This window comes from Condylura cristata, unplaced genomic scaffold, assembly GCF_000260355.1.
Source record: "Condylura cristata isolate star-nosed mole 26May11 unplaced genomic scaffold, ConCri1.0 scaffold00001, whole genome shotgun sequence".
Classification (NCBI taxonomy): domain Eukaryota; kingdom Metazoa; phylum Chordata; class Mammalia; order Eulipotyphla; family Talpidae; genus Condylura; species Condylura cristata.
In genome coordinates this window covers 6,399,739-6,462,121 of record NW_004567102.1, presented here as the reverse complement: position 1 = coordinate 6,462,121, position 62,383 = coordinate 6,399,739, and the positions used below count along the sequence as shown (strand labels likewise).

The following is a 62,383-nucleotide window of genomic DNA, read 5'->3' as shown; positions in this document are numbered from 1 at the left end:
GGGTGGAGTGCTGGAGGAGTACAGCTTACTCAGGCCCAGCCCTGTCTTAAGTGCTGGGAGGCTTCTGCCATCAGACTAGCTGGGGCTCCCATCCCAGCTTCCCCACTCTCCAAACTGGGCAAGTTACTTCCTCTCCCTGAGTGTCAGTTTCCTGACAAGTAAAATGGGAATAATTACAAGGTTTAACCTTCGATGGTCATGTTGTTAAATGCAGCAATGTTGAAAAGTGCTGAGTGCGGTGCCTGGCACGTGAGGAGTACACAGTAGTGATGATTCATCATGACACCACTCTGAGCAGTCACTTCCCTGCTGGACATTAAGGCAGTAAAAGGGAAGGGGCTTGGCCATGTACTGTGTTAATTAAAAATAAGGCCTCAATAATCATTAGACAAAGAGTTTATCAGATAGCCAAAGTGAGGATTTGAACCCAGGAAGCAGTTTGATCGATTTACTCTGTGAGAGCTGTTCCGGTAACAGTAACTACAGGTTTGCATTTAGTTTATATAGGTAAGAAGAGTGAGTCATCGACATGAAGAATGTAATTATTCTTGATAGGAGGGGCTTCTCTTCCAAGTTGTCCTGACTTAAAGATATGCTGACATGGAGGAAGGCTAGCAGGATTAATCTCTTCCTTTCTAAGGAATGTTCTGCAGAGATCCAAAGGTTGGGCACTACAGTTTAATCTTCTTAATCCTTGGTCACCAGATAGTGTGAAATGGCCAGCTCTACCTTCAGGCAGCAGATTCCTGCTCACAAGACAGGATGAAGCCTGTTGACATTTTAAATCTCTGAAGATGGCTTTGCTCTCTTGCCTGCTAGATGAGGGCCAGGGTTCCCAGGAATTTTACAGTATGTTGATGACCTGAATATGCTAACCTTCAGTTCTTGAAGGTTAACAGCAGCTCAAGGACCTTTGAGCTTCAAGGCTACCCCAGACCCAGCCAGCCTTGGGTCCCTGCTATAAAGAATCTAGAGGTTGGTTTGAGAAGGGAGGCGCTTTGGACCTGGGACAGAGATTCTAATCTTTTACGATATTAAACAAATAGCATCTGACGTCTTAGGAGCCACATCATAAGATATGAGATGCCCGGATGCCTGTGAACTCTCACCCAGACACACAGGTTACAGCAGCTGAAGACTAAAGTCCTGTATGTGCTCAACTTCTGTTTACTGCTCAGCTTCTGGCTTTGGACATCTGCTCTGGAGGCAGAAATTCCTGGAATCTCATTTCCCCCTTTCCCTTGGCATCTTCCTCGTCTTCCACCCCATCTCCTCCAATCTTCAGGCCCCACTTCCAAGTGGGGGACAAGTGGCCAATTGTGTCTGGGATCTTTATGTCCTTTGGCAGTAGCCACGTTGGGCCAGATGGAGTTGTTGTGAGCACTATGCTGTGGGTCTGGATAAGGCCAGAGGGTGAAGGAGGTTAGGGTCTGCGCCTGGAAGAGGGTTCATGTGTGGGTGAAGTGTTAAGGCAAGGGGCACCAGTGCAGATTCTCGTGAGTGCCAACCTCCAGAAAGCAACAGGCCCCGCTGGCAAACAACAGCGTAAAGTGGCCAAGCTCCTTAGAGATGGCAGAGAGATGCTAAGAGTCCCGTCTGCCCATCTCTGCCAACTCTCCTACTTTCCTCCTCATCTTCAGTGTCCCACCCCTGGACTGTTGCACCACCTCCAAAAGCACACAGCTATTGGGGTGAACTGCTGAAAATGCACAGAGATCGGGATGCTTGCTGCCTCAGCACATCCAGAGTACTTACACTAACTTTTGTTTCGCCCATCTGGAAGCCTGCTAAAGCCTGTGGACTGTAAAAATGTTTTTAAATGCATTAAATAAAGGTCTTGATACCGGGGCAACAGCCTTGGTGACATCAAAACACAATTATCAAAAATATTTTTTTTTAATGAAACTTGTATATAGTCATATATGTACTTTCTTTTCTTTTTTTTTTTTAAAGATTTATTTATTTGTGCATACAGAACTGGGGTACAGGCCATAGGTTCAGGGGCGGTGAGAGGCCTCACCAGAGACAGAGTGGGGAGCAGAACGGGCAGATCGATGAAGTACACTGCTGAGGGGAGCAGCGGGCGGGTCAGGAGAGGTCTGCCGTGTCATGTGTCACCTCCGGGGCGGGGATTTGAACTCATGCTGAAGTGGCTTTAGCTTCTTAGTGCTGTGCTTTAACCCACTGCACCACCAAGGAGGGCCATAAATAAATATTTAAAAAAAAAAAAAGTTGAATTGTGTCCTCCGTGTAGGTGCAAAGGTAGCGGCACCCACTTCAGCTCCACTTGGTTCCCCTTCAGGAGCTGACACACATGGCCCAGCAGACCTCTCACCAGTTGCTCCCTTCAGCAGTGTATTTCAATAGATCTACCTGTCTACCTCCCTACTGTCTCTGGTGAGTCCTCTTACCGCCCTCATAACCTCTGGCCTGTACCCCAGTTCTGTATGCATAAATAAATAAATCTTTAAAAAAATTGTATTCCAATTGGAGAAACATGGAAACAGCCCAAATGCCCAAAAGTAGATGACCGGATTAAAAAGATGCGGTACATATACACAATGGAATATTACTCAGCAACCAAAGAAAAGAAACACACGTCTTTTGCAGCAACTTGGATGGAGCTGGAAAAGATCATGCTTAGTGAGATAAGCCAGAAAGAGAAAGAAAAATACCGGATGGTTTCACTCATAGCAGGAGCATAATGGGCCAGGTGAGAAAATAAAGAGAATAATGGAACAGCCATATACCAGAGACATTTTGTGGGGGTAGAGTGGGGAATGGGATCAAAAACGGGGTGGGGGAAAGGAAGTGCACGGGACTGTGGTGATGGCACACAGGTGATTTGCTGATGGGAAACCCGTGGGGATTACAACTGAGATGAAAAAAAAATGTACAAAATGATGTAAAAATAAACTATTATATTATTAAAAAAATTTTATTGTCTGGTAACATGATTATTTAGTGTGCAAATACTATAAGATAGTAAAATTCTCACAAAATTGTCAAATGATCACCACAATAAGACTAGGTAACACCCATCACCAAACACAGTCACAATTTTTTTCTTTTGGTGGGAAGTTTTAAGATGTACTCACAGTAATTTTCAAACCTGCAATACGATAATATTATTAACCCCCGTCACCAGGCTGTAGTTATTCCCATGACTTTTCAGGTGTTTTAATTAACAAGTTATATCACAAATTATAGCAGTAGGTCTAACAACTGACATAATCTGGAAACAATACATTGAGACATCTGACGCCATTCCTCTTGTGTTGTCAAGAGCACCATGTCTATTGGTGACGGAGTCTGTTGCTACTGTGGATGGAAGCCTTCAACAACACATGAAGGTGATGCTAAATTTAGAATGCAGTTTAGTGTAAATAAAGAGGGAAAGTACTTTTGCATCTAAGTGGATGGAGCCCCTGAATTCTATCCATGGATCTCTTGGCAACTGCAACCTAAAACCCCTAATCATGGCACCCAAGGCCTTTTCTGCATGAGCACACACCACACACACACACATTTGCACACCCCTTCTTTGTGGCTCTTGGCCTTATTCTCTGGCCGCTACGCCTCCTAACACTGGTTTGGATGCATCTCTTGCAGCTGCCCAACTCACCTCACTTTCTGCCATCATGATTTATTCCACTCTGCTAGGCCCACCCACTTCACCTGGTGAACTCTTACCTGCCTTCCAAAATGACTATCCAGGTCAGCCCCTCTTTGAAGTTCCTCTTGATTCTCCCCAGATACAACTGACTTTCCCCCTCAATTTAAGCTTCCTAGCCCCAAATCCTGAGTAGGTTTTACTGATTCTGTTTTCTGGGAAATCAAAGGCCCTCTGGGACAAGACTGAACCCTACTGTGGTGCATCTCCAATGCTTGGCACAGAGCCTGGCATATAGTAGCTGCTCAAAAAAAAGCAAAGTAATGAATGAATAAATAAGTGTGTGAGTGGAAAATATTGAAAACAGTCACCAAAGATACTAGGAAGGGTTGGAATGATATTGTCACCTCTACCTGCAAATAGTTACTGTCACCAGTGACCACTAATTCATTCTTCTTATCTCCAAAGCCTGTAGCTTCAAAAAGAGTGACCAGCATATATTACTGGCTGAAAGGGACAAGTGAGAACAGGTCATCATCTCCAAAAGAGATAACCCTGGCTACAAAGCAAGCCCCTCAGGACAGGACAGGAAGACAAGAAAATGGGCCCAAGAGACTGCCAGGTGCAGCCAGTCACCCAAAACAGGCTCAGCTGTGTCACTCTAAAAATGACCTAGTCTAAGCAATGCCTCAGGGGACCACTGAACTGTTCAGAGTGGGGAACTTTCTTGTAACTCAGTTGTTTTTCCTAGTTGTAGAAATTTTAGGTGCTGGCACACAGAGTCAAAATTCTATAATTCTTTTTTTTTTTAAGACAGACTTGGGCCCTCCCTGGTGGTGCAGCGGGTTAAAGCACAGCACTAAAAAGCCCACCACTTCAGCATGAGTTTGATCCCCACCTGCCCAGAGGTGACCCACATGGCATCACAGACCTCTCCTGACCCACCCGCTGCTCCCCTCAGCAGTGTACTTCATAGATCTGCCAGTTCTGCTCCCCACTCTGTGTGTGGTGAATCCTCTCACTGTCCTTGCACTTCTGGCCTGTACCCCAGTTCTGTATACATAAATAAATAAATAAATAAATAAATAAATCTTTAAAAAAAAAAAAAGAAAGAAAAGAGACCTATATGAAATCTTCAAATACAAATAATTTAGAATCAGTGCTTGAGGTCTGCTGTTAACCTATAAGGACAGGTTTCTCCATCACTTACCTGAATCTCAGAGAGAAGGAAATGCACCTTTGGTGTTGAAAATAACCAAAACCTGTCCAAGAAAATGATCTGACTTCATGTCACTTAGCCAACTTACTCTCATTCTCGAATTCCAAATATTTTATTTATTTATACATGCAAGAACTGGGGTGCAGGCCAGAAGTGCAGGGGGTGAGAGGATACACCAGAGACAGTGGGGAGCAGAACAGGCAGATTGAGGAAGTACACTGCTGAGGGGAGCAGTGGGCATATCAGAGAGGTCTGCCAGGCCATGTGGGTCAGCTGGCTGGCAGGGATTGAAGTCATGTGGAAGGGCTGCAAATAGCTTCAGAGTGCTGTGCTTAAACCAATTGGGCCACAAGGGAGGGCCCCATGTTTCAAATATCTTACATTGAATTTACAAGTTCTATTTTCAACACGTTTTAAAAATTGTGACAAAAAACATGCAACATAGCCTTTTTCTACCTAGCATTATGCCATAACTCATCCAAGTTGTAGCATGAGACAGAATTTCCTTTTTAAAAAACACTGAATAATATCCCCTTGTCTGTATAGACTACTTTTATTTCTTTTCTATTTTAGTCTCATTGCTTTGTGATTTTGTTTTTCCTGGCATAAATCATGAAGGTTGCCTTATCATGTGCGTTGAATTTACCACTCAGAAACCTTCAAATTGAATAAGTAGAGGATTCATAGACATAAAAATTCACTAGCTCTTTCCCCTAGTTCTCAAATGATTAGAAAGAGAGTCAGTTTATGCAGTAACTGATATGCTTTCCTAACACAAGTTCCTTTATAAAGCATTTAATACCGTCTGTCAAGCAATCTGAGGAGAACAAAAAAGAAAATAAAAACTTTCGACTTTGTGCGTTGAGAGCTATTAAAACTTTTTTTTTTAAGGAAACAAGGTTTTCAAATGATTGAGGTATTGAACCACTTTCTGTGATTAATGGCTTTTCATAGGATTTCTTAGAGAACATGGAAATGTCACGGGGGGAGGGGGGGCTGTTTATTCCTCCTTGAAATTCTGAAACAGAACAAAAAGAAATGTTCCCAAACAAATAAAAGGATGTGTCATAGCGTTCTGAAAGGATTATCAGAAGTTCATCCACTAGAGGTATACCCTTCAACTTAAGAAAGCTGAGTTAGAAACAAAGGTGGGTGTGGCTTGTGTGTGTGAGTGTGACCTGAGTTTATAAGCTTGACCTTGGGGAAAAGAACCTGATTGGCTCTGCTGATTACCCAGATAAGGCTGCAAAAAGGTTGTTGGCTTCGAGGTGAAACTCCTCAAAGCTCAGCATTTTTCAAAAGGTAGCACTCTGAAAAGATTTTCGGTCACTAGTGGATAAATAAACATAATAATAAATCCATTGGAATGGTTTTATTTATGCGCAGCTAACAATACACACTCCACCCCCACTGCCGGTTAGCTTTCTTTTTCATCATTCCCACTCAAGTTGTCTAGACGTTCACTGGCTTCAATAGTTTATATTTCTCAAAGGTCCCCCATTGGGCATAGCTCATGATCTCCAAGGAAACTGTTCATCTCAATGTGTGGATGGGGTTAGGGAGGGTGGGGAAGGGCTGAGAAGGGGAAGAGAAGCAGGTTGTATATGAAAGGAGACAGGAAAGGGAGGAGCTGGAGCAGCGAGAATGGAGAGTTTAATAAAGGGGTTTGGAAAGTATGGAAAGGTAATGAGTGGGAAACAGTAGAGGATGAGAGGCAAGAAAGAAAGGGATCAGAAATGGGGAGGTGGGCACAGCAGAAAAAGAGAAAGTAAAAATTATAAAAACTTCGAATGAAAACCAATTCATTGCAAAAAATTCTACAGTGTTTTTGTGAAACAGTGAGACTGAAATGGCAAGAGGCTCTTTATTTTCTTAGGAAGCGAATTCAGACCGGAGGTGGGAGAGGAATGGTAGAGAATTTTCCAAACAAAGAGAGACTGTGGCCTCCCAAACGGCCCCCACCCTGCTCTGGGTGAACTGTTCCTACCGGACTTTCTCCTTGGGGGGGAAAGGGGCCTCTGCACAGGCTGTGGTCTGGAGGGTAGGACTGCAGAGTTTTGGGCGCAGGTCGCACCCAGGTAGGCATTAGGTGGCTGGGAGTAGGTGGGACGTGGTCAGGGGCTAGAGAAAAGGGGTCTGCTTGGGGTGTGTGAGGGGACCAAGCTGCAGAAAGAGTGGTCTCCACAGAAAGCCTACCCAAGACCTTGTCCAAGATAAGCCTGGACCCAAGAGGGTCCTGAGGAGACTTCAGGGGCGCAGAGTCAGGAAACGTGCAGCCTCAAAACTTCCTGTTCTGCTTCCTGGGGACAAAACCAGGCGGCACCGAGTGACCCATCCACAAGCCCACAACCTTCCCATCCTGCATGCCTCTCCCGTCTGCCCCAGCCTAATTTGGAGATACCATAGATAGCACACCCCCACCCTCCCAAGTAAAAACTGCTCAGGCTCTCCGCACCTGAGCGACCCCACCCGCCACACCCTTTCGCCCTTAAGGAGAAAAGAAAGGTGGTCTGCCTCGCCTGCAGCCAGCGACCTGAGAGGGTCTGGAGCATCCCGCGGCGCCGAGCACTACAGACAGTGCTCCTTTCAATTTCTGACTCTCGCTGGTTGATTACAACTTAGCAAACCCACTCAAGTTATTAGAATGCAAGGAAAGGATGGAGGGCACCTGGGATTCTGTCACTAGACCGGTAGCAAGGTGAGGAAAAAGATCCCGGGCGTGTTTTTGACAAATCTATTCACTTTTTTTAAAATTGCACAATCCTCACTGAACGTTTACTGTATAGCCATCCAGATTCCCCCCGTCGGCCCCAGTGTACGTTTGACCGTTTTGGAAAGCGCCAGAGGAAACAGAAGAAGTGAAGGAATTAGTGCCCAAGAAAAGAAGGGCAAAGGGGATACGGAGTGTGTGGGGGTGGGGTGAAGTTTGCAGAGCTTAAGTAGGTTGGGGATATGCAAGACGTAAAGTATTTCCACTAGGGTTGCAGTAACGGAAGGAGGGAAGAGAGGAGTCGCGAACACAGCAGATCTCCACCTTTCCCGGATGCGAGAGTCTGGTGACAGGTGAGAATCGATTGAAAAGGTGTGAAGCCTTAGTGGCCGCTTTGAGCCTCTTTCTAGGACCCTTTTCCCAGGCTTTTGGGAAGGTGCGTGGACTGAAGACTATCAAGCGTCCTTCACAGAAACATCAGTACGTGAAAACTGTATTAGAACAAAAATAACAACAGGAACATCTTCCTGAGCCCAGCCACTAGGTGCACACTCTTTAGTTAGGATACCAGTACTAAGCATAGCTCCATCCAAAACGCAGCTCCTCGGGCAATGCGGCGGGTGCAGCCTCCCCTGGCGGCGGCCCCCGGGATTTACTGAGCGCAGGGCTGGTTTCCCCGCGCACCTCGCGCACCGACTCCCAGGCCCGCGAGGGGCGGGGCCGCAGGGGGCGGTGCTGGAGACGCCCCGCCCCCGAGGGGTCTGGCTCGGGCGGGCAAAGCTGGCCCCGCGCTGATTAAAGAGGCGCGCCGGGGCGGGCGCGGCGCACACTGCTAGTGGAGTGCGGGCGGCCGGCGCACGTGTCTTCCCAGAGTCTGGCCCAGAGTCCCCCTACGTCTTCGCCCCCGCGATCCAGGGCAGCCCTTTAGCCGTGCGGGTGACCGCCCACCCCCGGCCGCGTGAGCTAGTCCCCGCACAGTTCCCCGCGCTCAGTGGGCCAACTTGGAGTAGCAAGTTTGTCGGGGGATCGGCGCCGGGGGGGACGAGGTACTGCGCATGCGGAGCTCCAAATTCAAACAGCTGTTTCCAGAGGCTGGAGGGCGGGTGGACTGGGAGCCTCTGAGGCTAGGGGAGGCTTTCTCCAGGAGGCGGCCGCTCGGGAGCCATGGTGGACCGGGGCCCTCTGCTCACCTCGGCCATAATCTTCTACCTGGCCATCGGGGCGGCGATCTTCGAGGTGCTCGAAGAGCCGCACTGGAAGGAAGCAAAAAATAACTACTATACGCAGAGGACGCATCTGCTCAAAGAGTTCCCGTGCCTGGGCCAGGAGGGCCTGGACAAGATCCTGGAGGTGAGCCGCCGCCGGTACCCCTATAAACACATCCAAACCTAACAGGAGCATTAGGGGTGCTAAAGGGAAGCCCCTTGCAGCTCTCGATGCCCCTTAGGCTCTAAGTGGGGGGGAAGGGGTGTGACAGGATGTCTCACCATGTGTCGGGCTACTGGTATCTGTCGCTCACCCGGGACACAGGAGTCGCCCACGCGCCGATACTTCGGATGCGGGTTTGTTCAGAGAACTCACGTCTTGACCCTCGGATGAACCAGATCCCTCGGTTGGCTCAGTGTGGGTGTGCGGGTACCTCCCTCCTTGGAGGAGGCTGTGGGGTGGATAAAGGCGTTTATCTTTCCTTGGAGACGCTCCCGGAGTTCGGGAGCCAAGCCGGGTGCCACCCCCTCGCGTCTCCACCTCCCAGCTCGCGGGCGGGTGCAGCGCCCTTACAGGCTATTTGGGAATGAGAGCGGCTGAAGCTGCAGGAGCGTCCCCTATTCCTCGTGAGACTTTGCGGAAGGTTAGGGGCTCTTTCGAGACCCAGCGGAACGGGGAGTGGTGGCTGGAATGATGGGGAAGCCCTCAGGCCTTTGAGGAGGCTTACACATTTTGGTGACATCCCCCGAGGGCTTAGAGTTAAACTTTTTGAAAGTAGTTGGTTAGTAAAAGAACAGAACCCAAGGAGGTCCTTTTGGTGGCGAAGGAGCATTTTGCCAGCATCACTTTTGGATCTGCAGAAATCTGCCTTGCCCTGCTTTCAGATATGTGACTTGGGGCATGGTCTTAAGTCTCAGGAAACTGGTTTAAAGCAAATTGAAATGGAGATGATGGGAGTTTGTGTTGGCAGGGAAAGCCTTTTATCGCGTGGTGCAGATTACCCGTTGGATGGCATTGACCTCCCTGGGTGTAACGCCAGGCTAGCCTTCCTGGCTGGAACAGTTTTGGGAGGAGGACTTCTATCTTAGTTTGAGACATCAGCTCTGAGTCTCCATCACCCATGGTGGAAGAAAAAAATAGAAATCCACCCTTCTCCCTCTGCACTAATGCCCTCCCATCAGTGGAACAACCAGGACCAGGGTAGGAGTCAATGACTTGAAGATTAGCATGGATTGTAAAGTAGGGAAGATTGTCTGAGGTATTATAATCTCTGGCGGTGAAAGATGCCAGGAAAGAGCTTCATTGGGGAATTGCTTTTAATCAACAGCAGCCTCCCGGTGCTTTATGGCTGCCTTTCTCTCTTTGTTCCGCCTTGGTTTTCCCATATGTGAAATGGAACAGCCAGCCTTCATCCATCCTTCCTGGCCTGGACAGTTTTTGAAAGCACTGGAGAACAAGAAGGTGGCCTTGCTATAGATAGTCTTCAAATCCATGGCCCTTATAGGTGCCTCTGGCAGCTGGGCAGTTAAAGACATGCAGGCTCAGGGGCCTTGGGAAGGGGGAAATGTAGGTCACAGGTTGGGTGTTGGGCTTAAGAGGGGAAAGTTTGTAGCACTGTAGCTGTTTCCGGATGGGGCTGATGGGATGTGCCCTTGATGGGGAGGATGAATTTTGGAAAGTAGTTGATGGATATAGTTCTTAGTAGCAGACATTCTGGGATGGGTGTGTGTGTGTATGTTGGGGAGGGGGTTCCTTTATAATTTCCCTTGAGGAAACAATTCCTCTGGAGAAAGAGTTGTTTAGTTTGCTCTAGGGCTTTGTTTGGAGGGGGCCAGGGCCAGCAGGGATGCAAAGGAATAGTGCTAGTCTTAAGTGTTTCCCTCTTTGCTGCTCTTTGGGCTGCTGCAGGGGAAGGAAGGAAAGAATTCAAGGCTGAATGTGGGAAAATAAACTTCAAAACATGAGGAGAAGGGAAGGGGGGGTTGGGGTGAGGCTGTGGGTCTATCTGGTTGGTGGTAGCTTTGGAGGCTAACAGCTTTCTGTAGGTGTTTGAGCAAACAAAATGTCAATTTGAAATTCTGATTCCCTTTCCCCCTCTTCCCCCCCCCCAAAAAAAAAGTTTGGGCAGGTATGTCTTAGACAAAGGTTTTGGACATTGGGCCAGTCTGATTAGGAAAGTATTATGGATGGCCCTATACCCATCCTGGCCAAAAACTGAAACTGTCTCCAGTTGGGCAAGTCCCCTCCCTTTGTAGGAAAAACCCAAGAAAATGGACTAGTGGGAGCATTTTGCCAGCATCACTTTTGGATCTGCAGAAATCTGCCTTGCCCTGCTTTCAGATATATGACTTGGGGCATGGTCTTAAGTCTCAGGAAATTGGTTTAAAGTAAATTGAAAACTCAGAAGTCCTCTTTCCCATCTGGCAGCTTGGGCATTCATTTTTGACCTGAGGTGTTCTGTGTTTTATCAGATTTTGAATCACCTTTGTAACCCTAAAGGGGTCCCTCACTAGGGATTCCTGAGGTGGGGGCTAGGACTGGGAAAGGGTTGTTGGGGAGTGGGGGTGCAGCCTGTGAGGAATTTAAAAAAAAAAAACAAAACAGTGGAATTTGACTAGGCTCAAATGCATGAGAAAGGGAGGAGGTGCACCTTTCTTCTGCTTTTTGGAAATAGGCCCTGGATTGTCAGGTGCTTCCTCCCTGTTCCTGCTGTGGTTAAACTGAAGCGGAGGCTGACTTTGAAAGGTCCAGCGTGGTTGCCCTCCTTCCTGAAGAACCCTCTTGAGCCCTTGCTTTCGAGCCTGCTCTTTCAGGTATTGGGTGAATTAAAGGAGAAGCATTCAGGGCCTCCTTGGTGGTGTGGTGGGTTAAGGCCCAGCACTATAAAGCTATTCACAGCCACTGTAGCCATGAGTTCTATCCCTGGCCAGGGAGGTGACCCGCATGGCGCACCAGACCTCTCCTGTCATCCGCTGCTCCTCTCAGCTGTGCATTTGAGTCAACCTGCCTCTTCTGCTCCCCACTCTGTTCTGGTGAATCCTCTCACACACACACCCCTACCTCTGGCCTGTACCCCAGCTCTTGTTTGCATAACTAAGTAAATCTAAAAAAGAGAAGAAAGCAGGACTACATAAAATAAAGTAGAAGCATCAGCATGATAGGTTTGAGGAGTAAAGCCAACATGCCTGCCTCCCTCTCTCTATAGCATTATTATTCCTTAAGGTATTCCTTACAGCTACCTTCAGTATTCAGATAAGGAAATTGGGAGCCCAAGGACCAGACCTCAATAGGACGGGCACAGTTTAGCACAGGAGCCAGGCAAGGCAGCAGTGCCTGCATCCAGAGCCAGGGCCTCATAACACTACACGCCTGCCCCTTGGGCTTGTGAAGCTGCTAAGTGTTGGTATGTTGTGAGCTTAGTGAATTCCCTAGTACTCAGGTCAGCTGGAGAGTTCTATTTTCTGTTTCCCCTAGAACAGACTCTCTCCTATGTTGTGCCTGGGTGACCTGGCACCTCCTATGACTGAAGTAAGCAACAGACCACCCCGCCCCACTTCTTGGAAGCACAACAAAAGCAAAGGTGGAGGGATGGGAGGGATGGGATGAAGAGGACAGACACACACCCCTGCTGGCAGCGAGCATAAACAGGATGGATTTGAGGGTTCACCATGTGCCAACGCTTTGAATCTGTGCCTTCTATCCATTCATAATTTAGTCTCGATGACCACCCCCCTTTATAGAAGCTCCTCAAAGAGACGCTATAACTTGCCTGGGGTCATATAGTGCAGGGTCAGGTTTCACATGAGAGCCTGCTGTCTTCCAAAGCGGTTGGGTCTTAGCAGGCTCGCATTAAACCCCCACTGTGCCAGACACAGGGCTGAGGCCTGGGAGCACAAGATGAATTTGATATGCAGCACTCAGATTGGCTGCTGGAGAGAAAGATGAATTAGGAGGGTTTAGCAAGGGACAGGAAGGGGAAGAGGGAGCTAGCCCGGGGAAGGAGGCTGAAGGCTTTAGGCTGTAGGTCTTGCTGGGGTGCACGAGGGGCCACCTCAGGTCTCCACTGAGGCACCCTATTCCTAACTCTGGGTGTTCCTAGACAGCTCTCATAGCTCTCCAGTTCCCTGAAGCCTTTTGGATTCCCCTCTGGCCTCCTTCCCTCCTAAGCCCCAAACTGGACTGTCCTGCCCCAAGGCTTTCTGGGTGTGTCAGATGCTCCTCTTTTATTTTCTGGACCCTTCTTACTAGACTGCGTATTCCACTCCACCGTAGTGGTAAGGCTAATTCCTGATACTCTTGTTATTAACACCACTCCTCCCAAGATCTGAAAAAACAAAACAAACCATAGATTCAGTGGTAACATTACATCTGACCAAAATGCTTCAAATGGGGTTCACTACTTTAATTTTGGAGAATGGAGGGTTAACACGACAACCTCTTGTTTCAAGCCTTGTTGGAAATTGTGAAGTGCAATGGTCCACTTAACTGCCTTTGTAAGTGAAGGGAGCACAATGGATCTTTTATCCCAGGCGGTGGAGGCCTCTGCTTCATTACTTTAGGCTTGAACTCTCACCACAGCACTGCAGATGTGGAAAGGGGAGAAGTTGAGTTTTGAGAGGAAATGGAAGAGCGATCCCTTCTGAACTGGCTGGTTATTTTTATTTTTATTTTTTTCACTTTTTTTTTCTTATTTTCTGCTTGAAGTTGAAGACAGCCAAAAAAAAAAAAAAGTTCTCAAAATGATAAGTCTTAGTTATCTGCCCTGGTTAGAGTTAACAGTTAAAAGTGGATTTTTTATTGACTCATTTGGAGAGTTTTACTGGAGCCCTTAAGGTCACCGATGGTACCGCGATTCGGAACTGAGGGCAGAAATGAGCAAGTGCTGAAAGGTTCTCGTGGGGGTGGAGGACGCTCTGTAAAGGGGGCAAAGGAGGTGATGATGCTTGCTTGAAGTGTTTTCTTGGGGTCTTGCCCTATTTATAGCTTGGCGTTTAAAAGAAACACAATCCTCTGGTTTTGGATGCCGTGCTTGGCTGACTCTGACCTCAGGCCAAGAGCTTTCATCTTGAACTTGGCTGTTTGCTGTCAGATCGGGCTGAGCCTCTGAACTCTTCTATGTAGTGTGTGTGGGGGGGGAGGGAGGGTGGCAGGGAAGTATAAGGGCAGAAGAGCCCCGCTCCTGAGAAAGAGCCCTGAGACAGTCTCTGGATGAGTTGAGATGTTCAGTCTGAGGGGTGCTACGGGGTTGAGTTGAGATGTTCAGTCTGAGGGGTGATTGGCTAGAACTGGGGGGTGACAGGCCAGGGAGAGGTCGGTGTAGGAAAATGGATGATGTCTATTTACTTTTCCCGTGTTCCTTTTGGAGTATAAAGAAGGTGTTAACGGTGAGTCTTATTGAGAGTCCCCCCTGGAACCCTGGAATAAGAGGGACCCAGATCTGTCCGTCCCCACTAAGGATGGGCTAATGTGCTCACAACTGGGCTCTTTCTCCAGGAGCCACTTCTCTGAGCGGTACTTCTGGGACGAGGGCACCTCTGAAGGCCAGCCATCCTGTTAACCTCACAGGTCCTGAGCAGAGCTTGGCATATAGTGAGTGCCAAGAAGTGTCAGCCACCCTCACCACCCCTTCTAGACACACAGAGCCACGCTGCTCTGAGGTGTCTATGCCAAAGAGCGGTGGACATAGCATCAAGGACAGATTTTTGTTTTTTTATCCTAGTAAACAGTGTACCATGTTAACCGTCTTGAAGTATACAGCTCAGTATTGTTAAATATATCGTCACCTGGTTGTGAAACATCTCGGGGACTTTTTCATCTTGCAAAACTGAAACTAGACCCATAACACAACTGTTCCCTGGCCCCCCTCCCCCCCGCCCCTTTCTATTCTCTATTTCTGTGACTTTGACTACTTCAGATGTGTGATGAGTGAGTGGAATCATAGTCTTTGTCATGTGTAAAAATGGCGCATGGAAAATTAGGTAGCGGTTCCTCAAAAAAAGAAAAAAAAATAGACTATCTCAGGATCCAGCAATCCCTGTACAGCAACCAGGTTTTTGGAGTTAGACAAAGAAGTGGAGACAGAGGCTCTTTCTGGCCCCCCAGTCCCCAGGGAGGTGCAGAGTGCATCACGGTCCTCGGCAGCAGCTACAGGCCGAGGTGAGGGTCAGATGACTAAGCCTTTCTGGGTTTAGCCAAGGAATTTGAACTCACCAAGTTTTTGCAATGTTCAAGTAGAGGAGTAACAGCATTTCACTCCTTCACAGCCGTTTGCAACTTAAGGGAAGTGGAATATTCTACTCTGAAGTAACGGCCTTTCTGTAGGCTGGTCCCTTCACCCCATGGGTGTTCTGATAAGAATGCCTCCTCCCTTTCCTTCTACTGTGATGAAGTATGGGTTTTTCCACCAAGTCCACACTGTCACCATCTCCCCAAAGCCTCCATCCACCCTCCTTGCTCCTTTCTGTAAAAGTGAGGGCGATGTGCTCACGTTCTGAACGGCTGCCTGAGGCCTCTGGATTTCTTTGTGGGGAGATAATCTGCTCCCCAAGTCAGGCAACTGTGCAAAGTGAAGGTAGGAGCAGTGAGGAGGGCCTCCCTGCTGGCTGTCGTTTCTAGAAAGCAGGAGGGGCTGTAGCCCTGGCAGCTCAGGCCAGCTGGGGAGAGAAACAGGGCCGCAGTGGCGAAATGAGGGGAAATGGGTCCTATGTGCTGAGTGACGGGTTGCAGATGGGAGAGCCAGAGAGGTGGATGAGGATCAGGAGGCCTGGAGGACACAGCTCCTGTTTCCTGAGGACTGGACAACCCTTTCTGTTGCTAACCCACCGAGGGGCGCACTATGTTTGCCCGAACGTAGGAGACTCGGATACGCGAGAGAATGAAGCAGGAGCCCGGGGTCTGGAGTCCAGAGTCTGTTTTAACAATTAGACAGCCCATGGGTATATATTGGGTCTGTAGGTGCAGGGAAAAACAGGAAATGCGTCCCATGTAGGGAGTGGGATGCATGTTTGTACCGGGCCTGGGGCTTCTTGTAGCTTCTACTTGAAGCAAAGTAGTGGGCTGCAGCTATTTGCAGGACAGAGTGCACTGAGCTCTGCTGGCTTGTTTGTTGGCCTTGCTGGGGAGTGTGCGCACCCATGCACAACATCAGCCAGGGTGGACATGTGCACCTGAGGTCCTGTCACGTTAGCCACACCTTTCGCCTTTGTGGTTCTGGCTCTGAACAAAACTCAGACCCTGCCTTCAGGAAGCCCCTAATCTAGATAAAGGCAAGCAGTTGTTACCTGCCAGACATTGGTAAGCATTCCAAGTCTGTGCCTTGAGATGAGAAAAGGAAGGGACCGGCCTTGAAAAGGCCCACGTTAAGCGCAAGAGCCCCTGTGGGCGCTCATTCTGAGAAAACCTACTGTGTTGCAGATATTGGGGTGTTTCTTATGTCTCATTGAACCAGTCCTGTGGGTTCAGTGTTTCTGCCAGTTCCCACAATAGAAAAGTAGAGGAGGGGGATTACCCGGGTCTACATGACCTAGCAAGGGGCTCAGAGACTCTCTTCCTTGCTGACTTCAGAGCCTTAGGGCCTGTCCCGAGCGGAGGAGGTAGATCCAGGCAGTGTCAACTGTTTTCACGCATCATCTCCTCCAAGGTACTTTTACCAGCACAACCTTGTAGTAGAAGCATCCGAATGCACTAGAGAGGGTAAATAATTTACTTGAGGCCAGTTAGCTAGGAAGGGAAGAACAGGCACCTGAGCCCACAACCCACACTATGAACAGTTCTCTAGGTGGAGCTACAGCACAGGTGGGGAAAAATGAAGGAGAAAGGCTGATGGTGGGAAAGAGCAGGGCGTGCATGTTTTCAGACACACTTAGGGTACGTGGGACAGGGTGCTTACTCAGCTGTGACCTTGAGCAAATTGGTTATTAGTGTAGTATCTCCCACCTGCCCAGAGGATTCATGTCAACACAGCAGACAGTGCCTGGCACGAGCAGCAGGTGACTCACTGTGTCCTACTGCTATTCCTGTTCTCTTTTTCCTGTGAGAGCCCTGGTGGGGGTGCCCGCTTCAGGCCCCACCATGGATGGAGCTCAGCTGGAGATGGAGGGTGATAAAACCCACCACTGTTCTCCTAGGGGGTTCACCCACTGTTTTCCATTTCTTGCAAAGTAACCACATCCCTCCCCTTGGAAGAGTTAACATGAACACCTGAAAATATGGAAGGATTCCTTCTTCCTTTCTCTAGGGCCTGGCTCCCTGCTCTGGGTGCCTCTCTGCCCAGTCCTGGCTTGTCGCTGCCCTTGGGTAAGCCTTTTCCTTTCTGGAGAATTCCTGGGTCCAGAAGGACTCCCTAGAGAGTGATCAGGAAGGATTTGGGGTCAGAGTTGTGCCCTGCTTGGGGCAGATTCTACCCACCTCCCCTCTCAGAAGGCTCTTGCTGGCCAGGTCTCTTTGATTGTCTTTGAAATGTAGTTCAAAGCCAGCCATTCTAGTTTTCCTCTTTTCCATCTAAATATTTGGCTTTCCTGCTGAAACATTTAGGCAGGATTGTATACTTCTGGCTGTTGTCACCTCCCACGGTCCACTATAATCTGGCAACAGCTGCATAGCCAGCCCTCCCATGAGGGAAAGTCCTGAAGCCAGGAGAGAAGCCAGAGGCCTGGTGCTCGGGCAGGGCTGGGTGCTCCTGGACCACTTGGGCCACCAGGGTCCTTTGTCAATCAAGCCCTTCCCTTTGTGAGGACCAGTGAGTGCATGGAGCTGAAGCCCAGGGACCCTCATTGGAACCACTTTGTAGAGATTCTAACCTATGTCCAAATTCTCCCTGGAGTACTAGTTTGTACTGTGTGACCCTGCCCGGAATCCACATCTCCATTTATTCAAGAAGGCTTGGAAGACCTGTTAAAATAGCAAGGGCAAATCTAGACTGAGCCGCATGTGGGCAGGGCCTTGACTTCCCACTTGTGGCCCTGTGGTCCCATGCCTGGCCCACTAGACCTGCTCAGTGTGTGGGTTTTTGTGGGCCCTTGACATGCTCAGACATGTCTGTTGGGTGCCGGGCTCTGAGGGAGGTTGCCCGTCACCATGTGGACCTTCAGGTTGCAAGTCCAGTTAGTTAGGAAGGTCCAGCCTCTTGCAAGGTCAAGGCATTTACCTAAGTGAATTCAGCCAGACTTAGCCTTCTGGCTCCTCGTCACAGAAGCTTCCAATCATGGAGGTGTTTTGGGCAGGGCTGAGGAGTGTAAGGAGAAGAGAACGGAACATGGTCATCAAAATTTTCTCTCTTCTCTCTACACCCCACACGAGGTGGGGCTATTTGCCTCGTGGTTAAGGACAGACTTTCAAGTCGCATGGCCTTTGAAAGCCCTGGGACCCCAGCACAGAGTCTAGGAGAGTGATGACTGACATCCCCCCTCCCTAGGGTACTGGAGCTAACGAGAAAATGCAGGTTTCCAGTCAGCCTTTGTGAGGTCAGCTTATTGTCATCTTCTCACCTTGAGGGGCTTAGAAAACAAATGGGCCTACAAATAGTGTGTATTTCCAGGAACCCCTTTCTCTGCTCCCCTTCGTCTCAACCCTTGTGTCATAATTTCTCTTAAACTCCTTTTCATTGAGATTAACAGGGCCAGTTCAGCGTGTTTAGCCTGTCTGTGCTGGAGGGGAGCTGCAGATTTGCTTTCAAGGAATTTAAGACAGAGTAAATACCCTGTCCTTCATCCAGCAGACATTTACTAAGCATATACTATGTGCCCAGGCCTGTCTGAGGCCTGCAGCAGGGAGAATGCTCCCCGTCTCTGCCTTTTGGGGGAATGTCATCAGGCCACGTACGGCGGAAACCAAGAGGGCAAGTGGACGTGCTGGGGGAGGGAAGCAACACCCCCCTGCCCCTTCCTTGTGGAAACTGTTGTTTGATCTTCAGAGCCTTCTGAGGAGGAGCAAGAGGAAGGCCGAGCTGTTTGCAGGAAGGCCAGGCTGTTTACAGGGGAGAAAGTATACCGAGCTGATACCCCCTTGGCATGACTGGGTTTTTCCCACCCCTCAGAGTCTCCCCCCTATGCTGACCAGGGATGCGGCCCCAGGGCAGGGGCAGGAGTGTTGCCTGCACCTAGGTGACCTCTAAGAAGCCTGGGAACACAGGCTTTTCACCCTTCCCACACTCCACCCTTGGCAGAGACCCGAGCCTGACTGTGAGGTCCAGCAGCCAAAAGATGTCCCTTTGCCAGATGGGAAAACTGAGCTCAGTGGAGCACTAGTCAACTCTGCCTACCCAGAACCTTATTCCTTGTTAGTCACCTTCAAATAAAAACCTGGATGGTGTTTTGGGGGTGCAGAATACTTACTCCTCTTGCACTGAACTGCTTGGCTGATTTCCTACCCTGCCTAGCACACTCTTACTATGACCTTGAATGCTGGCTTCCATACCACTGAATTTTTGGGGGGGAAACAGTGTGAAGGTTGAAACTGAGACTTTTGGGGGCCATCTAGAGCCTGGGGTAGTAAAGACCTGCTCCCTCCCCAGACGGTTTCCCCCATCACAGCCAGCATCCTTTTCTCCCCAAATCTCCTTCCCAAGGAGCTTGGAGCCTGGTGGTGGGGTTGGTGGCTGATGGAAGGGGGGGGGTAGGGCTCTGGGCACCTCTCCTAGTGGTGGATCATAAAGCTTTGAGGCTGGAAGGTGCTTCGTGGTTATCTAACTGACCTTCCTTTATGGCCCTGGAGCCAAAGCCCAGACCTTGGGAGATTATGTAACTTTTCCAAGGTCAACTGTGTTCACCAGGTTGGGCAGGCCAAGGAGGGAAGTACAATAAAGGAACAATTAAAAGGCTAAGTGGGGGTAATTAGGGAAGGCTTCTTGGAGCTGAGGCCACAGGAGGTAGGATGAAAGGTGATTGCCACCCATCTAGCAGGGCTTCTGGTTCCTTCCATAGCACTCTGCCAGGGATCCTGCTGGGGTCTGATGGGACCCCAACTCTGAAAACTCTCTGTGACTTCTCTCTCAGATTCCCAGCCAACATCCTTGTGGAAGCTGAAGTCATTTAGACTTGGCTGCACACGTAGACTCTTCCCTTTCTGCACCCCTGCTCTTGATCCCAGCCAGCCTCCCTGCAGGCAGACGCCCATCTTTGAGGGTGGAAGGGGCCTAAAAGGCCTGCACATTCCCAGCGAGTTTCAGCTTTTACAAGAACTCTAGAACTCGTGGAAGGCACAGCAGGAACTGTATCCGGCAGTTAGTAGGGGAAGGGCAGATAAGTTCTGTTGGGAGCCTCCTTCTCAGATAAGACAAGCGAGGCAGGGAAATTTTATCACCCAGTGAAGATCACGAAGCCAGTGTAGTGGCCGGAGCCTGAGCATTCCGAGTCAGAGCCAGGCCTGAACGAGCAGAGTAGCCTCATTGAGATGCTCAGTGTCCAGGTTAGCGCCAGCCCTGCCCATCTCGCTAGGCCGCAGGCCACCCTCTGGACTGGGTACCCTGCTCCTGTCCTGTCAGGTTCCGACACCAGTTTCCTTTCCACATTGACCATAAATAGGTTTGTTTGCCATTTTTTGAATGAGAAGTTTTATTAAAGCAGGAAAACCTGGCTTGTGTAAATGCACACCACAGCTCAGAGTTGACTCAGCGGTCTCATGCCTCCCCCCAGCCTCTCTGCACTGGTCCTCATCCTTACAGTCGAAACAGACTCCTGACCCTTCACTGCAGGATTTGTATGTCAGGTGGCGCAGAGACTGATCCTTGAAGCCTTCAAAGAACCCAGGAGCTAGAGGGAGGGTGCAGGTGCTGTGGCCTCATGTCACTTTCCACCTCCAGTTGGCCTGCCCCTCAGCTGTGACACATTTTCCACATCCCAGGTGACTTCCCAGGGCTGAGCTCAAGCAGGAGTCTGGCTGTCCTCTGGGAGTGGATAGTTTTAGTCTTGTCTCTCTCCTGGGGTATCAGTGCCGCCTGGTACTCCCTGGTACTGCTCCAGCCGTCAGGTTTTGACACCATTTTCCTGTCCACATTGACCATATATGGATTTGGCCTGGCTGGGCACAGAAACAGGCTATCTGGCAGTATCCTGAGGACCCCAGGACGGGCCCTGAGTGGACCTGTTTGGTTTGGCTGGGGCGTCCCTTGTGCGTCCCATGCCCCAGGGGCATGGTGACACCTGTTCCCAGATCCTCCAGAGGAGAAAGAATGGTAGCCCCTGTCTCCCCAGCCACTCCTGTTCAAATAAAGCCCTCACCTCCCGGGCTGAGGAATGCATCCTGGCAGTGTTAGCTTTGGAAAGGTGCCCTTCCGTGCTCAGCATCCCAGCTCCCGTTGGAGCAGCGGGTGGACGGGCTGCCTGTCCAGGGAGAAGTGCTGAGTGGGCTGAGTGTGGCAGCCGCTGCAGGAGTGTCTTGTCAGCATCCCCAGGGAGCAGGAAGAGGGAGGGTGTCCTCATTATCAGCTTTTCAACACCACCCCCTTCTTTAACACCTCCCCCCCCCCCCCAAGAATCCAGCCTTAGCTGGGCAAGAGCAACCTACTGAGGAATAAGTAGACCTTTGAGCTGGGGCTGGAAGGCAGAGCTGCTTCTGACCTGGGTCTCTGGCCTGGTGATTGGCTGTGTGGCTCTGACAGGTCACTGCCCTTCTCTGAGCCAAGCACTTGCTCACTAAAGCTAATGAGTAATTACTAAGGCTAATGAGCACCAGCTGTGTGCCCAGGAGTGGCTTAAGGATGGTGGGAATTATGAGAAATATTAGACATTATCCCTGCCTTTGAGGTTGGGGTGTGTGGCCTCGTTGTGTAGACTAAGCTAAGTGGGGTGTGGCATATTGTGAGTCCTCAGGTGTTTGTTCTGAGGTAAGAAAAGCTGCTGTAGGCTGGGGCCGTTGGGAAGGTCTCCTCTGAGCCTGGGCCTGGGGGTTCCCTTATTTGAGTCCTGTCATTCTCCATACTGCCTCCTTCACCCCCCGAATTTTAAGCTCAAGGCACTGAGGGGTGACTTGTTCCCTCCCGTCCCACCTGTTTCCTCAAGGCCCTTGACTTGTACTGCATTGGATTTCAAATTTTGCTCTTCATAAGAGGGTAATGACTCACAAACATGCTGTGCCATGAAGCTGTCTCCTTTGTCCTCTCCCACCAGTCCCCAAAGCCAGAGTTGGAACCATCCAGAGGTCCTTTAGCTTTCACGTGGGAAGTTTGTTGGGTAGCGGAGGTGGGGAGTCCTGCCACATTCTGTCACCATCCCTCTGCCCTCCTTGCCAGGGGCACCAGCCTTGGTTAGGGTGGATCTGAGCCTCTTTCTGGGTGTGCATCTGTCTAGACTTCGGTGGGGTTGGGGGTCACGGGGCTCCCCTGGGTCCAGGGCAGGCAACTTTATACCATGGACTAGGGGGAGATGCATGTTGGATATTTAGCTCTGAAAGTTTCCAGGAGGCATGCTAGGAGTTTACCAGGTCACAGATCTTGGTTTTGACACTGCTTTTTGGAATGCCCTAGGGGGTGGGAAGTGCTCAAAACCCCTGTCTCCTCCATCTGCTCTGTCATTGGGTCTATCATGTTATCATGGTCATTTTTTTTTTTAATTTTTAAAATATTTATTTATTTATGCATACAGAACTGGGGTACAGACCAGAGGTGCAGGGCTGGTGAAAGGATTCACCAGAGAAAGAGTGGGGAGCAGGACAGGCTGACTGACGAAGTACACTGCTGAGGGGAGCTGCGGGAGAGACAGGAGAGGTCTGCCGTACCTTGTGGGTCATCTATGGGGCGGGGATCGAACTCATACTGAAGTGGCTTTTAGCTTCATAGTGCTGTGCTTTAACCCACCGCGCCACCACGGAGGGCCCCTATCATGATCATTTTTAAAAGTTCTTCCTCCTAAAGCCACTCTTGCTCTTCCAGACCTGCACTCTGCATACACTTCAGTCTCTGCTTAGGGAGCGACTTGGTGGGCTCTCTGGCCTATGGAGCGGGAGATGCCCTCAACAGAGACCCTGTGTGCGAGGATGCTTTTCCGGTGCTTCAAGCTGGTATTACTCAAAGTGGGTCTGAACTCAGAGCCAGACTTCAAGTTACACAAAAACAAGATGGGGGGGTGAGGTGTGGGCAGCTTGCGTGTGTGGTAGAAACTCGATTTACACATGGAAGTCAGGCAGTGCTGAGTCTGGGAAGCGGGATTATTGGTGCCTTTTCCTCTCTCTTCCAGTTTTTTGTAAGCCTGTGTGTCCCTTATAAAACAAAGGAATCCTTTTTTAAGGTAAGATAAACACATAAGCCATCAGCCTCTCCTGCACCAGCGTAGAGTGTACAGAGTACAAGACAACGTAGTTTTGACAACAAACTCTGAAAACTGCTGTCCCTCTGTACTCTGAGCAGCGTTAGCTTTGACTTTGGCTGCCAGAGCATGGCAACTCCCTGGGCGGCAGAGCTGGTGATCATTTTTGAAGGGAGGGGCCTGCAAGTCTGAAGAAACCAGGTGGCTTTCAGTCTCCAGACCGAGAAGTTTGAGATCAGACACCCCAGCTGAGACTCACCCAGGAGATTGGTTCCCCAGCAGGCCTGAACAGAATCAGGGATGCCCAGCAACTGTCCAGTGTCTTGGCACCAGCCTCCCCTGCTGGGAGGCCCAATGACAAGTATGGTCTTGGCTTCTTTGTGTACCTGGCTGTGCCGAGTCCCACGGGGGCCAAGATTTTTGATTAAGCAAAACACGAAAGTCTAGGTGAGATTCAGGAACGCGAGCGACCGTGTATATAGCCCTGAGCAGGAGTGTGCTGGGACCCCAAACCAGGCTCCCTGGAGGCAGACCCTGCCTGGGAAGGATCTGGCCAGGAGATGTTGTGTTTGATTCTATTGTTGTAGTATTTACCACTCACTTGTCTCTAATTCATGTGAGCATATTACTTGTCATGGTGGCAGCTTCATTTTAAATGAACAAAATTAAAATGTAGAGCCTCGGTCTCACTGGCCGCATTTCAAGAGCCTGGTAGCCACATGAGCCTACTTGCCCCAGAACATTCTGTACGCAAAGACGGTTCTCTGGGGCAGAGCTGGAGCATGTTAGCAGGCAGCTGAGGTTCCCTCTTTTCTCTCAGCGTGCAGAACAATGCCAGCTACTGCTCTTGGGGGGAGCGGCCGGGCTGGCCCAGTAGCCTTGGAGTGTCAGATGGCGTGGGCTACCCCTGCCTTTATGTGCAGAGGTGAGCGCAGTTACCCGCCCGGATCACACAGTGTGCAGGCACTTTGCCCTCTCAGAGTACTTGGTGAGGGTGACCCCTGGCACCCCAGACCATCTTTGCCAAGTCATTTTTGATGGCTCTCCAGCTTGAGCTCAGGGTCTCCAAATTCCTTCTAACCACCCAATTCTTGTGGTTTGGGGTCATGGGCGGAGTGAGTCACCCTTTTCTGATGAGGACTATGAGTGTCTTCCCACCACAAATATAGGAAGAATGGAAAATGGGTGTGGCTGGTGCAGTTGGAGGGTTTCTTCCAAGGTACCTTTACACCGCAGGAGTGAGGGTGCTTGGGGTTAGGGAAGATGGAAAAGAAGGAAAGAAGGGGGGTAGAGATCACCCTGGGCTAGGTCTTGCAGCCTCAGTTTCCCACTTATGTTTATTTTTTCAAAGATTTATTTGCTTATGCATACAAGAGCTAGGATGTAGTCCAGAAGTGTGGGAGGAGAGAGGATTCACTGGAGACAGAGCAGTGAACAGAACAGGCAGACTGACTGAAACACACTGCTGAGAGGAGCAGGGGGTGGATCAGGAGAGGTCTGCCGCGCCATGTGGGTCAACTCCCTGGCGGGGGATCGAACTCGTGGTGCTGTGGTGGCTGTGGACAGCTTCATGGCGCTGTGCTTTAACCCGTGTGCCATCAAGGAGGACCCCTTACTTATGTCTAGGCTGCTCGTCCTGCTTTAGGCTGCTCTTGTTTGAACTTGAGGGGTCTGGCTCCAGTCTCAGGATGATCCTGATCTTGCCACTGGTTTCTCTTGCTGTTACCACTGCCTGTAACGTAGCGCCTGTCTGCCTGCTTGTCAGGATCCCGATGTCCGTCTGGGCAGGTCCTGTGCTTTGTACTCCCCGTGTTTTGCCCACAGCACCAGGGCACGTAGACTGTGCTCAGCAAATACTTAGTCAATCAATCACCCCTTTAGACTTGGCTGTGACTCTGGTCTACCTTTTGGGTTACATTATATCAGGCGGGTTGTTCTGTGCAGGGTTGGGGCTGAGGCCTGGGCCCCTGAGGCATTTGTGGTAGGCAGGCCCAGACACTCTGTCCCTGGTGGGAGTGATCATCTTGTTCTCTTGTCCCTCCACTCTTGCTTGAGAAGGGACCCCAGGGGAGACACCTGGAAGCCCTCTGCTAGGTCACTGTTTAGCCCTCTGTGTGGCCAGGACACACAGCCCTGCTTCAGGAGCATAACAGGTAAATGGACCCCCCCCTCTGAGAAGTGGCCACCCTTCCTGCTGCTCTGTGTCCTGAGAAGCTGATTTCTGTATGGAGCAGGATGTCTCTCCCGCTTGGCTGCCCAGGAAAGTCCATGGAAGGTGGAGGTGAATGTGTCGGGGGGAGCCTATCCCCCAAAACACCAGGCGTATAGAAACTAGAAGTTCCTAAGTCAGGAGCACCTGCTTCTCATGGTCAAGTCCATTGAGCCTTTGTGCCCATAACCCTACCCTGAGAACTGCTGGGAAGACAGCATTGTTCCTTTGCGCAGTGAGGAAACTGAGGTGCTGGTGGGCAGGGATAGCCGTTGCTGTGGAGGCCAGGGTGCAGGCGGTCCGACTCTCTAGGGGGTTTGAGAGGCACCTGATGGTTGTCTGGGGTTAAGGGCTTCCAAGCCTTGCTTAGAAAATGTCGGGCTTCAATCCCAGCCCTGAGGAAGGAGCGGGGATGGTGGGTGTGTAGGCTGGCCCTGTCCTTCCTGCCTGCTGCGCCCTGCCCTCCTGCATTTGGTAATGGGGCTGTCTCAGTCAGGTTCAACCCTCCACTAGGAGAGTTTCCATTTCCGGTCCCTGGTCGTGGGGCCCAGTTGGGGCATAGGAGGTGTATTCCATCCCCATGCCACCCCTCACCTCAGCCCAGCCTCTGTGCTGGGAGGGCCTGGCAGTACTTTTCCACACCTGTGGCACAAACCTGCTCTGCTACCTCACCCTGGTCACATCCACGCTTCAGTTGGCTGGGCATGGGGGTGGGTGCGGGAAAAGCCTGCAGAGTGGAAAAGGCCAGGGCTGCTGGGCCTTGTTGCTGCTCTGCCCATACACCCTTCTCCTTGATGACGTACCCAGGTAGCCAAGGCAGGGGTGGCAAGTGGCGGGGCGGGGGGCCCTGGTTGCATAGCTCATGCCCCCTCTCTGTTGCTGCACTCTTTGGGGATCCCCCACTGTGGTGTGAGCTCTGTCTGGCAGACTAGGGGGTCGTGTCTGTGTGCACAGCTCCCCTACCATCTGGCCCAGTTGGGGGCCTCCTGCTCTTGACTCTTGCTCATCGTGACTATAGTCTTCTGGTGGGATTTGAAGCTTGGATTTTGGGGGCTGTTGAGAAGACTCCCCTGCCCTACAAAGAGTACCAGCATCCCCAAATGCCTGTGCTGCTTGGTTAGTAGTTTTTATAGAATTTATTCTAACGAGCGCGCAGGCCAGCTGCTGTCTGTGTCCAGCTGGAGTCTGAACCATAGGAAATGGACTTCAGCCACAGGGATTTAGGTTCAAGTCGGACCAGAGGGACAGATTTTGTGGCAGGTGGGTGGGCTTCGGGGGGCTGGCACAGCGGGTGTGTGGGGGTAGAAGCATCCTCAGAGGCAACAGCGTCAGGTCTGAGTGGGAAGGGCTAGTTTGTAGTGAGCAAGCAGGGAGGTTAGTTCCCAGAAGTGGAAGAACTCTGCTCCTGCCCCTAGTCCAAGGTGAATACCACCACCTGGCACCCTTCTGGGGTTTTTTCCTTTTTAATTAATATATCGGTTTACAGTTTAACCCTCTGGTCACCTGAAACTAATTAATAATAGAGTTAATAGCCCCTTATCGACAGAACAGCAAGGATGCGCTGTTACTTATTACCCTGAGCCAAGCCCAGCCCAGCACCACCACAGGCCTGGGTGAGGGAAGAGGAGGGAGGGGCAGCTGGAGAGGCTGCTTTCTTCTGGACTCAGGCGAGGGTGTATTTGCCTGTGGTCTGGGGAACTTTGAGGGACAAGCGGTGGGTCGGTCGCCACAACCTTCGCAAGGATATGGGGGTCACCTGGAGGGGTGAATGTGGCGGGTGACAGGGCAGCTTCCATCTCGCTGAGAAGGGGGTCCGGGCCGAGAAAGAGGAGTCTTGTCCTCAGGGCTGGCAGCCTCCAGAGCTCAGGAGAGCCTTGTGGGGAGCAGAGGGTGCTTCCTTGCCATTGCTGGGGGAGAAGGGAAACGGCGCATTCCTGGGAAAATCAACCAAGACATCCCCCTGGGCCCCACCTCTCCCCACCTGTCTGCCTCCTCCTTCCTTTGGACTCCCGATGGTTCCAAAGTCTGCATTGCTGCTGACTCACCAGGGCTAGGACCTCTGGAAGCTTTGTCCTTTCAGTGAGGTGGGGTGAGGTAGAGAGATGGCACTGAGGCATGGAAGCAGCCATCCAGCCCTACTGATGGGCTTCCCATCAGAGCCCTGGAAGCCAAACCTGAGTTAAATAGAGCCCCAGATCCCACCTTGCTGCTCTGGAAGCAGTCACTTTGGCATGGGTCTGGGGGTCCCACCCATTCATCTGGTAATAGTGCCGTTCTGGTCCAGGGTTGAGAGAGAGTGAAATCTCAGCTTATTTAGGAGAGTAGAGAATAGGCTACGGGCACCTAATAGGATGTCGCGTGACACTCTGTGCTGCTCCAAGCCCTGATTTGGTGGTGGTAGTGGGAAGGACAGCAGCGTGGTCACTACCAGCTCTGCTCCCTTCCCCACAGCTCCCTCGGATGGCAACAGCCTCCCCTTCACACTAATAATGCCCAGTGCCAGTCTTTAGGAGCACACTCTTCGTGCCCCGCACTGTTGCCCTATTATACGGCTTCATGTAAACTGCACCCCAAACTGATGAAGTCTTGGTACCCCCACTTTTCAGATATGGGGATGTGGAACTCAGACTGGTTGAGAGGACAGGCCCAGGTGCCCCTCTAGGTAGAGGGTGGGGTCAGGACTTGAACCCAGCTGTGTGTGCCCCAGGCCCTGGGCCTTTCTTCTGCCTCAGTGCTGCTGCTGGAGGGTCCCCAAGTGGACACTGGTGATTTTGAATTGTGTGGGTCATCCAGAACCACATGTAGACCTGGCTCAGGGGGGTGGGGAGCGAGCTGGCGCGGGGTGGCTGGGCTGGTGGTAAACCAGATCTCCTTAGGTCACAGCCTAAGGGGAGATGGCAAGTCAGCATTTCCTATGACCTCCTTTGTGGCCTGCTTGAGGGCTGTTTTTAGAAACTGCAAGTGGCTGGTGACTTCCATGTTGCTTCCGCAATACTGCAAGGTCTGGGTAAATCTGGGGCGTCTCCAGGAATGGTGGCTGGGGAGATTAGACATAGCGTTCATCCCCAATCACAGCAACTGGATGTGAACACACCCCTTTTATAGATCATCACCAGCCCCCGACCCCCCCCACCCCCGCTGACCTGCCCTGCCGTCACCTTCCTGGTTCCACTGGTGCTTCTCAGTTCAGTCCCAGGATGGAGGATGGGTGGTCTGGTTGCTTAGAACAAGCCTCCCTGAGGGCCCTCCCTGATGCAAGGAACGGGTTAGGACGCAGCAGTGCAAGCCACTTCAGTGTGAGTCTGATCCCCAGCCCCGGGGGTGATTCAAATGGCACAACAGACCTCTCCTGACCCACCCCGCTGCTCCCCTCAGCAGTGTACTTCCATTACCTGCCTGTTCTGCTCCCCACTATCTCTGGTAAATCCTTGCACCACCCCTGCACCACTGGCCTGTACCCAATTTTGAGTGTACAGATGGATGAAACTTAAAAAACAAGCCTCCCTTAGTATCACGAGGTTCTGACCAGTGCTTAGCCCTCGCTTGCTGTGATGGCCACCACATCTAGCTCTCTCTGGTTCCCCTGGCTGCAAAAAACGGGAATTATTCATTCTGACCCTTCCCTAAGCATCTGAATTGGTGAGATTTGGGGGCAGGGATTCTAGGTCTGAGGGCCACCCAGTGGTGGTGGTGTTTTGGAGGCGCTAGGGAGAGGCTAACTCAAGGATTTCCTTAGAGGAGTTGATTGAGGCCCTCAGGTTTCCCAGCAAGCCTGTGTCCTTGCCTGGAAGGGATAAGCCAGAAGCTGATGCTAATAGGAGCCTCTCACTAGAGCCCTGCACCCTGCTGGGGGTGTGTAGGGGGCAGGGTGGGGGGGTCAGGCTGAGAGGTTTGCTGTTTTCCCTCCTGGCTGAAAAGTTTCCTGCTCTCAAGTTATTGACCATGAGTTGGATATGACGTTCAGCCTCAGTCAGAGCAGAGAAATGTCAGACACTCCCTGGACTGGCTCTTAGATCAGGCTGTGAATCCAGGCCTCAGGCACCAGCATCCCAGAGAGGGGAAAGTTAACCTGCCCAGCCACCAGGGGCAGGGCAATGGGTGTGATTGGTGTCTCTGGTCATTCATGCCTCACCGGACAGTCCACCTGCCCTGAGACCTGCAGGTGCCGAGGCAGGGGCTGGACTTTGGGAACACTGCCCTGAAGGCCCTTCAGGCCATGTGGGCAATGGGGGACTCTTTCCTTGTCCCTGGGGCCAAATGTCCCGCCAGTGGTGCTTTGGGACCGGACCCTTGAGGCCCCTATAGCACACGCATGGGGATTTCCAGTCTAACCTGTCTGCTCAGCCCTCCCAATGCCTGAGAATGCTTGCTGACATCCCATCCTGAGCTCAGACCCCACCAGCCCTTCCCTGTTTGCTTTAGCCAAACCTGCAGCTCCTGGGGGTCAGCCAGTCCCTGCAAAGTTCTGCTCTGGGCTTGGCTCTCACGGGAGAGGAGCCCAGCTGCTAGGGGTTACCGACCCAGCCTGAGAACAATGGAGGCAGGGTCACCTGCCTTGTTTTCATTATCCCTCCTGAGTGTGGACTGGGCTCCCAGGCCTGAGAAAATCGGAAGCTCAGAGGTTTCTGCTGAAACCGAACTTGCCTCTGGAGTGGGCTTGCCCTGTGAGCGTGAGACCCAGCAGTGCCTCTGGGCTTTGTAAAGACTGCTGGGAGATGACACAAGAGGGCAGAGGGGAAGCTGGACAAGGCACAGGCACCACAACATGGTGTGCTGGGTCTTAACCCCTAACAAGGAGGGGGGGAGGGTTTGGGTGTAGGACAGCAGTTTTGAAAAATATTAGAACCAGGCTCGGGTTTCTTTGAAACCCAATTGAGAAGCAGTAGTATAGTAGCCCCTAAAGTATGCGTGGAGGGTGGGGGTGAAGTACTACTTTCCACTTGGTGTAATGCAGTCTGGGTTCCTAGAGTTGGGGTTTGACCTAGGCGTGACTTTTTTGACGTACCCCACCCAGACAAGGGAGGTTGGCGTGTGTGCTCTACAGGTTGCACTGCGGGGAGCAGATTGGGTCAGTGGGGGGCACTAAAGAGTAGCAAGGCTCCTCTGACATCCCACAGGGGGTTCTGGAGGACACGAGGAGGGAAGGACGTGTGAGCGAGGAATGGGGTTCGCTCCTGAGGTGACCAGGAAATTGAGCCCTGAGGATGAGAAAGCATTTTCTTGAATGCGCTATGGAGGTGCTGAGCTGTACCCAGAAGCCCTGTTCTGAGCAGAGGTGAATGGCTAGTAGAAAGGTGAGGGGGGCCCAGTAGTCATTTTTTCAGTGAAGGAAATGGGCAGAGCTGAGGCTTCTTGGGAAATCTCAGCAAGCAACTGAGCTGAACCTGGGTCACAGGCCCTACGTTGACATTCCAGAACCCCACATTTCCAACAGTGTCTCCTCTCTCTCATCTTAAAACAAATATTCTGTGTCTGTGTAGGTATCGGGGCAGTCTGATGATGCAGGTAAACATAAAAGACATTAACCAAGTCCACTTTGTTCAGGCTTGGACTTAGCTAGGGCTCCTGGCCACAGATACCTGCTTTGTTCCCCCAGGAGAGACAGGGCCCGGGCAAGCTAGGCCTGCAGCTGGCAGGTATTGGGGTGGCACCATTGGGCCCTTGCCAATACCTGCTCATAATGTACCTGTTCTCCAAACCACACCCTGGTCACCTGGGCTGAGATGAGGGGGTGGTGAGAATACCAAAAATTCCTTCTCTCTGCCCTCGCATCCTCCCTCTCTGGACAGGAGGCTGGAAAGCCTGAGCTCAGTGCCCACACCTGTCACCCTCCCCTAACGGAGCTTCATAGGCTGGTGCCTGGGACAGTTGCACATGAGGCCGGGCGTTGTGTTTAAGTAAACTCCCAGGTGAGCCCAGGGGACAACCCGGACTGAGCCGCAGTCTCCAAGGCTGTGTCATGGCTCAGGCCCCTGACACAGGCAGTCCCCACACTCCCCAGTTAAGGAAAGGTTAAGTGGAAATGGTGTTTGAGATGGAACACGAGATGGAGCGAAGATAATTGAAGGCTTGGCTAATAGTCTTCATTCTCTAATTGGCTTTGGGAATGAGAGTTACAGGTGCTAACTCCTTTCCAAGATACCTTTGATCTGCCAACAGCCCCCAAAAGGATGTTCAGATGGAGCATTAGCAGAGCAGCTGGCAACTCAGCAATACTCACCAGGCCCTCTCCCACTCCTCCTCCTCAAATTGCTGCCCAGAGGTGTGGGGGGTGGGGGTGAGGGGAGTCCCCAATTCATAGGATCCCCCTTAGCCCTTTATCTGTTCATAAGTTCATGGTGTTAAAGACTTTGAAAACCATTGTTCTAAACAAGGCCTGACTGCAAAGTGTTGTGATAGGTTTACTAAAATCTCCAGTCTGTCCTGTTTAGGATCTCGCACTCCTCCCCCCCCCCCACTTCAAATACCCAAGGCCTCCTGCCCTGGGGGGTTCTTAGTGACCAGTTGGACATACAGATAGATATGGACACACGGAGTGCCACGTGGAGACTCAGGGAGAGGGGAAGGCTGAAGGCAGAGTGAAGTTGGGGCAGCTGGGTGGACAGTTGACATTGCCTCTGCAGCCTGCCTGCCTTTCCTGGAATGTTCGAGAAACTGGCCAGGGTAGCAGGAGCCTCGGTGACAAGGGTCTGGAGAGGTGGCTTTCTGACAGATTAGTCTATTAGTCTTGGGGATGTCTCTGTTCCCACTGCCCTTTGCTGCCTTGAAACCCCCACCACCACACACACACCCCCAGCCCACATCCCCTGACTCTAGCATCTGGAACTCTATTTCTCACTGCTTCTGTTGGAATGTTGGGTCCCCTTTGATTTGGAGAAGTCACCCTAGGAAGCAGATTGTTCAGACTGGGAAGGGACGATTTTCTCTGTTGGAACAGGGAGTGGAGGGAAGAGGAAGTTAGGGACTATTTCTTCTGACCCAGGCCTGTTCTCAGGTACAGGAAAGCAAACCCCCGACTCCAGGGCCAAGCAGACTCTCCCCGAGTCTCAAGTCACTAAGAGTCTGGTTTCCTGACACACATACAAGTCCTAACTGGTTGCGGATTCATTGATTCAGTGCACACCACTGACGTTCAAGGCAACCCTCATATTTTAGATTAGGTATGGTGTTTGCACATGGGGAAGCTGAGGCTGATGGGCTGTTTCTGATCCAGAGACTTGGTGCTAGCAATTGAAAGGGCGCCCTCTACCCCCAATTCCTACTTGGTCATTTCCTCACTCCTGGAGAGAACAGGGTCAGTGTGTGAGGGATCCACCTAGATTTACTACTAGCCTAAAGTACAAACAGGGTGGGCATAGAAGGATTCAGGGAGGAAAGTGCTGGGCTCACAGCAAATGTTTCTACCCATGGTGACTTAAATTAAATTTTCTCCCCTGCTTTCAGCTCATCCATGCCTCCTGGGAGTTTCCAGAGAGGATAGACCTCTCCTTCCTGTCCCTGTCACAAAGGGAATCCCCCAGCCCAGGTGCCATCCACGATATACCCTCTTGGAAGCAGGGTTCTGTCTTCCTCCCTCACCTCACCCCTTCCCCAGCATCGTGTACCAGCAGGCTGTGGGCAGGTGGGCTTTGTGCAGCAAGAAGGAGCTCAGGACTGTGTGTGATGTCTCTGGTGCCTTCGCTGCCACCCCCGCACAGACCATCAGCCCACCTCAGTTTCCCTCATTCCTCCCCATGTGGGGAGAGGCCGCTCACCCTTGCTGAAGGTGGACTTCATGGCTGTGTCCTCTCCAGACAAGATTCAACCTCTCTTCAGGTTGAATGTCCAGGAAGGCAGGCCTGGGCAGCTGCGGTGCATGGGACACCCAGAAGTTGAGGGTGAGGAGCTGTCTGGGACTCCCCCCGCCAGCCCCCCTCACCCCCAGATTTTGTGAACAGTGCTACCCAGGAAGGTTGGTTCAGGGCAGCTGATTGCCTGAAGCCAAGGCAAGGGCATGAAACTTCTAGCGGCAGAACTGGGTAGCAGCGCTGACCTGGGGGTTGGAGTGGATGGACTGGTTTAGGGGACTGTTTTTTCAGCTGGTATGAAGGGGTGGAAGTATGCATGGCCTCCTTCCTGTGGCCTTTGTGGGGAAGGGGGTGGGATAATAGCGATTAGGACCTAGACAGGCCAGGCTTCTCCTGGCTTCATTGCTCCAAGCATTCTGACCCTCTGCGACTTAGCATAACCTCGCTACGCCTTAAATCCTCTTTTGCAAAATGGAAAAAATTATGGTATCTTCCCAGCAGGGTTCTGTCCTCATTAAGTGAGTGAAAAGCATGCGGAGTGCTGAGCACAACACTTGGTGCTCGGCAAACTCCATAAATCACGGCAGCTTTAGTACGAGGTGACAGAGGTGAGCGCTGTGTTCTGTCCTCAAAGCAGCTCTGCCTAGGCTGCGTGAAGAATCCCGCCAGCGCTCTCCATGGCGATGTAGAAAATGAAAATATTGTCTTGTGTGACTTTGGGAGCCAAGTTAAAGAATCCTGCGAGTGAACAGGGGCCACCTCCTCCAGCGAAGCTGTTTCCCTAACCCCGAGGACAGTCGGGTGTTAGCCTGGCTCCCCTACACCCCCGGCAGGGGTCACCTCAGTCCTGGGTCAGCACCTCTGCTCTGGGAGTTTTCTGCCTTGGCCCTCATGACCCTGGCCATGACCAGTGAGGTCTCCTCACCAGAGCTACAGCTACCCATGGTGGGAACAGGGAGCAAGTACCCCAAGTTCACATCTGAACCTCTGTTCCCCAAGCCTAGCTTGTCCAGCGGTGCTTGGAAAATTCACAGGAAGAGCCTAATAGCTAGTATGTACATCCCAGCGAGCGGTGTCTGACACATGGCAACACTCCAATCCTAGAGCTCTCCCCCCACCCAGCATTCGGTTGGAGCCAAGCTGATCCCTAGGCCCATTACTTGGGACCCCTGGTCCAAGAAGAGGCAGTGGGCAGGAGCGCTGGGGGGCACCAGAGGCAATCAGGGGGGCGAAGTAATAGCAGTGGGGACTTACAGGAATATCAAGTGGGGTCCAGGAATAGCGCAGTCTGCCACTCAGCAACCCTCTCAGCCTCCATCTCCTGACTTGGGCCGCGGCCATAACTGTTGCCACTGGGATTGTTGTAAGTTAGTGGTACTTCCAGCCCCACGGGGGAAGGCACATCAGAATGCCCCCTTTACCTGCCGTTTTCTGGGTGACCATGAAGAGAACATGGGGGTTGCAGGGAAGCATGAGGAGCTGAGGCTGCCAGCTGTTGCCGGGAAGGCACGTCTTTGGTGTGGTGACAGGCACACCAAAAGCCCCCTTTAATGCCCTCTTCAGTTACCCTGCTTGGCCAGTTTTTTTTAGCACTTCCTAAAGGATCCCCAAATCACAGATGGCCTTCGGTGAGTCAGTGTTTCTTACGGGAGCAGTGCTGGCAGAATGGGGGAGGCTGTCCTGGGACTTGCAGGGCATCCAGCCTGCCAGGGCCCCTGCCTGTTAATGCCAGCAGCTCCCTCATCACCCACGAGAGCAGTGGGACGACAGGGATTTGTCCTCTGTCTGCTGTGTTCCTGGAACGGTGCATGGCACCGTTCAGGTAGCCTTTCCAAACACTTCCAGAAGGTGCTACCACCCCCCACTTGAGATCTTGCAGTTGCATCTTCAGGGCAGGGATCAGACCTTCGTCCAAATACTTTTCATTAAGGATTATGAAATCAATTGCTGCCAAGGGGTACCCATTCTCGGGTGGCTGCTTCTGCAAGAAAACCACCCCGTCCCTTCTTGGACCTTGACCTTTTGATTAACAAACATATCACGTGAAGTTCAAGACCCAGAATGGAATAGGGTGCTTCCCTCACACGTGGCCTGACCCTCAGAGAACAATGGACTCATCACTTCCCGGCCCTGAATAGATGAGGTGTTGACATGGCCTGAGATTGCATGTACTTTTCTTTGGCAGCCTCACCAGTGTTTATTGGTTCATAGACAGCTGAAACAAGGACTTTCCCTTCCATCCTTCCCCAAATATCAGGCACGGACATTTTAAGACAGTCGTATCTTCTTACTCTGGGTCCACTTTTCCTGAGCCAGCTGATTTTGAGCCCCAACTTGCCACTGCAGCTAGCTCTCTTTCCTCCCCATCCTTGTTCCCAAGTTTGCATCCTTTGCAGATTGGACTGGTCAGCCATTCAGTGATTAAAATATGGAAGAAGCAAGGCCTTTGGCATGATAATGGGGAGACCTCAGACCTGCTTGAAAGTGACCAATATTTTGGGGGATTGTTTAGCTGCCTTTAAGTGGACCCAAATTAATCCCAGCTCCACCCCACATTTCTCTGTCTTGTCCGCATGAGTATCTTTAAGCCCATCTGTGTAGCTGCCTTGTTGAAATCTAGATTTACTGCATTCCACCCAACTTCAAGGTTTTGGAGAGGGAGATGCACTTAGCTGAGCATGACCTGTTCCTGGTGAACCTGTGCTAGCTTCTAGTGTCCCCCACTTCCTCCTGCGTGTGCCAAACATTCTGCGCTCCCCTTTCAGACAACTGGAAGTGTCCAGGTTTGCTTTCTGTGTTCCTTGAATCTGCTCTTTGTCTGCCCGAGGATGGGGACAGCTTGTCCTGACAGCTTGCTTGTCTCTGAGATGCTCCAGAGGTGGTCAGGGGTGACACGCCATGACACCTTTCTCTGGTCAGTGGCACGGTCCCCGCTGAAAGTTTCTCCAGTGCTCTCTTCCTGTCTTCGGCTGCCTTCCTGACCACTGCACTTTCCCCTCACTCAAATCCTTTATCCGAGAGAGCAAAAGCCGAGAGCAGAGAGAGCGGAGTGGGTCTGCTTTGTCTGCCATCTGTTTAACATCAACACAACAGGCCCCGCTGTTTTCCTTGTTCTCCTGTTTCAAACAGATTTTTTAGTAAACCTTCCGGATGGACCTTCACCATGGGCTTTTGTTTAGTGTTTAGCTCTCCTGTTGGTCTGATGATTTCTAAATGTCCTCGTGATTCCACATGACATTGACCTGGCCAGCCTGACCACGGGCCCTCTGAAGGCAGGGCTGAGGGCAGCTGTCTCTGCAGGGCCACCAACTGCTGAGATGCTCTGGAAATGTGCGGTCTGATGGCCTGTCAGATGAGCATGTCATCATGGAAAATTCTTTATAGAGCCTGCAGATCCGTTTCCACGGGCTTGCTGCTGCTCCTGCAAACTGCACATTCCTTCGGCACAACCCACCCTTCCCTTCCCTGCAGATTCCAGGCATGCTGCGGGTGCGTTATCTCCGGGCCTTTCTGTCTCCCTGCTACTTCCACCCGCCATGCCCGCATTCTCATGTGATTTTGGGCTTGGCTTCGTAGGGGCTTTGGTTCCTGGCCTCAAGAGTGGGTGGCCCTTAGGGGTAAGACTGGAACCCCATACTTCATACAGATCCATGAACCATCTTCTGGGGTTAGAGGCAAGGTCTGGTCAGGTGGAAACAGGTTCTGGCAGCTCTGAGTTCCTGGGCAGATAAGGTCTCTCTTTGGCCCCACAATTCCCCCACGACCTCTCCCCTGCTTTGAAGCTCTGTGGGGATTGATGACGTGATTTTGAGTCACCCTGATAATGCACACACCACCTTTTTTTTTTTTTTTTTTTTAAAGATTTATTTTTTATTCATACAGAACTGAGGTACAGGCCAGAGCGTGGAGGGTGAGAGAATTCACCAGAGGCAGAGCGGGGAGCAGAACAGGCAGATCGACGAAGTACACTGCTGAGGGGAGCAGCTGGTGGATCAGGAGAGGTCTGCCACGCCATGTGGTCACCTCCGGGGCAGGCGGGAATTGAACTCATGCGGAAGTGGCTTAAGCTTCTTAGTGCTGTGCTTTAACCCGCTGCACCAACACGGAGGGCACGCACACACCACCTTTTAATGATCTGATGATCTCTCCTGACCTAGACCTTGAAATTATTCAGCTCAGTAGGGAGAAAGGGTTTCAGAGAGAAAGAATGAGAAATCTATACTGCAAGGTGCTAGAGTCTCTGGGCTTGGGAGGAGGCCAGCTGATAGTTGTGCCACTGGTAGACAGATGTAGGGGTCACTCAGAGCTGGCCTCAGCTGGCAGCCTGACAGTGGGGTGTGAAGGATGTATGGGGGGGGTTCCCCCCTGAACAGTGGAGCACTTCTATGGAGGGCTTGATGTCACTTAGTGGTCCTCCGATGTGTCTGCATCACATCTGCCTGTAAGAGGCGGATGAGTCTAGTGTGGTGGCTCTCAGAGTATATGCTCCCTGGGCCTCAGGGTTACCTGGAAACTTGATAGAAATGCAAATTCTCAGACTTTTCCCCGAGATCTACTGAATCAGAAGCTCTTGGAGTGGGGCCTGACAGTCTGTGTTTAAGAAGCTTTCCAGGTGGTTTCTGTTACGTGCTAGTAAGTTTAAACAGCACTGTGACTCAGTAAGAGGATGAACTTTGAAGCCAGATTGCCTGGGTTTGTATTTTTACCAGATATGTGACCATGACATCACTTAACCTCTCTGATTGCAGAATGTTTCATTATCTATAAAATGTAGCTAAGTGCCACCTTGCTATTGTGATGATTAAATGAGAATCTATAAGGAATTCAACAGTGTTCCATCACTTACAAAGCATCTGTAAGTCTGACCTGAATGTCATTGTCTCTCTTTTTAGGTGGTTTCTGATGCTGCAGGGCAGGGTGTGGCCATCACAGGGAACCAGACCTTCAACAACTGGAACTGGCCCAATGCAATGATTTTTGCAGCCACAGTCATCACCACCATTGGTAAGTCTTCTGGGACCTCCCAGAAACCCACTGCCCTGCCTTATCTATACGGAACCTGAGAGGAGTCCAGCTGTGGTCATGTGGTCTTGTTGGGGCAAAATCAAGTTATTTGGACTCTGTTCTTTCTTTCTTTCTTTCTTTCTTCTTATTTTTTAAAAAAGATTTATTTATTTATGCACACAAGAACTGGGGTACAGGCCAGAGGTGCAGGGGTGGGGTGAGAGATTTCACCAGAGACTGAGTAGGGAGCAGAACCGATTGACAGAAATACACTGCTGAGGGGAGCAGCAGGAGGGCCAGGAGAGGTCTGCCATGCCAGGCGGGTCACCCCCCTGGCCAGAGATGGAACTCGTGCTGCAGTGGCTTTGGAGAGCTTCAGAGTGCTGCTCTTTGACCCATTGATTGTGCCATCAGGGAGGACCCCGGAGTCTGTTCTTTTGGCAATTTCCTGGGAATTTAGTAAGACCTTGGTGACTGGCCATGCCGGGGAGACTGTCTTTGGGAATCCAGACATGGGCTCTTTGAACAAAAAGACATCCCAGACATAGCCAGAGTGTACAGGAGGTTGAAAAGGTTGACGGCACAAACCTAGCTTCGGTTGCTCATCAAGCTGTCTGTCTACTCTGATTATCCATGGCTGCACCAACCACTCCAGAAGTCACTGTCAACCTCAGTCAACCTCATTCTGTGGGTTAACTGGGTTCAGCTGGTTGGTTCTTCTTGAGGTTTCTAGTGCATCAGTCCTCTTGGTAGCTACAGCCGGAGTCCCAAGATAATTTCTTCCATCATGTTTGATCCATGATGCTGACTGTTGACTCAACCATGGATGAAACAGATGCTTGGGTATCTTGCAGTGTGGTAGCTGAGTTCCTAGAGGAGACCCCCAAAAGATCAGAGAGAGAAGCAGCAGGCCTGTTATATACCTAGACTACCCACATCATTGCAGAGTGTGGACAAGTTAAAGTTGCTAAAACATCATGAGCAGTGGGTGCTTACATAAGAAGAGAAGGAATTAAGAATGACTCTTAAGGATGAGCTAGAGGAAGACTTGTTTATGGTGGAGACACAGTGTCTTCAGGGAGCTCTTAGTCTGATGGAGGAAAAACCCACTTCCATCACAACTGTATGTAAATGGTCCTGATTATAGTGTGATCAAGGAAATTCTATTTCCTAAGAATTTATATTAGATGAGTTACTGCTTGACTGAGAGAATGGGTCTCCTCAAGCTTGGTGTGGGTCGTGCGTGGGTGTGGGTTTAAGGGGGGGACCACTCGGAATCTGGGTCCATTAACCAGTTGTGGCTCTGTTCTTGATTTCCCTCTCTTACCCTTTAGGTTACGGCAATGTGGCCCCTAAGACCCCGGCTGGGCGCCTCTTCTGCATCTTCTACGGTCTCTTTGGGGTACCTCTCTGCCTAACGTGGATCAGTGCCCTGGGAAAGTTCTTTGGGGGACGAGCCAAGAGGCTAGGCCAATTCCTCACCAGAAGAGGTGTGAGCCTGGTATGTCCACAACCCCAGAAATTGAACAGAGGTGGGGGACCTCGGCATGTGATGGGGAGGATCCAAGAGGTATGAGGACAGGTGGCAGGAGGGCAGTGACCGCCCTCCTGGCTGGTATGCTGCCCAGCTGGCCTGTCCCCTGGCTACCTCCCTAGGTCCCCCTCAGAGTTTCCCCAGTCTCCACCGATGTCTGATTTGATGTCCCCATCACTCTTTCAGCGGAAGGCACAGATCACGTGCACCGCCATCTTCATCTTGTGGGGCGTCCTGGTCCACCTGGTGATCCCACCCTTCGTGTTCATGGTGACTGAGAAGTGGGACTACATCGAGGGCCTCTACTACTCCTTCATCACCATCTCTACCATTGGCTTTGGTGACTTTGTGGCTGGTGAGTCCTGCCCCCTCCTCTGGTCTCTGCAGCCCCATCTTCTCTTTCTCTGCTTTCCCTCCATTCTCACTGCAGTTGGCCTTTGGGGGGCCCAGTAGGATCCATGCCCAGGACACTGCCTCTCTACTGCCCCCTGCCAGTTACAAGAGCAAATGAAAGTCCGAGAAAATTGCGGGAGGTTTTATGTTTCACTTTCTTGGGGTGTGCTCCTTTGCCCCCTTTCCTGTCTTTAGTATTGGTGTCCCCTGCCCCCTCTCCCCTCTGTCCTGAGCTTATATTCGGTGGCAGCCGGGGTGGGGCCTTCCACCTGCAGGGTTTGCACCTGTTGCCAGGAGCCCAGCCATGGCTGCCTGCTTCCTCATTACAAGGCCCGAGGGCACTGCCCTGGAGGCTTGGCTCAGAGGCCCAGAACTGCTCTTTACATGGTCAGCCAAAAGACAAGGGAGGCCTTCTCTCACGCTGCCCTTCCCCCACGTGCTGGACACTCCTTCCACTCATTTCCTTAATCCAGCCTGGCATTAACTTTCTTTGGCCCCTTTGTCCATCCTCAGCCACTCATGTACTTGGGGCTGTGGCCTGCATATCTTGGTTCTTAATCTTCTTGACACCCCATTTGGCTGCCTTGAACCTGGTGTTTGCCGGCTGCCCTCCGTCTCTGCTGCAGGGACCGCTGGTCCTGCCCTTTCCCCAGGGAAGGAGTGAAGTCACTACCAGCCTCATTATTGGTGGATATCCCAAATGCTGGGAGGAGGTAGCTGAGTGGGTTGTGGCAACAGGAGAGGCCTGGACGCTCCACTGACCCTGGCAGCTGTGGGCCTGCTGTGTTAGGAGATAAATTAGAGCAGGGGGCACAGCCTGCCACTGCTGGGAGGCTCTGGCAGGCTGAGGAGAAGCCTTTATACAGTAATGCATGTCATCGTACTTCTGAGCTCCCCTCGACGTTGACCCACTACCTCAGTGTCCTCATCTGTAAAATTGGTTTTGGAAAACAAAAAACTAATAGCCCCTACCTGACAAGGGGGTGGAAAGTCAAATGAAAGCTGAGGCCAGGGTGTCATTGTCTCCTGCCCTGCTTTTGACCATGAGCCTGGAGAAGATTGACAGCACCTCCTGTCAGAAGAAGGGGGGTGGGGGGGGTGACCTCAGCCCCTGCCTACTGAGAACACTGATCTGATGGGGGAGTTATAGTCTTTACCTGGAAAGAGCCCCTCTCTGAAGGCCCCTTCAGTCTCTTTTCTGAGTTGCTCCCAGGTCAGGGAGTGGACTGGATATAGAGAATATAGTTGTCCTGAAGGGTAAAGAAATCTCCGCTAAGAGGGGAGTGGAAGAGCACTCAGCGCTGTGGGGTGGCTGGGGAGGGAGCAGGATTATGGTCTCAAGGAAGGGGGCCTGGAGTAGACAGAGGCGCTGAGACCACCCAAAGAGCTAAACTGAGGGAGCCAGAAAGAAGGTCAGAGGTAGGCAAGCTCCCTGGAGAAAAGAGGCAGCTCAAAATTCTTCTTGGCAGGATCACAGCCCACGAGCATCTCAGGCAGCCACGACCTCATTCACATTAAAAGCAACGAGGATCCCCAGATCCCGTTGTTAAGTATAAGATACACACCAAAAAGTGTGCAAGGGGCCACGGTGTACTGTAAAGAATAGTTGAAAAGCAAACATTGAACTAGTACTTGACCTATGAGTCAGATCGGATTCCAGCTTCCCTCCCTTGAACTTCCTCACCTTAGGAGAATGCTCGCCTAAGCTGACATTTGAGAAAACTGAGGCTCAGAGTCTGGTTGGGCCCTGGGGTAGGGACATGAGTGACTGGACCCAGGTGCTTATGGGTGGGTGGCAGTCCAGGTTCCGGAAGCGGCGTTCCCTCCTGTGACCAGGCGCCATGCCCACTCTCAGACAACACCGCTTTGGCTTTGGGCATTTGCGAGTCCCTGCTGACCTTTCCTGATCCCCTGGGTTTCCTGTCCTGTCCTCAGGTGTGAACCCCAGTGCCAACTACCATGCCCTGTACCGCTACTTTGTGGAGCTTTGGATCTACCTGGGGCTGGCTTGGCTGTCCCTCTTTGTCAACTGGAAGGTGAGCATGTTTGTGGAGGTCCACAAGGCCATCAAGAAGCGGCGGAAGAGGCGTAAGGAGTCTTTCGAGAGCTCCCCCCACTCCAGGAAGGCCCTGCAGATGCCAAGGACCGCGGCTTCCAAGGATGTCAACATCCTAAGCTTTCTGTCCAAAAAAGAGGAGACTTACAATGACCTCATCAAGCAGATTGGGAAGAAGGCGATGAAGACTAGTGGGAGTGGGGAGAGGGTCTCAGGACTGGGGTTGGGACCTCAAGGGGGCGGGCTGACGGCCATTCCCCCCGCCCTGGCCCCGCTGGTGATGTACTCCAAGAGCCGGGTGCCCAGCTTGGAAGAGGTGTCTCAGACACTAAGGAGCAAGGGCCACGTGTCGCGGCCCCTCAGTGAGGAGGCCAGCGCACAGCCCCCCGAGGATGGATCCCCCAGTCCTGAGGTGTGCACTAACCAGCTGGACCGCATCAGCGAGGAGGGCGAGCCTTGGGACACCCAGGACTACCACCCACTCATCTCCCAGGACACCGCCACCACCTTTGTGAATGAGGAGACTGGCTTCTTGGACGAGGAGACCTCCAAGTCCTCACTGGAGGACAACCTGGCCGGGGAGGAGAGGCCCCAGGAGGAGACTGAGACCGAGCCCCCCCGGAACACGGGCGAGTTCCCCTCATCCGACGAGTCCACCTTCACCAGCACTGAATCTGAGCTCTCTCTGCCTTACGAGCAGCTTATGAACGAGTACAATAAGACAGACTGCCCCCAAGGCACATGAGACAGGGCCGGCTCCCTGCCCCACCTCTGATGGCTGCTGTTCCCCTCATCCTGGGGTGCCCTACCATGGCAGGGGACCCCTGGCCCTTGGAGGGGAGGGGTGGTCCTGGACCTGGGAGTGGGGGGCCAGGAGCCTGCCTCACCTTCCATCCCTTCAACTAGATACTACCGGTCAAACACTGCACACCCAGGACAGGGCCTCTGTTCTCGAGTGGAACGGGCAGTGAAGGCGTCTGTCCTGAGTACGGTTGGCATATCTGATGGTTCAGAGATATGGGCTGGCGGGACCCATCCTCCAGGAGCCCTGCATCATCCGGTTGAGAATGTCACACGGTTGCCTAGGCCAGTGGCCTTGGCCGTTTGGTCAGCAGCACTAAGGAGTTCTGGCAGTGAGCTAAGTGTTTTGGGAGAGGAAAGTGTGTGAGGCCTGGTCTTGCATTGGCAGGAGACACCACTGTGGTGTGGGAGGCCTGGCACTCGGCCCCCGGCAGTAGCAGCCTGCCCCATCCCTCTCCCTGCCTATCTATCCAGCCCCTACTGCAGACCTCAGTAAGGGCGAGAGCCCCTGGGGGAAGGGAATGAGGAGGTAACAGGCCGGCGGGTGCTGAAACACTCCTGGTACATAGGATCAGAAGCTGTCCGAGTGTGGACTGGGCTCCTAGATCCTGTTTTTCTGTGACCCAGCCCTGCCTGGAGAAGCAGCCCGGTGTCCCACCTCAGACACCCTCGGCCCCGTGTGGATGGGAGCAGGAAGCAGGAGAAAGGATAGCAGGTCATGGCTGTGGGGGCTCAGACTCCTAGAGCTGGTGGTATCCAGGGAGCTGCAGAAGTGGGCTGGACTCTGGAGGCTTCTGCCCTTGCCCTCCCTGTCCTGCCAGGCGCCTCCTTCCCCGCTGCTTCTGGGACCAAGACCTCGGTGTCTAGCCTTTTCTGGCCTCCCATGGTGCCTTGGCTCACAAGAGGGGAATGGCCAAATAACATCAATGTGTAAAGCAGGCTTCTTCCTCCAGAAGATGCTGTTTGGAGAAAGACTGTGTGTGTGTATGTGTGTGTGGTGTGAGAGAGAGAGAGAATGAGAGAATATATGTGGCACACACACACACACACACACAGCCTGGGAGGGCGAGGAGGAAGGGTTTGTGATGAGGTGGGACAAAAACATAATGTGAAACTGTACAGACTTTTCTGACGAGGGCTGCTTGAGGGGTGCATACCCTAGGGCTGGCCCACTCTGCCCTGTGTGTTTTGTTTTGTTTTATTTTGAAAATAAACTGCTGTTTTATATATCTAGCATCTGTTGGCTTCAGAGCCAGAGGGAGAGAAAGTGAAAGAACGGGGTCCATGGACTGGGCTCTCCAGGAATCACCTCCCCCCCTACCCCCCCAACTCAGCTGGACCTTGCTCAGTGGGGAGGGGCCATGTTGCAGGTGATTAGATGCTGGGTAGGAGGTGAGAGATCACCTTTGACCCCTCGCCCCCTCCCTAGTATGTGGGGGCCAAATGGGCCAGAACCCCACCTACCCCCCATATGTAAAGAGGTGATGGGGGTGCATCTACTTCACTCATCCTATAACCAAAGGGTCTGATGGCCCAGAAGGAGTGACAAGGAGGCGCCTTCTATTTTCCTGTGAACTCTTAATGAGCTCATCTTAGGTCTCGCCCCCTCTGTCAGGGTGTCCGGCTGCCCTGGCGTGGCACGCACTGTATGTATATACTGGCAATGATGTCAAGTGTAATTTATTTTAACATTTTTACAATAAAACAGGAGATGGAGAAGCTAACCTGATGTCTGGTTTGTGGAGGGCAATGCTGGGAGGATTGAAGACAGCGTGAAAGGTCAATAGAATTGGGGTGCCCTGGAAAGGAGAAAATAAAAAAGTGAGGTAGAAGATCAAGCTACTTAAAGTGGTCGAGACAAGCCCTGGTCATAGTAAGTGGGTCTGAGTGAGGATGGGAATGAACAATCCAGGATCAGTCAGGCCAAGTGGGACAAGGACAAACTTTTTGTCCCCAATTTGCCAAGCCACATTTACATCCTTTCCACTCAACAATACACAAATTCATTTGATTTTGCCATGACACTGTGAGGTGTGGGTATCACATCCCTACTTTATAGATGAGGAAGCAGGCACAGAGTTGTGCAAGATTCCAGTAGATGGTGAACCTGGCTTCGCCATCTCCATAGGCACCCCACCGCCAGGCCTGTTCCCGTGCCATGCCGTGATGAGATGAGGGAAGCCGGGCTTTGTGGAATGTTCTGTCCCTTGAAAAGGAGAACTGGGCACCAAACTGGAAAGAAAGTGAGAGAAGGGTCAGCCAGGCTCAGCCAGCACCTGTTATCTATTGAAAGAAGGCATGTTTGTCATGTCAGAGGAGGAACTTCTTTTTTTTCTTTTATTTTAAAGATTTATTTATTTATTTATTTATTTATTTATGCATACATACATAGATACATACAAGAGCTGGGGTGTAGGCCAGAGGTGCAAGGGCGGGGGGAGAGGACTCATCAGAGACAGTGGGGAGAAGAACAGACCAACTGACTGAAACACATTGCTGAGGGGAGCAGAGGGTGGGACAGAAGAGGTTGCTGCGCCATGTGGGTCAGCTCTCTGGCCAGGCTAGGGATCAAACGCCTACTGCTTGATAGCTCTGAGACTTAACCCCTGTACCATCAGAGAGGCTTGTAGAGGTTTAACTCTCGAGGCTGGTTGGCCCCTTATAGGACAGTCACAAAGTCCCTTACCAGCACCACCTGGGGAAAATTTTGGGATAAACCTTAAGTTCTGAGGTTTCAGGAGTGAGCCACATTTTTATGAGAGGGCATGTGTGTTCACAAAGTCTCACCTGCTGAAAATCCCAACCGGTTCTATAGCATCCGTCTCTCTGCCAATACATCCCAGGAAACAGGAAGCACTATCACTTCCCAGCCTCTTCATTTATTCAACTTTTATATGAGCACCTGCCATGTTCCAGGCTCTGTTCTGGGCACTTGGGAAACTACTTAGCAACACTAACAAAAGTCTTTGCACCCACGGAGCCTGCGATCTGGTTTCCCTGGCTCTTAGTTGTGGCAATTTCGCATGATCTGTGCTTGGTATTGTGTTCTGCCCACATCCCTCCAGTCTCTTAATCTCACTTATCTTTATGTCTCTTCACGATGGATATGATTAGCCCCATTTCATAAATGAAGAAACTGAAGCAAATACAAGACTTGGCCACAAAGTGCAATAACTCCAAAGTGGTAGCAAAACAGCCTCACTGGCTTGCATTCCTGTCCTCATTTTACCCTCTGGAAGTCCCTAATGTGATGAGGAGAGAGAGGTGAAGGCCCACGGTCTGGAGACAATGCCTACCCTCAGAGTATAATCGGGAGATTAGAAGCACAGAAATAGGGAAGAAAGAAAAAACCCTCTGCCCCACGCAGGCCTCTCTGACCTCCCACATGATTCTGGAGCAGCCACAGAGTTCCATACCAGGACTGATAAAAAGGAACCCGGATGTTTGGGTCTCACTCCGCACTGGAAAGGGCCAGCAGAGGTTATCCTCAGCCACCAAGGCTTTGAAACTTGCCTGACCCTGGAGCCAAATGAGGCGGAAGGAGGAAGGGTCTCTGGGGATGGTCACGGAGAACCTGAGGTTCAGGCTCAAACCTGCCTATCAACTCACCACTCCTGAAGTAATGTGTCCTCAATTTCCAGGTTTACCTCCAGCCGGACACAGGTGCAGGTTTCTGAGTTGCACCTGTGTTTGTGTAGTTCAGCGGGGGGTTCCCTAAAGTTCTGCTCCTTCCCTGCATCCTGGCCAGCATCCAAGCCATTAGGGGGCCTCTCCTGGAACCCTGCAATAATAGCACAGCGCCTGGCACCAGTTGGGGCTTCACGGATGTTTGTAAAGTAATAAAGGAGTCCCCTTTACAGGTCTCCCCTGTCTATTTCAGACCCCCTTCCAAATGGTCATCAGTGCAAGCAGCTGAGGTGCACCCCAAATTCAAACCGGACCCTTTTAACTCTCAAGGGCTGCCAGCCCCTCTCTCCAGTCTCATCTCACCTCCTCCACAAGCTGAGGTCTCAAGTGAGCCATTTCTCCATTGTGGTGTGGCTCTTCCTCTCTCTTGCATAACCCCTTAATGACACTTTTATGGTCATTTCTTGCTTTCCTTTATCTTATAAAAACAGCAGGGCAGGCTGGCAACATTGGGACACAAATACCCCAACCCATTTTTAAACAAGGAAAACAAAAATCCCAATCTCGCATCAGCTGACAAGTTGTGTTTCAGAGCGCAGGCCCGGGAGAGTCCTCACTGGGGAGACATCTCCTCGCCTGGAGAAATAGCCCTGACACGGAGCTAAGATGCCAGGCTTTTGGTTAGGGGGACAACATTCAGAAAGAAGCACGGGGTGCTCACTCTGCTGCGGTTCTGGATCCAAATTCAAGCTACACTATGGGTTTGCAGAAAGCAACTGATCAGACTGCCAACTTGTATTTTCTACACTCTCCCACCCCATAAATATGGCCCCAAGTCCTGTCCTCGGGGAAACCGAGAGCCTGGCCTGCTGTCTCCTGCCAGGTGACCTGGCATTAGGCAAGCTGTATGCCGTTGGGTAGTGGACCCACATTTGGCAGCACCAAGACCAAGGTAGACATCAGCTTGTCTGGGAATAGTTCCTGCCCCACCTCAACCTGATTCAGGTCACAAGTTCCTCAGTACCCAAAGCCCTTCCCTTAGCAAGGTGACCTTGTAACAGGGTGGTCCCCAGGAAAAGGGGAAGTTCCAAGTTCCCTGCCCAAACCAGAAGGAGGGTGGGGCTGAGTAGAGAAAAGAACAAAAGAAAAAGAATCTGAAGAAGGAAGCTGGATGGAGAGCCAGAAGGAGCCCTGAGGAAGCCACATGGAGCAGCAAGCATGTGATGAAGAAACCAGGCTTATTTCCTGACCCTGGACTGGCTAAGGCAGACATGGGTGAGAGACCTATAGGGAGGTGACTATGGCAGTGTTTATATTGATTTTGATGTTGCTCTTTTCCTCCCAGATTTGTCTGGCCGTTTCTGATCCTTTTCCATGGATGGGTCCCTCCCGGCAGCTTTCAAACCTTGCTTTGTGCCAACCCCTTTTGGGTGGGCATTTGCCCACGAGGGGATGGGTAACTTATGTGTTTGATTTAGACATTGTATTCTTTGTCTTCTGTATTGTATACTCACTGTATTAAAGTCCCTTTTCATTAAAGTATTATATGTTTTGTCTTGATGCAGCGGGTGGCAGAACCCACTTGAAGCAGGCAGGTTTGGGGGTTCAGTGGTGCCCTCTCCCTGCCCTGTAACAACCTCTCTGTGCCATTCTAGTTGCTTGTCCCCTGGGGTCCCTGTCCCCTGACTGGGAGCAGGGAGTGACTGTGACTTCCCACAGTGTTCAGTGTGGCAAGGCCTCAGCTGTCCAGCAGGCTGGACATTCAGTCCCTCTCTTCCTGGGCAGACACCAGACCAGGATGTAATGCTCGTTCCATGGGGGTGAGTCCCAACAGCCTGGTGGATGCTTTTCAGGGACTTTGACTCAGGCTTCAGTGACCTGGCGAGACACTCAGTTGTGCCAGCTCATGTGAACATGAAGACAGGACAGAGACACATCATACCTCATTTCTCCCCACCCCGGGAAGTCCATCTGACCCTTGCCTTCTGGAGTGTCCCCACAAGCCTCTCTTCTCAGCACTCATCATCAGCAAGGTGGCAATGTCCCTTCTGGCCACCAATCCCTGACTACTGGGGGGCTGGGCCTCCACCCCCCAGTACCCCCAAATCCTCATGCTTCCTTGGGGAGTAAGTACATCAGCTCTCAGTGATCCCTCACCTCAGTTTCATTTACCCCATTTACAAAACCTTATCACAGATATTTCCTTAGGATTGCACAACAGGCTAGGAGCCAGGTGCAAAGTTTTATAGCCCAAATTAGGGGGGTTTTTCAAAGGCGGAAACTTGGTATCTTAGCTTGGTTTCCCAGAGATGGTGAGAGGGAATAGCAGGAAGGGAGGAGCAGATAAAGATGGCGAAAGAGGAAAAGGCAGTAAAGGGATATTGTTGAGTTAGTTATGCAATAGTGGGTAATTGGGTTAATCCTGCTGAGGAACCCCAGAAGAACCTATCAGATACTCCTCAGAATTGCCCTTCTTAGCCAGAGGAGAGCTGCACTTCTCCACAGGAATGGCCTCAGGGCACTATTCCCCACCTCCTGCCCTGCAGGCTGGGTGAGGCCGACTGTATCTTCCTAGTCCGTGTTCTTGGCAAAGGACCTTGATCCTCCCCAGACAGGGCTGCAGTCTATTCCCCTTTGCAATTGGGCTGGCCCTGGGACTGATTTGATGACTAGAACCCCGTGGAATGACCTACAATGCCTGCTTGCTCTTTCTTTCTCTTTTTTCTCTTTCTCTTTCTTTTCTTTCTTCCTTTCTCTATTACACATATTTGTTTATTGTCTTTATATCATCGTTTATTTTTGTACAATAATTAGTTTCTCCCTCTAGTATCATCCCACAGTTCTCCCAAAACCATAGCACCCCAGTCTATCCCCACAGCCCCTTGTGCTCTTCTCTCCCCCATTTTGACCCCTCTTTCTCCCCCTCCCTTGCCCTGTGTCTCGGATCTATGGTCAGCTTGGAAGTTTTGTCTTTTTCTTGACCCTTTATTCAGGTTTTCTATATTGCACAAATAAGGAAACCATCTGATATTTACTTCTGTGCTTTCTGAACCCACATATGAAGGCCTGGCAGTTTCTGCATTGTGCTTTTGGGGAAGCAACTGCAGTGGACAAAATCCTTGAGATCTGTGCTGTGAAGAACCAAACTACAGGGAGAAGACCTGTGGAGAGAAAACCTGCCCAGCTGAGTGCCATCTTGGACATTCCAGCCCCATCTGAGGCCAGTGGAGCTGAGTCCAGCCATCCCCCGATTTGTGGGAGTAATGCCTGGTGGTATTTTAAGCCTCTAAGTCTTGGGCTGGTTTATTATACCGTAGTAGATAAGTTATATTGATTGAGCTTGCCTGGACCAAGCAAACTTTGCCAGACTTTGGAGAAAGTTCTAAGGTTGGAAAGCAGAGTGGCACATGGCAGATTGAGGAAACACCAGGTGACATTCTGGGGACAGTCCACTACAGCTTTGCTGACATCCTAGGGGTTGGGCACAGGCTGCAAACAGCACCTGCTACCCTGAGACTAAAACTCTCTGAAGTGGCAGAGTAGACACCAAATGCTATTGGGTCTTCTAACTTCTCACCAGGGACTCTACCTTATGCAAGATACAGTTTTTGACTTTCAAGATTTTGAAGTTCCCTTTCCTTTGGGGTCTCCAGCCCTTTCTGCTATTTAAACAGTACAGGCACATCTGGGGTCTACTGCCAGCTAGTCAGGTGACCTAAATAACCACATCTGCCATTAATGGCATCCTTACTACATAAAGGCGCTGAGCAGGCTTTTTTTTTTTTTTTAAGATTTATTTATTTGTGCATACAGAACTGGGGTACAGGCCAGAGGCTCAGGGGCGGCGAGAGGTTTCACCATAGACAGAGTGGGGAGCAGAACAGGCAGATCGATGAAGTACACTGCTGAGCAGCAACCGGGCCAGGAGAGGTCTGCCACGCCATGTGGTCACCTCCGGGGCAGGCGGGAATCGAACTCATGCGGAAGTGTTTTCAGCTTCTTAGTGCTGTGCTTTAACCCGCTGTGCCACCAGGTAGGGCCTGAGCAGGCTATTTTATGTTCATACATTTCATTGAATTCCTATAACTCTCTGAAGTCAGTATTACAATGCCCATTTGGAAGCTGAGGATCAGAGTGATTATATAACTTGCCCAAACTCACATATCTAGAAGTGGAGTCTGTGCTTTTCAGCCCACGCTGACTGTATAGCCTGTGATGCGATGTCCTCCTGTTCAAAGGTGAGGGAACAGAGAGGGGTCCCTCTCTGCAGTTCCCAGTCAGTCTTCTGAAGACCAGTATGGAGAACCAATCAGCAGGCCCCAGCCTTGTGGTGACTACCCAAGAGTCTCTAGGGGATTTGTGATGTTATGGGAGATTCTGACTCACAGATCTGGGGTAAAACCCAGAAACACACAGGTACCAGAAATACCTGACTGAAGACTGCAGAGGTCAGGTCCTTGTGTGTTTTTGATATCCCCTGCCTGCCTCCCTCCCAGCCTGTGTTTGTGTTTGGCATTGAAGTCTGTTTACCTCCAGTTGTGTGAAACATCCTCTTCATTCTTTGATTCCTTCACCTGTGGCTCTGGTCAGCTGAGCTGCTCTGTCAGGCTGTTGACATCACAGTTTATTCAATTCAAATGACCTGTATTGACTGAGTCTCTCCTAGGTTACCTGGAACACCTGATGTTGACAACTGAGGAGGAAGGAAAATGTGTAGACAACTACTCACCAGCATGCAAGCCTCTCTCTGTCTTACACAGATGATTGTCCACTCACAGAAAATATTCTGGTCCAGTGGTCTGGCGCACAGTCACATGGGTTCGTCTAAACCACGTTAAAGTTTCAGAATTTTACAGTCTGATGGCATGAGAAACTACATGATATAATCCTACAATTAAATTGTGCTAAGAACAAAGGTAATAAATGCTCAAAACATCACTTTAAAAAAAAATCTTTCGGTATTTATTTTTATCTTTTTGTTGTTGTTTCTGTATTATTATTATTATATTAGTTTATTTTTACATATTTTTGTGCATTTTTCTGTCTCAGTTGCAATCCCCTTGGGCTTCCCATCACCAAATCACCCATGTGCCATTACCATAGAAAACATCACTTTTTTTTTTTTTAAAGATTTATTTATTTATTCGTACAGAACTGGGGTACAGGCCAGACATGCGGAGGATGAGAGGATTCACCAGGGACAGAGTGGGGTGCAGAACAGGCAGATCGACGAAGTACACTGCTGAGGGGAGCAGCGGGCGGGTCAGGAGAGGTCTGCCGCGCCGTGTGGTCACCTCCAGGGCAGGCGGGAATCGAACTCATGCGGAAGCGGCTTTAGATTCTCAATGCTGTGCTTTAACCCGCTGCGCCACCAGGGAGGGCCAGAAAACATCACTTTTTAATGTTTCTAGTGTACATGCTTTTAAGGTTACTATTTGTCTATACATAACAACTTGCTACTGCATTTCTTTTTCAACGACACATTTCAAGACATCTCATTGGTAGTTTAAAATCAGCCATAATGGGAGTATTTACAATGCAGTAATGCGCAGACACTACAAAGTAGGACTCTCGTCGCCCCCCAAAGGGTCAGTGACATCTAAGCACTGACCTTCAGGGCTGTCTATGTGGGTTGGGGAAGGGCTGGACACTGAGGCTTTGCCCATCTTGGAAGGAGCACGCAGTGCCTGGGTTTCTGCTGGCATAGAATTCATAACAGTCTCACCTGATTTCCTCTGGGCCACTCAGACTAGGGGTGAGAACTGATGGCCCATGAGAGTGACTGAGGGTGATGTTGAGAAGAGCACACAGACCACAAAAAAGACAAGGGTCCCATGTCTTTCATGCCCCAAACCAGAGGCAGAAAGGGGAACAGGGTTTGCGTGGAAGGAAGGTGTTTTTGTCCTCATTCGGATTTCTGCCTGGTCCTGATCTCAGAAGTGTCCAGCCAGTATTTCTGCCCACAGCCTAGTCCAGGCTTCCTTGCACTAACTGAGCAGCACTGGTTCTTCAGTCAAATTCCCCACCCCTGGGCGTCTTCATAATTAAAGGGGACACCCCTTTGGCAAACACCAAGTTTGTCAACTGGACTGGGGCTATTGGGTGGGTCAATATCTGGATTAAGGCTGCAAGGATTATACTGTTGAACAAAAACACGGGCGGACATACCAGCTGCTGTGCCTGACACAAATCGACACAGGAGGGAGTCAAAGGCCGTCCAGAAATTCCCCACCCCCAGTGCAGGGACGGAGGAGCCTCCACACGGAATGCCTGTGGCCCCAGTCAGAAGAAAAGTGGGTGCTATAGAGCTGTAGTGCCCCACACCAAACCCTCCCTCATCTTCCTCAACCAGCCAGCCGTAGCTCCACCCACACTTGAGGCAGCAGGCAGGCTCTGCCCAGCAGACCACAAGCTCCAGGCGTCCAAGCCATATGTGGCACTGGCCATCTGACCTTTATGTTATTGACCACTTACTTTGTGTCAGGCTCTGTGTGAGGTACTTCACAAGGGAACCAGGGAAAAGGTCCCTCTTTCTTCGTTCTTTACCACTCCCAAGCTCTATGTATGCCTTAGTGGTAGGAGGTAGAAGGAGATGCTCAGAATTGGGGATGCTCATTAATCCAATGTAAATGACCTGGGTTAGCCTGGGCTCTCTAAGAAGTAGATGCCTTGGATAGATTCGAGGAGAAAGGATTGTATTAAGGGGAGCACCTGTGAGAAACTGAGAGTATCATGTTATTTTGATCCCCAGCAACTGAGAAGGAAGGGAGGTTAGCATCCTAGATAGCCTGACAGGCTGTGGGAGGCCAGGTGAGGCTGTTGTGGTGTTCTCTAGTCAAAGGAAGCGCAAATGAATCCAGGTCTCCTGGGACTGCACCAGTTTGGTCCCCTGCTCTGACCAGTCACTGACTGGAACAGCCCAGGTCTAGGCACACAAACCTGACCACAGATCTCAGGCACAGCAGATGGGACTTTTGGTTCATTATATTCCCTGCAGTTGGAGGTTTGCAGTGTGCATTCGCATGGCCCCCACTGCAATTATGGGGGAGCAAAAAGTATGCTCGTGTAGAAGGAAATAGTAGAGAGAGGAGAATGGAGTAGCTTTGGAAATGGAGTATCTGAGAGTGTGTGTGTGTGTGTGTGTGTGTGTGTGTGTGTGTGTTCATGCACAGCATGAAAACAGAAAGAGACAGAGGGATTGAAAGGAGAGGAATGGACACAAAGACAAGGAAAGAGAAAACACTGAGCACACTGAGAAGACAGCACTTTAGCCCTCAGCTCCAGGTCTCTGCAAGGAGATTCTGGTCCTACCTCTGGATGTCCTTGACATTGCTTAATGTATCCTCAGCAGAAGCCCCTTTTCTGGAACCAGCTCAAAGTGGTCTCTGATTCCTACCATGGAAACAGCCTTCACTGTAATATCCCCCATTCTCAACCCCAAAGACCCTAACCCTCTGTCCTAGGAGAGGAAGCCCAAGATGTTAGCTAGTGAGAAGTTCATGCTCACTTCTACTGGGTAGGCTGGCTCTACTCCAACCTTCTGGAAATATTCTTTTAGCAGTTCCTGGGATGTCTTCTCTGCTCCTCTCTATCTGCCAATAACTTCACATCTGCTGGCTTGTTCTGGAGATGTTCCCTGGGTGCCTGTCTCACTTTCCCAGTGAGAGAGTTAGTCAGGGATTGCTCTTGGCTGCCTCAAATTTCAGGTTCTACCCTCTCCGAGCTGTGTGACCTTGTTCAAGTCACTTAACCTGTTTCAACTTGTTTCTTCCAAGGAAACATGGGGACTCTATGCTACCTCAAAACCTAGCACGTCAGGCACTTGGTATTATTCCATGTTACTGTCCATGGAGGCAATGGGGATGATGTTATCATTCCTCTCACCCTCAGGAAAGCTTGTCCGTGGTTCATGGATGTTACATGGAGAATTATGAACGGCTTTCATTTTCCAGCACAGATCCTGACAAGTTAGAGCCTCCCCTCTCCTGTTACCTCAGGTACATTTTAGGCAGCTGCAAACCTGAGATGTACCTGGGATTAGGCCTCACCTCACCTGAGAATGTCCCCTCACTCTCCCAACAACCTTGTGACAGAGAACTATGTAATCATGTTTGCTTGTGAAAATCTAGTGATTTGCTGAGTTGGCCTAAGGTCACAGAGCTGATAAGGGGAGGATCCAGGGCTGTATCTCAGATCCCTGGGGTGTCACCTCTCCTTAGGGCAGCCCTCCAGTCCCTGAGCCCAGACAGTGGTGGCAGTCAGACAATCCAGCCTGGTCTGCTTCCAAAGAACCACTCAGGTTTCCTCTTATCGGCAGTGCTCTCCCTCTCAGTGTCTTTTTGCCTCTCCTTCCAAGTCAATCCTGTATTTTGGTCACAAGCACCCCAACCTACCTCTCTGTACAGAATAGCTATATTAAAGATGAAGTGAATTCATTCCTTCCAGGAGCACCTATGGCAGACCAAGTAATGCTTAAATCTCAAATATTAGTGTTAATATAATAATACAATTTTTTAAAAAAATTTATTTATTCATATGGAACTGGGGTACAGGCCAGAGAGGATTCACCAGAGACAGAGAGGGGAGCAGAACAGGCAGATCAATGAGGTACACTACTGAAGGGAGCAGCGGGCGGGTCAGGAGAGGACTGCTGTGCCATGTGGTCATCTCCGGGGCAGGCGGGAATCGAACTCATGCGGAAGTGGCTTTAGCTTCTCAGTGCTGTGTTTTAACCCGCTGCACCACCAGGGAGGGCCATAATAATACAATTTTTAAAAAAGATCTATTTATCTATGCATACAAGAATGGGAAACAGGCTAAAGGTGCATGGGGTGAGAGAATTCACCAGAGACAGAATGGGGGGCAGAACAGGCAGATGTACTGAAATACACCGCTGAGGGGAGCAGCGGACAGTCAGAAGAGGTATGCCGCTCCATGTGGGTCACCTCCCTGGCCCTGGCCAGGGTTTGAACTTGTATTCTAGTGGCTGTTGATTGCTTCATAGTGCTGAATTTTAACCCATTGCACCACCAGGGAGGGGCTTAATAATAATAGTAATAATCCAATGGCTCTCAATCTTGCTGCATTTTGGAACCTTTTCAAAATATGTCACCCAGATCCTACTCCAGTCAATGCAGTCAGAATGAGAACCTCCAATTTAGTTGAAACACAGCCCCTTCATATTACAGAGGAGAAAACTGAGTTCCAAGAGGACAGTTCCTTCCCAAAATTACAAATCTGAACCTGGTTCCTTCACGTCCAAAATTCCAATATGCTTTATGAATAAACATGGTAAATATTTGCTGACGGCATCCATAGATGAATGTGCAATGAGAGCGGGAGAAAAGTAGTGTGTGTAGTGGACATGTTTGAGATGATTTTCTTTTCTATTCTTTTTTATTAAAAGATCTAATTAGGATACAGGCCATAGGTACAGGGGTGGTGAGAGGCTTCACCAGAGACAGTGTGGGGAGCAGAACAGGTAGATATACTTAAGTACACTGCTGAAGGGAGCAGCGGGAAGACAGGAGAGGTCTGCTGCGCCATGTGGGTCTCCTCCCTGGCCAGGATCAAACTTGTGGTGCAGTGGCTGCGGCTAGCTTTGTAGCACTGCGCTTTCACTCGTTGCGCCACCATGAAGGGCCCCGAGATAATTTCCTTAATGGAGAACCTTCCTAAAGATGGGATAGCTCTAGATAGTCAACTTTGAACAATGTGACCCACAGAGGCAAAACTGATTGGACTACAAGATGAGCCTAATCCCAAATAGACCAATGAGATAACATAGATAGACATTTGAAATTAGGCTGAGAGACTGAGTCAGGCAGCTGTGGGGAGCTGAGCTGTGATGTCATGGATGCTTGAGATGGTAGTAGGTATTTGCAGCCATGCATAGGCCAGAGAGTAGTGAAAGGAAGAAGGTGTGCAAAGAGATGTAGGAGGAGAGAGCAAACACATAGCATAAGAGGCAGAGACAAGGCCTTGGTTCTCTTGAGTGTTGTGTCCTTTATATTAACCTTCTTCATCTTTTATAACTAGTGGGTTCCTTGCCACTCAAAGACCCTTGGCCAATATAGGAAGAGGGAACAGCCTGTGTAAAAGCGTGTAGATACCAAAGACCTCAATGGGCTCTTCATATTGCCTCCAGCCTCCAATAGCACCCCACTGAGAACTGAGCTCCCCATCATTCAAAATACTCAGGCAAAGGGTAGATGACTACTTCTTGGACACTGGCAAATAGAACTCAAAGTTCCTGCTCAACCATGTGATTCTGAATTTCCACAATGGACAGGCAGAGGGGTATTTTAAGATTGTTTTTTTCTCCTTCTCAGCACCAGTGCCCCAAGCCTGACACCTGGTTGCTGGCAAGGAAGCCTGTACCCCTGGGGATGGGAGTGGGGCCCACAGTAAACAAAGAGCACAAGAAAGTTCCTTCTGCCCCCACCCCCACATCAGCACATACATCCCCATGGTGGGAGAGACAGGGGTGTGCAAACAATAGGAACCTATGAGTCATGGGGGTAGCAGGATAACGTTTCTCCAAAAGGCTCCCTCTAGCTATGTCCGGAGGAGGTGATGAAGACAGCTGCCAGGCAGTGACACCTAGAATGACCCCCAGTTCTGGGCAGTCACTGCCTAGCCCCACATGATCTTGGTTTTCTTTTCATCTTTTAATTCATTTTTATTTTTAGCAAAGTGATATATATGTATAAATATTTTCAAAAAGTCAAATAATATTACACAGATTGTGACGGAAATCAACAGTTGCCTGCCTCACCCTTCCCTACCCCCAGTCCCTAGAGGTTGTAACTTCTTTTAGACTTTCCAGTTATTTCTTCCCATGTTTCCTCCACTTCTCTAAATAACATATGACTGGTTTAAGTCCATTTTTTAGTTATCCTGCTTTAGTTAGTGTAAATTCTCTTCTCACTACAAAAGATGAGAATTGGCTCTACTCTGGCTCTGACATACATACTTCTTTCCCTATTCTTCCAGTATGGCTACCATTGAGGTGCCCTCTATGGTATCTTCTCTATAGCTAGATCTCCACTGGGTGATTGCCTTGACTATGTCAATGTACACTTGGGTTATACTTTCTTTGTATAGCATTTTGAATTTAATTTTTTTCTCCATTTATGTGTTATGTTCCTGTCACTGATTAATTCCCCAACTTAATACTACTATTGTAAAACTCCTCTCAGAAGAGAAACCTATCAGTTCCTATCAGTTCCATTTGTTTTTTCTTGACATCGCTTCCTATTTTTGCCCACGTAGTTGCTGTTTAGACCTGTACATAGCTAGATTATCCCTTCATAATTGTCTGGTAATTCCCTTAGATTCCTTCCTACACTGGAGCTCCTGTTTTCTGAATCCAACACCTTCTTTCTTTGCTTACTCTTTGTTTGGTGAAGCACTTCCTCCAGTTGTTTTTTTGAGAAGTGGTACAAGGAAAGAAAAACTTTTGAGAACTTTTGCATATCTAAAATTATCTTTATTCTACCTTAAAGCTTGGAAGATAGTTTGGCTGGGTATCCAATTTTAGGTTGGAATTTTTTTTCAGACTTTTGAGGGCCCCCCCCCCCCTTTATCATCCAGCTTTCCATGTGACTATAGGGAAGTTCAGTGATATTCTAGTTCCTGGACCTTTATATGTAGTTTTTTTTCCTCCTTTCCGAAAATGTTTTAAAATCTTTTATATTTCCTGGTACACTTCCCAAAAGTGCTGGAACCTCAGAATCCTGCTGCAATCTAGAAGCTCGTGCATGCCTTGTGGAGTTTGTCTTTGTTCATTGTGTGCTGTCTTCTTGAGTTAGGCCTCTTGAGTCAGTTCTCTGATTTTTCTAATCTTCACTTTTTTAATCTTCTTATCCTACTTTTAAGAGGATTTTCCCACTAAACTTTATCTTTTAATTATCCTATTAATTAAAAGTGGTATTCATCTGCCATTTTAATTTCTTTTCCTCAAAACTTTTGTTAAGAAAATGGGAAATAGGTCCTCTCTGGTGGCACAACAGGTTAAAGCACAGCACTAAGAAGCTAAAGCCACTTCAGCATGAGTTCGATCCCTGCCTGCCCTGGAGGTGATCCACATGGCATAGCAGACCTCTCCTGACCCACCTGCTGCTCCCCTCAGCAGTGTACTTCGTCAATCTGCTTGTTCTGTTCCCCACTCTGTCTCTGGTGAATCCTTTCATAGCCCCTGCATCTCTGGCCTGTACCCCAGCTCTATATGCATAAATAAATAAATCTTAAAAAAAAAAAAAGAAAATTGGAAAGACATAGAAAAGTTAAAAATAGTGTACTTATATCATTTTCCTCTCTGCATAGGTCAGTGCTATTCAACAGAAATGCAATGTAGGCTAGGTATGTTAGTCACATTAAAATACTAAAAGGAAACAGGTGAATTTAACTTAAATTTCCTATTTATTTCAAAATATCATTTCTACACAATCATTTTAAAGCTTAATAAGATAGTTTACATTTTTGTGTTGTCTTCGAAATCCAATGTATATCTTACACTCACAGCATATCTCAATTCAAATGATGTCAAGTGCTTAGCAATATGTGACTAGACAGAGCAGGACTAAATTGAAGAATAATATAATTATATATAATACATTATGTAATTATTATTTATCTAGATATGAACTATGTAAGTTTGGGGAGAACATTTGAAAGAAATTTATACTTAGTTTTTAATTAATTTAGCCTGAGCCTCCCTGGTGGTACAAGGGGTTAAGTTTCAGCACTCTGAAACTATTGGCAGCCACTGCAAATGAGTTTGATCCTCAGCTACCGAGCTGACCACATGGCACAGCAGACCTCTCCTGTCTCACCAGTTGCTCCCCTTGCAGTGTATTTCAGTAGATCTATTTGTTCTGCGCCCCATTCTGACTCTGGTGAATTCTCTCACTCCCCAGAACCTCTGGCTTATATCCCAGCTCTTGTATGCATAAATAAATAAAATAAATCTTTAAAAAAAAAAACAGTAATGGCCCTCCCTGGTGGCGGAGAGGGTTAAAGCACTGTACTAAGAAGCTTAAGCCACTTCCGCATGAGTTTGATCCCCACCTGGCCTGCTCTCCTCAGCAGTGTGCTTAGTCGATCTGCCCGTTCTGCTCCCCACCCTATCCCTGGTGAATCCTCTCACCCTTCGCATCTCTGGCCTGTACCCCAGTTCTGTACGAATAAACAAATCTTTAACAAAAAAACCCAGTAACTTAGCCTGAAGAAACCTAACTTAAAGACTTTCTGCTATGTAATCATTATCACACTTAAGAAAATTAACAAAACACCCTAATATCTTTAATAGCCTATCTGTATTCAAATCTCAACTGTGTCCAAATTTTCTTTGATAATAGGTCTATCTGAACGGCCATTCCATTTAGTTTCATTTGATTTCAGATTTCCTTAGTTTTTAAAATAACCTATTAATAGTCTTCCTTTGTTTTTGTTTCTCCTATATCATTGACATTTTAATGTTCTAGGCAAGTTGTTCTACATTCTGGGTTTTTTTGGTTTTGTCCTCATAATATCACTTGGTTTGATCCTTTACACCATGTATTTACTGGCGACTGAATATTAGATCCTGGCTAGATTTTGATTAAATACTTTTAGCAAAGATGTTCTACAGGTTGTTAACATATTTTTTAATTTTCAAGAGCTATTTCTTTTTCTATGAATATTACTTTTATTTAGCATCCTATTCTTGTTTCAAAGGTGGAAGTAGTCTGAAATTATTATCTCAAAGAAATACACACACATGTTCTGTTTTCTGCATCACCTCTGAGTTATTTTTTTTTTCATTATTTTTTTTAGTGATATCTATCATTTAATGCCCAGTGATCTTTGGTTTAGTGTTCATATTTAAGACTGGGGCTCTGTTTATATGAACAGGGCTTGCATTAGTGAACTTGGTGGTAATCAACATTTTCATCAAGGAACGTCTAAATGTATCTGTAGATTTTGTCTTGGGCCAAATTCCCTTGAGACGACCTCTTGAATTTACTGGGGGATTTGAACCTGTTTACAGTGTCCTGATATAGAATAAGAAAGGTTTCAGACATAATTCAGTGTTCAGACCTGTACTTAACTCACTGCATCAGCTGTATAAACCTCTCTGTAAGTGAGCCAGTCAGTATTCCCCTGGGGGGGGGGGGGGGGAATAAGGCCATGTGGTCACCTCTGGGAAAGGATCATGCTTAGTGAAATAAGCCAGAGCACTCATAGCAGGTGTGTAAATCTTTAAAAAAAAAACAGGGGGGGGGGGGGGGGAAGGGATTGCCCAACTTTGTTAAGACATGGAAGGGATCTGGGGCTAATGGTGTTTATTTACCCACTTCCAGCCTGTACCTCCTCATTTGGCATTTCCAAGTACTGAGTCCCTCGAGGCCCCTATAAGCCAAAGCATTCATCTTCTTATTTCTATTCTGTCCACCTTCTCACTCTTCCTAGGCAGTTATGGTGCAACTTCTATTGGGGTAAGTAGCTATCCACCCCTTTGCAAATTCCAGCATTTTGTGAGTTATTTATGACTTTATTCTTCTTACCCTTGCAGATTATGCCTCCTCATGGTCATCTTCATGGGGTTTTAGGAGACAGTATAGATAAAATTCAGTCCTCCAGGCCCTCCCTGGTGGCACAGCGGGTTAAAGCACAGCACAAAGAAGCTAAAACCACTTCACCATGAGTCTGACCTCCACCCCGGTGGTGACCCACATGGAGCAGCAGACCTCTCCTAACCCGCCCGCTGCTCCCTTCAGCTGTGTACTTCACCGATCTGTCTGTTCTGCTCCCCACTCTGTCTCTGGCGAATTCTCTCACTGCCCCTGCACCTCTGGCTTGTATCCCAGTTCCATATGCATAAATAAATAAATCTTAAAAAAAAAAATCAAAGGTGAGAGTTTTCAGGCTGAGTGGGGAAAAAAAAATCAGTACTCCATGCTTTCTCTTCAACAATATCCCACTATCTGGAGGTGAAAAGTGAGGCTTTAAAATTTCAGAGATACCACATTTAAAACCCAAGCCCACTAAGAAAGCATGGCCGGTAATCTTGGAGAAACTTGACCCCTAAAATCTTTGTTCTGTGACCTGGCTTCTGGGAAGATGAGGATGCCAAGGCGCAGAATTTGGCCATAACACCAGGGTTCTGAGGTGGTTCTCTGGTCCCAACACAGCTCCTACACGTCCTTCTTCCATCTCCAGACTCTAGCACAGTCCCTGGTGTCTGTCCATCTGTTTGCCCTGCCTGCTTTCCAAGGTCTGACCCTCACTGTCTTTCTAAAGCTGCTCTTCTTTTTTTCTCTCCTTTTATTTCTTTTCTCTTAATTCATTTTCTCATTCTTGGCATCTCTGCTTCCTTTTTTCTCTCTCCACCTGTTGCTTTTCCTTTTCCTTCATTCTCTATCTCCATCTCCACCTTTCTCCTGCGTTCTTAAAAAAAAAAAAAAGATTTATTTACTTAAGCATACAGTACTGGGGAATAGATCAGAGGTGCAGGGGTGGTGAGAGAATTCACCAGAGACAGAGTGGGGAGCAGGACAGGCAGATCAACGAAGTACACTGCTGTGGGGATCAGCAGGCAAGACAGGAGAGGTCTGCCACGCCATGTGGGTCACCTCTGGGGCGGGATCGAACTCAGACTAAAGCTAAGTGGCTGCAGCTAGCTTGCAGTGCTGTGCTTTAACCCACTGCATCACCAGGGAGGGTCCTTCTCCCACATTCTTTCCATCTACCCCTGACCTCTTCCTTTGGTAAATCAGGACCATTTTTGTTCATAATCAGTGGTTCTCAAGAAAAATTGATCTCTCCCGCTCCCCTGGCAAACATCTGGTGGCTTAGGGCAGAGGCTTGGCACTACTGATTCCTAATGAGTAGAGGTCAGGGAGCTACTAAACACCCTACAGTGCACGAAGCAGTCACCATGATGAAGAATTATCCAGCTCAAAATGTCAATAGTGCTGAGGTTGAGAAACCTCGGTCTCCTGT

The 62,383-nt window shown here is 50.0% G+C and overlaps 1 protein-coding gene across 2 annotated transcripts; it reads left to right on the top strand.

The window, feature by feature from the left end:
- Positions 1 to 8,100: 8,100 nt before the first annotated feature.
- On the top strand, positions 8,101 to 44,485 carry KCNK5 (potassium channel, two pore domain subfamily K, member 5). 2 transcript variants are annotated; one of them, XM_004673445.2, is made up of 5 exons: positions 8,101 to 8,892; positions 37,874 to 37,985; positions 39,320 to 39,486; positions 39,706 to 39,874; positions 41,848 to 44,485. In XM_004673445.2, exons 1-5 carry the CDS (start codon positions 8,707 to 8,709, stop codon positions 42,711 to 42,713), a joined length of 1,500 nt encoding a protein of 499 aa, XP_004673502.1. In that variant the 5' UTR covers positions 8,101 to 8,706; the 3' UTR covers positions 42,714 to 44,485. The 2 variants fall into 2 exon arrangements, with proteins under 2 accessions (XP_004673502.1, XP_012579538.1); XM_012724084.1 differs by lacking the exon at positions 8,101 to 8,892 and adding an exon at positions 11,532 to 11,561.
- Positions 44,486 to 62,383: the final 17,898 nt, after the last annotated feature.

What these genes read in the sequence shown, in the direction of transcription:
- KCNK5 (XM_004673445.2), top strand. Translation starts at nt 8,707, where the DNA reads ATGGTGGACCGGGGCCCTCTGCTCACCTCGGCCATAATCTTCTACCTG. An exon ending in GCCTGGACAAGATCCTGGAG is followed by an intron (nt 8,893 to 37,873) that starts GTGAGCCGCCGC and finishes CTCTCTTTTTAG; the next exon opens with GTGGTTTCTGATGCTGCAGG. An exon ending in CACAGTCATCACCACCATTG is followed by an intron (nt 37,986 to 39,319) that starts GTAAGTCTTCTG and finishes CTTACCCTTTAG; the next exon opens with GTTACGGCAATGTGGCCCCT.